At 42.2% G+C, this 65,655-nt stretch overlaps 1 protein-coding gene and 1 long non-coding RNA gene across 2 annotated transcripts; one reads left to right on the top strand and one right to left on the bottom strand.

Moving 5' to 3' along the window:
• Positions 1 to 7,964: 7,964 nt before the first annotated feature.
• On the top strand, positions 7,965 to 32,748 carry LOC128142920 (uncharacterized). Its single transcript, XR_008235553.1, has 2 exons — positions 7,965 to 8,381; positions 31,778 to 32,748. It is a non-coding gene; the product is annotated as an uncharacterized LOC128142920 (long non-coding RNA).
• A 2,556-nt stretch (positions 32,749 to 35,304) lies between these two features.
• Positions 35,305 to 56,806, bottom strand: GALNT8 (polypeptide N-acetylgalactosaminyltransferase 8). The gene is given in 13 exon segments (XM_052789858.1): positions 35,305 to 40,696; positions 42,459 to 42,626; positions 43,787 to 43,882; positions 44,720 to 44,775; positions 44,778 to 44,856; positions 46,381 to 46,512; positions 46,514 to 46,567; positions 47,078 to 47,192; positions 49,506 to 49,685; positions 51,610 to 51,743; positions 52,454 to 52,479; positions 52,872 to 53,038; positions 55,706 to 56,806. Coding segments are annotated over 13 exon segments (1,725 nt in total). The 5' UTR covers positions 56,047 to 56,806; the 3' UTR covers positions 35,305 to 40,519.
• Between the last annotated feature and the right edge of the window lie 8,849 nt (positions 56,807 to 65,655).

Raw genomic sequence — 65,655 nt, forward strand, 5'->3', positions numbered from 1 at the left:
TCTCTCATCTCGGGCTGCCTCTCCCTTCATCCCACACCGTGCACTTCCACAGCTGACACACGCACCTTTCCACTTTCCCAGTGTCCTTCCTGTGGGCATGGAGGGCACTGGAGAAATAGCTCTCAGGTCTGGCACCTGTTATCCCATCCATCCCGCACGGACAGGAGCAGCAAGGTCATGGTTAGCCAGTACAGCTCTTCCCACTGATGTGGAAACATCTGGTCTTCTCGGTGCGAAGAAATCCTCAGGGATTTTGGTAGTAAATCTCTGACAAGTCTCTAAGGCAATACATGTTAAAGGAATGTATTGAGCAAATTTCTTCAAGGATGGCAAAAAGCACATCATGACATCAGAAGAGCCTCCCTGCTGAATTTTCTCTCTCTGCTCAAAAAGTAGTAGAGCTTTGCAGCAAAATGAGTGTAATAATTTTTGACAGGCAAAGCAAAATATTTTCCACCAGCTTTGTTTCAGAAGCAGCCAAATCATTTTTTTTCCTTTGTTTGTTTTAGCAGAAGCTTTCCAAATAAAAACAAACAAGCAAATTACCCCGAGGTAGACAACCGACATGAAAAAATGTTATTTGAATGGTCTTAAGATCAACAAGAAACCCTCTAGCTGGAGCAGAAAGGGCTTAACCAGACTCTTCTAAGATAACAGTAGTATGATCATTGTGCTCAGCGACAGGATTTTGGGACTGTTTTCACTGAACCCAGTGAAACCGAGCTTAAAACCCAACAGAGGAACCTGATGTACAAAAACCAGTATGCAGACTAATTCCATTCACACAGTCCTCCCACCTTAATTGCTATAAAGAACAGAAATCACTTCCCCCCTTCTTGACCACTGGAACAATAAGGTGATCTTCACATATGAAGCAATAAGAAACAGATGTAATCATCAGCCTTGTAACATGAGCCGCCTCTTCCCCTGGATGAAAACTGCTGAAAATCAGTGGGGCTTTGCAAAGAAGCTGAATAAAAACCATGAGGGCCACTGATAAGCTGAGGATGAAATGTCTGGTAGGAATTACCCATGCCAAATCATCTCTGCTCACTCCTGGGCTTTCTGGAAACCACTGGAGAACCACAAGCTTTCAGTCTGAATCAGATTTCAGGGCAATGGGAATGGGCTCTGTAAGTAAACAGGCAGAAAAAGGAAGGCTAATAGATAAATGATGCCATTGCTCAGTGAGGCAGGAGAGTCAGGGACAAAGGACAAGAAAAAGACTGAGGTATTAATTGCCTTTTTTTTTTTTTGCATTAATTGTTACCAGCAACGTTGGACCTCAGGCCTCGGAGGACACTGAACCTAATAGCAGAGTCTGTGGGAGTGAAGCATTATCACTCATGGAGTTAGAGAGTACTTAAGCCAACTGGACATACACAAGTCTATGGGATCAGTGAGGATGCTTTTCATGGTGTTGATGGAGCCTGCCAATGTCCTTCAAAGGGCAGTTTCTATCATCTTCAGAGGTCATGGTGACCAAGGAGAGGTTCCTGTTGTCTGAAAGGCAAATACAAACCCCATTTTCAAGAAAGGAGATTCAGGTAGCTACGGCCCAGTCAGCCTCACTGCCATCCCTGCGAAGGTTCCAGAGAAAATCCTGCTTGAAACCATTGCCAGCTACATGAAGGATGAGAAGGTGATTGGGAGAAGCCAGCATGAATTTATCAAAGGCAAATCACGTCCGACCAACTTTATTCCCTTTTATGATGAAAAGACTGGTTCACTGGAGGAGGAGAAAGCAGTGGATGTTGCCTACCTTGTTTTATCAGCAATACAGTGTTCCCTTGTGCTTAAATGTACAGTATATAGGAAACAACAGCCGTTACCCTTTCCTTGGTGTATATACCACCACTGTGCTACAACTTAATGAATCCTGAAAAAATGTGTTAAACAGCAATGGACATAGAGAGCTATACTGCAGATCTGTCTGATACTGAGGAAAAATCCTCAATTTTAGGATTTTTCAAGATTCGGAGCTTGGCAGAATCACAGCTTTAAGCGTTAGATGCAGTTTAAAGCCTTGTGTATTAATCTGGGAAGCAGATCTGGGATAACTTTGTTATAAAACTTCCTAGAGAGTAAGGAGTTCCAAGGAAAGGGTATATTCTCCAAGCTCCAGCTGTCCTTGCAGAGCATATCTACAGCACTGATATCTAATTATCTAACTAGAATGTGGTCAACCTGAGAATTTCAGGAAAGGCTCCTCAAAAGGGGAGGAAGAGTTTCAGGATCAGCAAGAGCAAAGGAAAGAAGCATTCTCTCCTAGCCCTGGTGTCAAACTATAGATATGTAGTTTGGCACCTAACACCAAATTAAACCAAGTATTTGAGCTCTGTGTGCAGCTCAAAGCAATGAATCACACTTTTTTCCATGACATCTCTGCTATTAGAGCTGTCTTATCCACTTACATCCAACAGTTTCTTAATGGCTGCCAAACCAAGCCTCAGCTCTTGGGAGGAGGAATAACAGCAGCACCAATCTTTTTTTTTTTAAAAAAAACCCTGAATAGGCAAAAGCTGCCTGCAAAATAAAACAGGGACCTTCCTGAATCACCCTTCTGAGTTTAATGAGATATCCGTACAGTTAACCTTCTATATCCTTGCCAGGTCAAGGCTTGCTGTGAAGATGTCAACACCCAATGGATTATATTGTAACGAATAAATATTACACAGTCTTGTACTCATGAGAAGCCTTATATAGTAACTTAGGTACTGTTGTAGGGACAGGCATGGGAGCAACTTTCCTTGGCTGGTGGAATCCCGCTAACCTCTTTGGGATCGCTCAGAGGGAGCCCAGCATGTCAGTGTTCGTGGAGCTAGGCTCTAAATTTGCTGAGGGTTTTTCTGATGAGCAGTCTTGTAAAATGCTGTTCCAGCACAGGGGATGTGCCCATAAAGGTGTCAAACAAAATTCCTTAATTATAATGTTGATGCTTGCTTCTTTAGAAGACAGGGGAAAGAAAGGAGGGGGAACACCCTCTTACAGCCTCTGTTCTCTCTCCCAAGACTGAACAGATTTTAATTTTTTACTCTAATAACCAGAACTATAAAAGTCTTTTTCCTCTCAGAATATCGAACATCTTTTTAATAACATGTAATGAAGAGGCTGTGGTTAAATAATGCAGTTCTTTTGCCCCGGTTCTGATACCTTTTTTATATTGCTCATCTAAGTCACTAAAAGGAATTAATATTTTATTGCTTTCTATGAAAAATGCATAATGCCTCTCCCATAGCTTTTCAGCAAGGTTTCAAACTCTAGTCGTTGCAGTTCAGAACAGAATTTCTTTCTGACTTTGCTCTCACTGGAGTCAGTTAGCCAGTAAAATCCCTAAATTATTTGTTAAAAAATTAAGAGGAGCCTTGAATTTGTCATGGAAATTGGTTTTGAACTTGCACAGTCAAGCTACTGTCATGTTTCAGTTTTACAGCCCTGAAAAAAACAGAAATTTCGGTTTCTGCTTGTACACATCATCATATGCTGCCCCTTTCTAGAACTCTGAATTGAGTAGCCCCTGATTCTTAGGAAGGAGGCTTTCTTTACAAAAATATAATCTCCTAACCCTTTTCTGTTATATTCTGTCTGTGCAATAGGCCAACCAAACCCTGAGAACTAAGTATTTGTGAACAAGACATCAGACTAACACTGTCAATTAGGCAAATATAACCAAACTGACAGGTCTATGTAATCAAAACTATTGTTGACATCTTAACGCTGGATGAAAAATAAGCAACGTTGCTTGATTATATGAAGAGCTTAAGCATCCCTAAAGCATCCAGATTAATTGCCAGACATCTAAAAATAAATGAAATATTCCAGGCTTTTAAAAACAAACAGAACCCCTCTCATTTCCAGTAGGTTCTCAGGAGCAGATTCTCTAGGATTTTTCCCAAGGGAATCATTTCACATAACGATAGTGATCCTAACCCTGCAGTTTTTTACCCAGTTGAGAGGCACTTCTTAGCCTTTTTAGCATAAATAGCACCTAACATGAGGAATGGTTTGACTAAATGATTGGTAAATGTGGAATTCTGGACTTCAGATCTTTTATAGAGACGTTGCTATTAATATTTAAGAATAATAAAAAAAACCCCCATAGATTAGCTCAGGACAGAAATAGCATTAACTATATTTCATTTTGTAAGGCATTTTGAGCTGTCATCAGAGCCAGCTATTGGAATGGAGCCTTAAGGTTCCAATCTATTTTTGTGAGCCCAAAGTGACCAATAATTCTGTAATTGCTGAGGTAATTCTGCAAATGCTGAGGTATTTGCAACACCTGATGGCGAGGCTATGGGAACCATTGTAGCTCAGTACAATGCTCGGTGTATGCTCCCCAAACAATGCACAAGGAAAGTTAAACAAGAAAAGTATTTCCCAAGCCTTCTGCGGAGGGCTCTTGCACAGATTTGTTTTTCTGCAGCCAACCAGTGCTCTCTACCAAGCAGGACTACCCACATCCCATGTGAACACTGTAAGGACCAGTGGGCCTCCTTGGCAGATGTTTCTGCAAGGTAATGCAAGTACACGTTCTGAAACAGGACTGCTCCTCCTCCAATCTCCTTGACATCTTCTATGGGCAACACTGCCCTGAGATTCATTCCTCTGCCTGTATTATTAGAAGGACATCAGTGCTACTGAAAACCCAGTAAATGGATTTACTTCCAGCATTCCTTCAATTATACATAAGCCTATCCAGCTTATACTGATAGATTCAGAGATATCCATGGCCATGCTATATACTGTTCTGAGGAGATGTCTCATCTCCTGTGTATTTCTGAGTTATGTGGAAAATTGCAGATAGATCTAGCTGAGGCAGAACACTAGCAACAAAGCAGTATCAAGCTGCACAGACTGCTCCTGCCTCATGTCAGATGCATTCACCTGACCTCTTACACCCAACCAAATGATAACCCAAAGGAACACCATGCGCCTGTCTTCCACTTTTTCTTAGTTCTCTGCATCAGAAACACACTAGTGGAAATTCTGACTTACTAGATGCGTGCCATTAAGGGGTTCGGTGCTTTATCTATGCATTTATTTCTTCCCCCATTTTCCCTGGCTGCTTCTAAGGAGAAAGAGAATTTGACAGTAGTTCTTTATAGGAACCATAAGGCTGAGCAACAGAGTCCTGTGTCTTTCTGCTTCTCCCCTTTCCCAGTGCCTGGCTGCCAGACATGCTGCTGAGTGGGGCAGGTAAGGAGGTGGTTGCTGTGCATCCCCACTTGAGAATTGCTCCTGAGTTTCACTGTTCCTCTGAAGCTGGAACCTTGTGAGCAGACAAGCAAGGATACCTCCCTTCAGTCATCCCGGGGGGGAGAGAAGGGAAAATAAAAAGATTTTTCCCCATAAAATTTCAGTGTCTGACAACACGCATTTTCCATCGGAAAACTGTTTTCACGGAAGATTCCCAGTTAGCTCTGGTTAAAATGTAATTCCCAAATCCTCCTAAAGAAGGACTACCATCTTCATTGTTTGAAAGCAGGGATGTCTGATCCCCATTTTTGAATTCGCAGGAAGACAAGTGAAGGAGGCTCCAGTAAAGAATCATTCAAGTTTCTGAACAGCAAGTGTTATTGATTATCCCTGGGTAAACCCACAGAAATTTGTCTGCAGCCATCAGGATTACTGCAAGTCAACATTAGTGTAACTGAGGTCCAAGAGACCCACAGAGCGCTGGGGAAGACTGCTTAGTCCCCTGGCGATACCCGTGTGCAGAAGTTGATCCTAGATCAGAAGTGAAAATGAATGGACTAGAACCTTCTAGCAGACACAGATTTAAATTAAAAATATAAACTAGATAGTTATTTAAAGCCTGGCAGGGGGCTTTCTCCAGAGCCCAGCCACAGCAGCTGTTCTTTTCAAGGGTATTATAACAGGTAGAATTCGTGGTAAGGTTACTGAAAACCTAAACACTGCTGAGGGTCAGCATTTGTGTGCTCCAAAATCATAGTGGTGGGTGTACTGCACACAAAATGAGAGGCACAGACCAATACTGCAATTCAGATAAATGGGTGAGGGACCAAAAGGGAGGGATTGTCATGAAATGCATTTCTTTCTCTGCTGTTCCCAAGTGATCGCCATTAACTGCAAAAGCAGAACCATGCCAGGGAATTCCATAAGGACTTCCAAGCACTACACGTTGCCAAAACATCTCATTGATTTCTCAGGGAGCATACCGAAGTCTCCACAGGGGGAAAAAAAAAAAAAAAAAAAAAAAGAAAGAAAAAAATGCAGAAAGACTTACTTTTTTCCTTCTATGCTTATTACAGAGGCACTACACTTGGTCTCAAGTTCAAATTCTTACCCCGAACACAAAGAATGTTGCTTCCAGAGAAGACTGAATTTACGCATGAGCCTATTAGTACATTTCCACAAGAAACTGCTGCATTTGTGTATTCTTGGTACACGCTGAATAAAAGGAAGTCTGATTTTCAAAACAGGTTCTTACCGCTTGTCAGGATCACACTCTTCAAAGTGCCTGACTTTAGACATTCAAAATGAATGCACTTCTGAATCATTAGTCCTTTTTTAAAAAACCAAGATGCACAAATCATCCCAACCTGACTGGCATTAAAGAGAACATTCTGCTGAGTACAAAGATCTTCTGATCAAGTTGCAAAGGAGGCAAAACACTTTACCAGTAACGTGACAGGAGGCGAATACCTCAGGCTTCATGTAAAACAAAAGGTGTATTGAGCCTGAATGCTTCAGATGAAAGAATCCTTTCATTCCGGGGTAGTTTGGGTACAAATTAAGCGAGTAGACTCTTTCTCAGAACATAACCATCTTTTTTCCTCTCTGTTATATTCAGTCAGGTCAGATTCAGTATTGAAAGTTTGCTGGAACTGTCTGCAAGCCCCTATTTTTTAAGGGTCTTTTTAGAAATAATTATTCCATGTTTCAGTAATGTCTTCCACCCAAACTTCTTGACTGACCTTTAGAATTGCTGTCAGATTCACCTTTACTCTGTCCAGACACGTGAGTAGTTATTAAAGCCAAATAGCTGTAGGATTTGTACAAATCTTTAGGTGCATGTGAGCGTGTTTACATGCACATGTTTGGTTGCAGGGCTGTGCTTATTTACAGAATTATTCACTGGTTGTAGAAATATGTATCGTTGTAAATTTATACATGAAAATATTTTTTAATCAGTTAGGGAGTTTTTGCACAATGTATCTGAAAATACACGTTAAAAGGGGTTGCATTCAGTATTCTTTCTTCATGGATTACTTTCTTGCTTTAGTGGTTTCAGCCATTGGAGAGCAAACAACCACCACACAGCAAGAACAGCGAAGGGTGGAAGGCTTACCTTAAAGCAAGCAATTCAGAGACAGCCTGTAGAATATCATGACTTCACATCTGCTTTTCACTGCGAAGTTTCAAATATTTATTTCAAGAGAAATCAGGACTGGATGGCTCCAGAGTCTGAGTTAGATTTGTTCTATAATTTACTCACAGAAAAAAGCTCAGTGAGCATAACATCAAGGCTTTAGAAGATGAGCAGTTGTATTTTTGGCACAGGGATACTCAGCACTCTCTGTAAGTTAACCCCATTGGACTCTTCTCCAGACAAACTACCAAACCCCAGATGTTTCCCTAAAAAGCATAGGGCTTTGGAACAGGCCAGCCTTAGTGATGGGCTCATTTTTGTAGATGGGGAAAAGACCCAGCCAGCTGAGGGCCTGAGGACACAAAGCACATCAGTGGCAGAGCGAGCCCCGGAGCTGAGGTTATCTGTGCCTCAGCCCAATCCTCTAATAAATCCATATCCATGTGTGGCAAAGTGCCATCACTCTCTTGTCACATCGAGCACATCCTCTAGCTAAAGGGGTGGAGGCAGATCAAGATTTGTGTCTTCAAAGCAGATTTGTTTCAGAGAAGAGCTTATCCCAAAAAGCCTGTTGCCGATCCCCCCACCCCACCCCGCCCCAGATGCCCTATTTTCCTTCTGGAGATCCTCAACTTGCATGTGGCTTTCAGGCAGAGAGGATGGTAGAATACTATAAAACTACAGAAATCCTTCCCATCCATTAGTGCAATCAGAGGGAAAGGCAAGAAATGAGATATTAGAAGCAAGGTCCTACCTTCAGAGAAAGATGCAATGTTTTTCTCATATGACAGAGGACACCTGCCTGCACTTATACCAGCATCGGTCAGAAGTAATTCACCTGCAATGAACAGAGCGGCATAAGTGCTGAACCCACCGAAAACAGGATCAGGCCCACAGGCTCTTTAAAGGACAAAGGCAATAATATATTCTGAGACTCGGCTCCCATTTCACAACAGCCGGATGGAAAGAAAGCGAAGCCTCCAAGTCTGCCACGCTTCTCAGAGCTTCAGAGACACTAAAGAGAGTGTGAGAGTACCAAGTATAGGTTTGTAATTTAATTTATGTTTATTTTGGTCCAAGGTTGAGGTCAATGCACAATGAGGAGGTTATCAGATGACTCATATTAGCCCGAGCGCTGTGCTGGGATAAAGTTAGTACTGTGCCTACTGGGAAGATGTAAGATTGTCAGATGGCCAGGGTACAGCCTTATATAATTCATTTCTATTCCTGAAGTAATTTTCTTGACCAAGTCTGAGAAGGAAAGGAACATTCTTTTGGGGGGGGGGGGGGGGAATCTGGGCTTTCCACATAATGTGCTCAGCTGAATTGACAGAAAAGCTCATTCAATTGCTTTATTAATGTAAATTATTTGCACTGTTTAACACTTACCATGATGATAAGACACATACAGTGATATCCAGGTTTTTTTCTACCTGACAAAACAGAGAGGTACATTTCTAAGCAGCAGTTCCTTGCTGTTTTGCCTAATTAACAACACAAGCAGTAGGAGTAGGACAAAAACTTAAAGAACCCAATTTTTTAGCTTCATTTAAGTCCAAAGCAAAAACTCTGTGTTTTCTCCATGAAAACAGAATAGGACTCCTGGGTGTCATGGGGGAGACAGAAAAAATAAAAAGATGACCCAGACAGGATGTCAAGGAAATGTGAAACAGCTGCTGTGCTCATATATTTGAACATAGACCTATACGAAATCCAGTTAAAATGTTTTAGCCATGATTATCCACCCTTTTAGATGAAACATAAAAAAAATCCTAAAGCATAAACAGCTATTTCAGGGAATCTTTTAAAAATAGGTTAGCGTTCATCAGGAAGCAATACCTGCGGATGTATTTTTTTGTCTATTGGCCAGAAAGTGCGTTGCTCTGCTGCACTGTAGACAGGGTCATCCTACTACATGGACTGTATTTTTGCTTAACAGGTATTATGCCAGACTCACAGTAGCAAGAGATTGAAGTTCACAACACTAATTTCTCTGTGTTATCAGTCTGAAACTCCCCAGGTGGGGCTGCTCTTCAGAACTGGAAATAGGACGGGTCTGACATCTTTGTGAGGAGCTGCCCCCTCCAAAAGTCCCTGACTAGACCCATGGAGAGCTTTCGAGTATTTGGTGATCCTTCCCACTTCAACGCTGTGCCCAAGTCTACCACATAATTGGTCTTCGTGTGTAGTATGTCACTTTACAGGCTTGCACAGGTGAGTGTAAGTAACAGTATTAACATAGAGTAATGTTGCACCCAGCCAGTTCTCATGAGGTTGACTTTGCTCATGGGAAATGCAACAAAACGCACAGTGCATAGATCACTTCTCTCATTGCTTCCCACATTTATTTCTGACCAGAAGCTTCACAGCTGTGTCTGGAGAGACAAGTCAGGGAGACCTAAGTCATGGATCTCTTGAGAAATCTCAACCCCTTCAAGTCCATGGGACCAGAACGGGTGGATCTGAAGGTGCTGAGAAAGCTGGTGATGTCATAGTGGAGCCAGTCTCATCATGTCTGAAAGGCAGATTGGGTGACTGGAGAAAGGCAAATATTGCACTTTTACCTTCAAAAAGGATGAGAAGGACTATACAGTGCACTACAGGTCAGTCAGTCTCATTCCAGACCCTGGGAAGATCAAGGAGCAGAAATCCATTTCTGGGTTTATGAAGGAGAAAAAGGCAACTGGGAAGAGTCAGCATGAATTTACCAAAGATAAATCAAACCTGAACAATCTGATTAGATATACAGTGAGGGGAAGGCCATGGATGTTGTTTATCTTGTCTTTAGTTAAAGCTTTCAATGTGTTCTTCCGCAACATTCTTGAATCCAAGTTGGGAAATTACAGTCTACATGAGCGGACAATTAGCTAGGTGAAAAGCTGGCTGAATCGTTGGGATCAAAAGGGCTCTACCTGGAGGCTGGTTACAAGTGGAGTGTTGCAGGAACCTATTCTAGTCAATAGCCCTGTCCTGTAATTTTCAATGCCATCTTCATCAAATACACACAAGAAGAGAAAGAGTGCACCCTCATATAGTTTGCAAATTATACCAAACTGTGAATACGCTTGTTACCATCAAGGGCACAGCCACTATTCAAAGAGACCTAGGCAGGCTGGAGGAAAGACCTACAGGAATCTCAAGAAATTCAATTTAACAAATGAAAAATGTCTTGCACCTGAGCTGAACTACCTACCTGCTAAGGTTTGAATGGTTTTGAAAGTGAACTGAAGGTTCTAGTGAACAATGGACTAAGCAGGAATCAGCAGTGCACCATGACCATGGTGAAGGCTAAGAGCATACTACACTGTATTAACAGGAGCATAGCCAGTAGACAGAGGAAAATCAGTATTTCCTTTACTAAGTGCTCATGAGACCTCATCTGGAATACTGTTTCCAGGTTTGGATCTTTCAGTGCAAGAAAGATATTGACAAACTGGAATGAGTTCAAGGGAGGGGCACCAAGATTGTCCAGGGGCTAGAGAATTTGTCCTCTGAGGAGAGGCTGAAGGAATGGAGCTTGATTCTACTGAAGAAGATAAAGCTTTGGAGATACCTTAAAGTCACCTTCCAATTCCTGACAGGCTGTTACTGAGAATAAGGAGCCAGGGTCTTAGGTGCTCAGCTACAGAACAATAGATAATGGTCATAAATTGAAGCAAGAGAGGTTCTTACTAGATGTAAGCGTTGGAAAAAATGCATAGCAATATAACAAAGTACAGGAACAGGTTGCCCAGAGATGTTGTGCAGTCTATGTCCTTAAAGGTTTTCAAGACCCAACTTGACAGTTCTGCGCAACCTGGTCTGCCTTCAGAGTCGATCCTGCTTTGAGCAGCAGGTTGGACTACCGACATCCAGAAATCCCTCCCGAATGATTCTGTGATTCTAAGCTACGGCCCTGAATCATGCCATAAAATGGTAGCTCCTTAGAGGCTTGTGCAGCACTGAATTGTTTGGGGGTTTGTGCAAACATATGGAAACTAATAAAGAACAGTATATGGCTCCCCAGCTTCTGAGGCTTCCCAAAACCATCACCTGGAAACACAGAGAACACAATGGGAGACCAAGGCCACAAGTCTTTTTCTTGAAACAATGCATCCATAGTGGAATATTCACATTTTCAGGCAAACCAGTTCGGTTTTAGGGCTTTCAAAAGACAGCAAAAAATCTAAGCCACTCAGTTTCTAAACAATAATTAACTCCCCTAAACCCATTCTGCATGTCCTGATCTCCAATTTGAGGCCTGATTATCCTAAGGATCAGTGAAACAAAAGCCTTTTAATCTTTTCTAGAAGTATAGGTGCCAAATATAGATCTGGCTTAAACTATTAAAGTATAATATGCAAATTCATTTTAAAAGCAACAAACCAATTAATCTTTATTTCTGCAGTTGTAGGCACATTCTTTTCTTTAGTCATAGATTCCTGCAAAGCTACTTCATGCTACCTATTGTGAAATGATGAGTTAACACAGATAACGGTATAATTTTCAAGGGCTCCTGTGTCACAGAAACCCCATCTTCAGAGGTCTTCAAGATTCAGATAGGCAAAGCCACGACTGATGTGACCTTGTGCTGGCTGGCAGTTTGCCCTTGCAGGATGACAGACTAGAGATTTCCAGATGCACCCTCCAGCCAACACTTTATGATTTTTCAAAAGCCCCTCAACATAACTCTGGTAACTCACTGGTCATATAGAAGTCATATAGAATGGGCTTTTTAAAAGCCTGCAACCACTCCACTTACCATCCTAATCACAAAAGTCCTTTTCTCCAGCACATGCATTTTCCAGCAGTAAGATGGGGAATCAAATCTGCATGGACAAGAGTAAACTCTGGAGTCAAGGGACTGATATCTCCTCATGCAGTCTCTGTTGAAGAGTCAGATAAAAAAATTACTGTGCATGTCAGCTTCAAAAAACATCTTTTTTTTGCCAAGTTTCCTTGCCTCCAATAAAAAAAAAAAGAAATACAAGTAAAAAAAAAAAGTACTATTTGAAAAGTCTCCTGGGTACATCTGTATAAAACAGATTATGCTTCTTTTTCATTAATTTCAGATCAAAGCTCTTTATTTTTTAAGTAGGGAACCAAAGGGATCAGGTAGAGTAAATACCCTCTTCTGTCCAATTTCATGTGCAAACAACTGAGTTTTCGGGCTGGGAAGACATGATTTAGTAGTTTCACTGCAAAAGAAAAATCTGCATTTATATCCTGTTCTTCACATGGATGACTTTGCTCTTTCTCAATATTTTCTTAGTGTGATGATTATATCTAACTAGAGATGGCCTGCCTGACATTGTCACAGTCTTGGAGACCACTACCAGGGACAGGCTGAATAGAAAAGAGGGGAATAGGTTTCTACTGTTGCAGCAGGTCTCATGCGATGCATTGTACTGGTCACTGCTAATGGGGGCATAAAGTCCCATCTTCACAGGTAGGACATACCTACGCCTCCTCCCCCTCCATGTAGTCACATGAATAATGCTTCATTAATTACAAAAGCACTCCTGGTTCTACTTTTCTATATATAGTTCTATATCTTTTCTTCTATTTTCTGTTCTCTTTGCTCCATCAGTCCATCCTGTAGAAGGCAGCCTGCCTTGCACATATGACTTCACATGGTTGATCAAATCAAGTAATGTTAGAGAGGTTAGGAAATTCACAGTCATTTTGTACTGATAAGCTGTTATGGCCAGCTCAAAGGGGAATATATTGTGCTGTGTGACAGTGTCCTAACAACTATTTCCTCATGTCCAAGAATACCGAATCACAGCCTCTGCCAGAGCTCTGCTAGGACATTGTGATTCCATATCTGTTAATACTCTGAGCTGTTTCTGTAAGACACCATCCTCTTCCAAGTTCTTAGTAACTCCCTATGTACTCAGATACCCTAGAAAGATCTAGGTTGGAAAGGACCTCTAGAAGTCTCTATTCCAACCCACTGCTAACAGCAGGATTGATTTCAAAGCTAGAGCAGGTTGCTCAGGGCTGCGTCCAGTTGAATTTTGAGTATTTCCCAGCATGGAGATCCCACAGCATCTCTGGGCACCTGTTCCAGTGCTGCACCCCTCCTGTGGTAGGGGGACAGGTGGAAGGAGGGTCCTTCTCTCTGGTGCGAATTTCCTTTATTGCAGCTTGTGCCCGTTGCTTCTTTTCCTTTCACTGTGCACCTCTGCAGAACCTGGCTCTGTCTTCTCTATAACTCCCCTCCCTTTCCCTTTGGTAAAGGAGAACTGCAATTAGATCTTCCACCAACTTTCTCTACTTCAGGCTGAACAAGCCCAGCACCCTCGGCGTCTCCTGGTATATCCTGTGCTCTAGCCCCCAACCATTTTAGTTGCTCTCCATTGGCCTCACTCCAGTTACTTGATACCTCTCTTGCACGGGGAGGCCCAAAACTGGGCACAGCACTCCAGAGGTGACGGAGTGTTGAGTAGAGGGGTATGATCATCTCCTCCGAGGTGCTGGCTATGCTTTTGATAGCACATTCCAATGTTCTGCTGACTCACAGCCACAACTGCTGACTCACGTTCAACTTGTTACCCAGCAGGAATCCCTAGCTTTTCCCTGTGGAGCTGCTTGCTAGCAAGTTAGTGCCCGCCTGTACAGGCACATGGGGTCATTCCATCCTAGAGGATGGAATTCACATTTGTCTTTGTTGAACTTCATGAGGTTGTGGTTGACCCAATCCATCAGCTCATGAAAGTCTAAATTATGTTCATGGTTCAGAAAGGTCCTAGGCTTCATACAGGAAGAACTAGATGAAGTGTCATGCCCACCATCACTAAACATGTGTCCTGGTTTCAGCTGGGATAGAGTTAACTGTCTTCCTAGTAGCTGGTACAGTGCTATGTTTTGAGTTCAGTATGGAAGAATGTTGATAACACTGATGTCTTCAGTTGTTGCTCAGTAGTGTTTAGACTAATGTCAAGGATTTTTCAGCTTCTCATGCCCAGCCAGCGAGAAAGCTGGAGGGGCACAAGAAGTTGGCACAGGACACAGCCGGGGCACCTGACCCAAACTGGCCAACGGGGTATTCCATACCATGGGACGTCCCATCCAGTATAGGAACGGGGAAGTGGGGGCAGGGAATCGCCGCTCGGGGACTGGCTGGGTGTCGGTCGGCGGGTGGTGAGCAATTGCACTGCGCATCATTTGTACATTCCAATCCTTTCATTATTGCTGTTGTCATTTTATTAGTGTTATCATTATCATTATTAGTTTCTTCTTTTCTGTTCTATTAAACCGTTCTTATCTCAACCCACGGGTTTTGCTTCTTTTCCCGATTTTCTCCCCCATCCCACTGGGTGGGGGGGAGTGAGTGAGCGGCTGCGTGGTGTTTAGTTGCTGGCTGGGGTTAAACCACGACAACATGTTAGACTAGATGTACTATTCTATGACATCAGTGAAAGTAAAGTGAGTAGATACTTCAAGTCCATATTAAAACATTGCCCAAAGGTCCCAGGCAACATATGGGCTATATTATGCTCCACTGCTGTGCAAACACTAACAGAGAATTTTCCTGTCCAAACCAGTCATTCAGGTTTAAATCCCATGCAGCTGAGGTCTGTCATACTCCTATTTTGAAATTTGTCTGCTGATGAGGACTGCAAAACCAGTCAAGTTTTTCTCCCATAAGTTGTATCAAAAATAAAAGTTTGATCATGAAGACAGTCCACTATTTTTGTACCAGCTGCCAACCTTGAATGAACTTTCCTAACCAAGGCAGAAACCCTTAAGACCAAAGATTTATAAGAAGAATGCTAATATGAAATTTTACTCCACAAAAGCCTGGAGCTCTTCCCACCTAGAAGAAGGGAACCCTACGAATGCATGTTTGCAGACTTACAGCTTCAATCCGAGCACTATCATTATGGAGCTGGATTTATTACTGGGGGTGGGGGAGAAATCCATTTCAGACATGTTATTTCTTACACAAGTATCTATTCCTTAGCTTTTTACTACTTTGATAATAATCTGCTAATGCTACATTTTTTTATGTTGGCTTCCAAAGTTGTCAAAAACTACCATTTAACGCACAGATAAGATCAGAGCCTTGTACACAAAGTAACACACTCCACTGAGAGGCCCTCTGATTTATTTGGTAACTGAAATGTCGTACTCCTGGAAGTTATGCAGCAAGATTACAGTGAAGATGATCCAATAAGCCACAAATTTTTCAAGTTCATTCTAAATAGCATAGTGTTAGGAGAAGATAGGTCCAACTTTCAATCTGGAATACTTTATCTTAGTATAAACCGTATTTTACAATAATTGAGCCAGTCCACGTTGACATTTTTAGACCAGTTTCCCAAACTTAAGAGAAGCATATGTAAAGTTAACATTTGTCCAAGAATCTTGAGGCACCAACCACTTACAGCCAAGCTCTAACACCTTTTCATATCTGTGAGATGAGAATGACTCCCCAGGAGCACTGATGCTCCCATGCAGGATGCAAGGGGCTTCCGTAAGATGTTGAACAGCATCTGAACAAAATCAGCCTTAGAAACCCTCATTGGCTCACTTCCTGGTGGCTGTCATGCCAGCGTGTCTACAAACAGGTCATAAAACATGACCTCAGAGCAGGACCTGTGCTAAAAATGTCCAAGAACTGCATTTTAGTCAGGTGCCACCTGATTTCTCCCTGACCAAATGGCTACCCTTGGCTCTCTAGCAACCACCACTACCAGCACCGGCCAATTTCAACAAAACATAACAGAAAGGCATAAATCTCTAGTATAGCAAGTTTCCATGATTTACACAAAGGAGAGAAAACCTAGAAATTTCCATTCTGAAGGAAAAAACCCTCAATACTTATTAACATCAAAGAACCCTTACACAATTCATCTTTGAATGCACACATAGGAAATAAGATTTGGTCGATTCCAGTTCTCAGATTGCTCCTGATTTGTGTAGCGGGGTGTTTGTATATGTGTTTGTCATGGTTTAACCCCAGCTGGCAACTAAGCCCCACACAGCCACTCACTTATCCCCAACACCCCCATAGTGGGATGGGGGTAAGAATCAGAAAAGTGAGAAAACTCATGGGTTGAGATAAAGACAATTTAATAGGTAAAGCAAGAGCTGCGAACACAAGCAAAGCAAAACAAGGAATTCATTCCCCACTTCCCATGGGCAGGCAGATGTTCATCCATCTCCAGGACAGCAGGGCTCCGTCACACGTAACCGTTACTTGGGAAGACAAACGCCATCACTTCAAACGTCCCCCCCTTCCTTCTTGTTCCCCCAGCTTTATATGCTGAGCATGATGTCCTATGGTGTGGAATATCCCTTGGGTCAGTCGGGGTCAGCTGTCCCAGCTGTGTCCCCTCCCAACTCCTTGTGCCCCCCCAGGCTCCTCGCTGGTGGGGTGGGGTGAGAAGCAGAAAAGCCCTTGGCTCTGGGTAAGCCCTGCTCAGCAGTGACGAAAACATCCCTGGGTTATCAGTACTGTTTTCAGCACAAATCCAAAACATAGCCCCAAACCAGCTACTATGAAGAAAATTAACTCTCCCCCAGCCAAAACCAGCACAGTGGTCCTTAGGAAAACATAAGGTTTGTAGTGGTTAAAGTGGTTAGTGAGCATGAAAAGCAACACACTTGCTGCATTTTGATCTGTATTTAAGAAATTCAGCAAAGGGTTTTCCTGCTGGATGGCCACATTTTAAGCCTGCTGTGAGCTTGTGTAAGTGCTCTGTTAACATTTTCGAAGGGCAGGGAGACACGTTTGGGGCTAAATCCCTGCCTGCCTATTTCACTGCATGTTCCTGGTTTTAGTCAGTGGGTGAATATAGACAGAACTGGGCGGGGGGAGGAGATGTAACTCAACTATTTGGAAACCAGAACTCTTTTCTGATGAATTAGGTAGCTTTCCTGTGTAGTTTTCAAAAAGTACTTACAAGGAATGAGTGGGAGTTGCATTTCTCAACCTGAAAAGACCTAAGGAAGATCTTGTCCCACAGGGGAAAGACAAGGTGAAATCCCACAGACAGACAGACATTGATTTCAAAGCAGTAAGAATGATTCTTGAAGCACAGGGATATCCCTTGGATAATTTAATTTTTATGTGGTAGTAGGCTTATTCTCTCATCTAAAGGGTTGTTGGGGGGGACCAACCAACACCTCCCCCCCAAAAACCCCCATATTTTAAAATTGTCCAAGCGGGATTTGGAAAAGTTTAACAAAAAAAAAAAAAAAAAAAAAAGAAAAACCGCAAAACCAAAACCCACAAGAATTCCTGGAAAACTGAAAAAAAAAAAAAAAAAAAAATTGGCACTTCTGCATGGAAAAAGAAAACAACAAAAGCAACCCTGCCATCAATAAATTCTGAAGTTCATCTAGAATTTCTGGAGCAAGAGTATCTCTTAAGAACCTACAATAAGCCATAGCGCTGGAGCTAAGGAGATTTGTCAGCAAGTTCAGCCAGGTGCACTAAACCACAGGGATAAAAAAGCACTTCAACACTGAGCACTTCTAATACTCAGCTGATCCCTCAGAAATTTGAAGATAAGCAGCAGCCGAGGCAGAGCAGTCCCAGGGTGGTTTAAAGTGATTGAACAGGAGCATAAACAGCTAGGAAGAAAAGAAAATCTCTTAAATGAAAAGGATGGCTAGTGAGCTGTTGCTCTTCAACAGATCTGTTTTTTCTTGGAGGGTGCTGGGCAGCCCGGGTGAAGTACCCAAAAGCCAGGTTCCTGGGGCTGCGATTTCTGTGGGTGGTTTAGACTATTAAACATAAGCGGATAGCTGGCCTTACTACCTCTGCCCCACTGGAGGAAACCTGGAGCTGGCTGTCACAACACCGCCCTGCAGCCAGGGATGGGTGGGCTGAGTGAGTCTGGTCTGGGGGGTGAAGAGCACCTCCAGCGCAAGCACGAACCTAGGCAGGCACACAAGAATGAGAACTCCTAACTGGCTGAGGAAGAGAAATTCACGGGGAGGTAGGAGGTGTCTTTTACTTTTTTCAGTTTCAGTTCTTTAGGACACTTCAGTTTTAACTCCGTTGTGCTGCCTCTCGTAAAGAAGAATATTGCATATGGCAGAGGTGCTTTGTCATCCGGTAGCAGCCTCCACCTGGAGACTCTAAGACAAAAAATGGGTTCGCGGAGCCCAGTTGCCTCACTCAGGCAGCATCAGTGAAGGATTGCATTAGACCTTTCTTCCAGTTTAAAGCCTGCACCAGCTCCTGCCCTCACTTGTTCAACCAACAAGCTGTCTCACAACTGTATGCTGAAAACATGCAAAAGCTGTCTAAATTGTGGTCTAGAAATATCTTCAGGCTCTGTTTAGACTGCTAACAGCTCTGGGTGACTACCATCCACTGCAAACACAGATGTAGATGCTGTCATGGTACCCAACTCCTTGGTTTCCCAGCAATCACAGTAACCACACCATCACTCAATACATCACAGTGGTTTGATTCGAATTTAGCTTTTTCAAAGGAAGAAAGTAAGCAGGGTGGTACCTTTCCTTCGTGTAAGAGCACACCCTACAAGGCAGATCACAACACTCTCAAGGGAGAGGCCTGAGCAAGAGGCAGTGGCTAGACAACAAAATAACTTAGAATTTCTGTGGGAATTTAGATTAAGAGGGACTTCTGGAGTTCATTCTAGGCCAATTTCCTAGGCCATAACTTCAAACTTGGATCAGGTTGCTCAAAACTTACCCAGTTTCGTAATTTTCCAAGGATGGAGATTTCACTGCCTCTTGGAGCTTTGCCAACATCGAACCATTCTCATGGTGAAAATGTTTTTCCTTACATCACATCAGAGAAGATACAGGAGTCACCATTACAAACCTGAAATTGCAAGCTCAGAACTTTTTACTTCACACACAAGATGACTTAGACTAGAGCTATGCACAGCTGCATACCTGGACAGAAATCTAAAATTAGTAATATCTTCTCTAGTTTCAAATCTACATTAAGACCCTCTCCGTCTGCAAATGTCTAAAATACACAGATTTCTGCCTGAAGACAGCATACTAGGGTTTGCAGACAAAAAAAAAAATTAAAAAAAAAAAATCAAAACTTCCTGATCACAATCCATAAGACAGAGAGAAAGTGAATATCCACATGTAGTTTCCTTTGCTGACTACCTCTTAAGATCCCATTCAGACCAAATAAAATCCCATCAGCTGTTCTTGGCCCTTAAGATAAACATGTTGCATTACTTCTACAGTTTCCTGTAATTTTAAAGTCCTCACTGAGAAATATTATCAGAATTGATACATTTTTGTTTAAACTCTGTATAACGCTGGCAATACTCGCAGGAGAAAAGGCTTTGCACATTTATAAGCAAGGGAATGCAAGTATTTACACTGTAAAGCTAGATTGCAAGAAACTAGCAGTTTCCTTGTTGAGCCTTCCCAACCAGAAGGATAGGTGTTCCTCTAGCAAGACAAGAGAGGAAAATGCATATCTAATTTCAGCTGAGTGTGGTAAGACAGCAACAAAGTCGCCCAATTGGTCTGCCTGCTAGTATGTTAAGTAACACTGGGGTGTGCGGTTCTACTACACTTCTAGCCTAACCATACTCACCAGCCATTTCTGTGTGTTGCTACCATCAAACGGTATATCAATACCATTTGTCTCAGCCCCATAAACCTGCACAGTAGCTGCCTTACTCATTTTAAACTTGATTTTTAAATATCCTCATCCTCTCTGCTAAGACCATGACTTATTTGCACACTGAAAAAGTATTTGCACACTGAAAACATATCTGCACGCTGCATCCTAGTTGCAGACCTGCAGAGGCTCCCTCACACAGACACCTGGTGCAGTAATGTGGGGATCGTGACTGTGATGAGAAATTCTGGCTTTACTCATAGACTTGGGAAAGTTGCCGTTCTTCCTTAGTTTGGACCAGAACCGTGCTTTTGAAGCTAATCTCCTGATCATACTCACTTACTGTACTTACAGTGATGGCATGGGGCAGTCTTATGGAGGGTGAATCTAATTCCTTCCAGATGAGACTTAATCTTAATGAATTCACCTGCTGCCAAGGCTGCCTTCAGTCCTCACATCCCCAACAAGCCTTTCTTTATTTGTGAGTACGAGGTCCAGTAGAACACCTCTCCTCATTGTCTCCTCTACCACTTGGGTCAGGCAATCGTCATCGGTGCTCTCCAGGAACCTCCTGGATTGCTTATGTCCTGCTGTGTTATCCCTTCAGCAAATATTGCGGTGGTTGAAGTCTGCCAGGAGGACCAGGGCCTGGGAACATGAGGCTGCTCCTATCTCTATAGAAGGCCTCATCCACTTGTTCTTCCCGGTCAGGCGGTCTCTAGCAGATGCCCCCTTATCTACAACGCCACCCTTACCCGTCCTCTCTTTAATCCTCTACCGTAAGGTCTCAGTTGGCCCCTCATCCATCCCCAGGCAGAGCTCCAGCTGCTCTCTCATATAAATGGCAACTTCTGGTCTTCCCGGACTGTCCTTCCTGAAGAGCCCGTATCTCTCCTTTGCAACACTCCAGCCACGGGAGCCATCCCAACATGTCTCCGTGATCCCTGTGGGACTGTAGCCCTGCAACTGCACACACATCTCTAACTCATCACGTTTATTCCCCGAGCTGCGTGCATCGGTGCACAGGCACTTCAGAGGGGCACCCTGGCTGCTCATTTCCCTGAAAGAGTCTGTTTCCCTTCCCCCCGCCTCAATCGTGCCTTGTGGGGACTTCCTTGCTTACATGCAAATGTGGGAGGTGACCCCACTTAAGCCTTGATTTGTTGATTTTTTCTTCCCTTTTGTACACATCACCCAGTCTCTTTGCTCGTCAGCCCTGTCCGTCGCTCTCTCACAGGGCTGCCGTTAACCCTCCCACATAATTCCTAATTTAAGATCTTCTTACCAAGTCAGCCGTCCTGCTGGTAAAGATGCCTTTGTCCCACTTAGTGAAGTGGATCCCATCTCTCCCAAGTAGATGTCGACCCTCAAACAGGGTCCCATGGTCCAAACCAGCCTCAGAGAAGCCGCAGGCACTACCTGCAGCCTGGGACTTGCAGGGCTGCGTTCACCATCCAAACCTCCGCCTGGGTAGATGCCTCTGCCCTGGCAGGAACAGGATGATCCATCATCTGCTGGGAAAAGTGCCCTGGGGCACATCGCCACCATACCTGAAAGTGTTTAAGCTGATCTGAACTCAGATGATGACCTCTTCTTTGTATCTTCCTGAGAAAGCCACCGTTTGTTGGCTGTGCTCTAGACCCAGGTTTTCATTATGTTCCTGCAGAATAGTTTGATGCAATGAAATTTGTATTTTCTGCTGGAAAACTGTTCCGCTAACATACATCATCAGCCAAAGATATTGTGGACCATTGATAAAATGTGCAACCCAAGAACTGCCTTTTGAGGGTTTTTTATTTGTATTGTTTCATATGGCTGATAAAATCAACTTTAAAGCTGTCAAGAACACAAGAGAACCATTCAGGGAAGAAAAAGACAAATCTCCAGGTTACCCAGGAATTTAGGCAATGCAAAACTACCATAGATACAAAGCAGCAGGGCCTCTGTTTTCTGAACGTTCCCTTAAGTCTCGCAAATATTTAAGTGTTTTGCTTTGTGTTTACTCCACCTGCACTGGGCCGACCTGTTTGAACCATTGCCTTGCATTCACCTAAACTTACAGTGACCTCCAAACATTTATGTCCCTTTTGGCAACTGGTGGACTCCACCAGTTAGCTGACGAGAGTCCCCACTCCAACAATGCACTCTATGCTTACTTGCGGCACCTGTTGGTGCTAAGGAATGGAATTACCTTCTTTTTCCATGGGATCTTTCGCCACTGAGAGCTGGCTTGAGGCTGCTCGTTCAGCTGTGCAGCATCCATCTGAGAGCATGCAGCTTTTCCCCAACCGTCTCCCTCCAGCAGCAGTCGTAGATGACCCTGCAGCAAGGAGTGGGTGGCAGCAGTACAGCAGGTGGTTGTGTTAATAATGGAAGAAATAAGGGAGAGCTTTTTAAAGGATATGCTAGGTGAAGTCTCTAGGGACCAGATTTCTTCACTGCCGTTTGTCACACCCCCAAATTCCCCCAGCTGGAAAATGTTGCTGTTTTGTGCAGAATTTTTCATTTTGAAATTAAACGTTTCAGTGACACAGTCTGAATCCTGAGTCTTACCCAGCTCTGAAGAGCCTCACCCATTCACGTACAGCACAAATTTTCTGTACCATGAAGAAGTGATCCAAAACCTCCCAGGGCTCCTGCTGTGGAGAGCTGCCAGTAAGTAATCAGAGAGTTCTCTGCCTTTCCCCTTGAGATGGGCCACAAAGTTTGCCCTAGAGCCATGGACTGCAGGAACTGGAAGGCTCCAAGCCTTGGGACTGGCTGGAAGCGAGGCCAACTTCTGCTTATGTTTTTACAGAAGTTTTCTGAAAGCGATATGCCATCAGATGCTGTGTTTTCAAAGTCAATATTTTTCTATGAAAGCCTGATTCCTTGGAAAATACTGAGGCAGCTTTCTTCTTGCTATTTCTTCTGCAGAGAAAGGTCAACCTTCCACCCCTCAAGAAACTCTAGCTACACTGGCACAGGACTGACTGACAGGAATGCTGCAGGCTCAGGTGTTTACATGGGTAAAAACTAATTTTGCAAAAATCAATAATCCCTTCTAAGGTTTCTCGGCCCTATTGACAATCAATTGTAACGTCCTTGCCTGTGGACTCAATAGGCATTTCATTCAATCTAACAGAAACAAACTCGCCTTATACTCCAAAACTGGCGCAGGTAGATGCTAATTTGTACATTCCCTAGTGTCCCTGCCCCCATAACCTTATTTTCAAAGCTGATGACCACCCGATATTACCACTTCAAATGAAGCCAAACTTTTTCCTGTTCTTTTTCTTCTTTAAGAATTGATGTACTTTTTCAGCTTTTTTTACAGACAGTATCTTGCGTAAAGAATTGTTTCTTTAGGTGAAGAGGGCAAGGGGGACTGGTTGCTTTGTGGTTTGGTTTGTTTTTTTTCTCATTGCCAAAAATATCTGGAGTTGAAACTGGAAATTTCACTTCTAGAAGGACTGCTTATTTGGCTGTGATGATGAAGACCTGTATCATTAGTTCATTAAATAGGCTTCTTCAGAAAGATTAGGAAATCAATCAAAAAACTGCATGAACTGGAGGACTAGAATTACAGAAGTGAGATGCAATAAATTAAGTATAAGAATGTATATTTAGAGATCAATAAGAATTTCTCCTCTCTACACTATGTGTTCTTGGACTGGAAAAGAATGAAGATGAGGAACTCTACGTACTGCTTGATTACAGGATGATTACGAGACATCAGTAGGACAAGACTATGAAAGCAGTTAAGAAAATCCTAGAATGCATCAAGAAAGGCATTTCCAGCAAGTAGTAAAATACAAGTTACTTTGCACTAGGCATCGGTAAGTCTTCCTTTGCAGTACTGTGTATATGAATCTAATCCCAGTGTTTGAAGACGACTTATAACTGTAACAGATGCAGAGCAAACACAAGTAGGATGATCTGGGAAGAAGATCATCTGAAAAGAAACCAAAAAAAAAATACTTACTTTATTTAGCCTAATAAAATGAAGTTGAAAAGGGGACATGATTGCTTCTTTATTTTCCCAGGAGGGAAAACACAAAGGAGGAGGAACTTTTAACATAAAAGACAATGTTGGCAAAAGAACATATGGTCTGTTTATTTACACTCCCCAAGGAAAGATGTGGGCTGAAAATTTGGGAGAATTTTCTAACGATCCAAACTGTGAAGTCCTGGAACAGCCTTCCAGGAGTAGGGGGCAAAGGAGCTATTTTTGATACAGAGCTTGACCATTTCTTCAATTGCAGGATTTAAGAGACCACTTGCAATACTGAGATATGATGACTAAAGGAGTCATAGGAGGCCTTGTACTCCTGCTCAGACTCCTGGTCCTCAACACTGCATTGGAGATTTAAAAAGGGGGTGCATGGGGACAGGAGAGGAGAGGGGGTGAGAGACTAGTGAATGTTTTAACTTTCCAAAAATGATGCTCTGAACACCGCCAATTTTTCTTAGTGGCAAGTCCTTTTGTAAATAACTTTGCCTATTAAGGTAAAAGGAGTTAGAAAGCATAGATCAAGCTTTTTTATTATTGTCAATAATATGGGCCACATGCATACATTTTTACAAGACTGTAACTGAGAAAAATTCAGGCTGGTAAAGAGCAAATAAACCAGCCAACTAAACCACCTGAAAACAGAGAAATTTAAGACAATCTGCAACAACAAATCTCAAGCATAATCTGATATGCTTTTTCTGTACATTCCCAAGACTGCAAACACCACTCTGCAATCTAGCAGCAGGCAGAGAACAGTGAGAGTGGTAGACAGCCTTCAGTCAGGCCCTAGTACAGTTGCTGCCATCCTTCTCTTTCCACTTGGTCCCTCAGCCTTCTCCATTTCCTTCTTTTTTATCTCTTTCTTACACATTTTTTCTTTATGGGGTTGGCTTTTTGGAGTGTTTCTCATTTGGTCTTCTCTTGCTGCAGAGCAATTTGGAACAGGGAAAGATGTCAAAACTCATATGGAGGAAAAGAGAGTGATAGAGCAGATGATTGTAGGCCTACAGGCTGTGGGGACTGTGTGTGTGAGAAATTACCGTAAACAGTATTATTGGAAACTACTATAGAGCAGAGCTGGGAAACCCTTGCTCAGATTTTTCTGCATTACATTTATCAGTCAAAGTTCACTGAATCTTTCCTGTTACTACTAATCTTCTTGATGAAATCAACAGAGCTAAACAAAGGTAAGCCAGCCCTTTGCCAGAACTGCTACATTTTGACTAAAAACATAGTAGGAAGCAAGTGAAGTCTTTATTCAATCTACAAGGTAGATTAACATGGTTCTCCCTAATATGCCAATATTTAATTTGTGTGTGACGTTAGTTAGCATTCTACATAGTACAGCACTTTGCACATGAAAAGCAAGAAATTTTTGTGCACTATCACCAGTCTCAATTGACCAAGAATGTGTACACATTGTATACACACATAGTAGTAGCTGCAGACAGACACATCCCAGGTTAGCATAATACTGATATTATATTACCTCTACAAGGGTATTGAGTGTGGAATGTCAGAGAGGCAGCACAGGTTTAATAGGACATTGTTTCCAGAAGCAGGTTTCCTGTGAACTTGAACAATTATTTCTTTGACTAGAGAACATAAAGGCTACTCTTCGCATGAACTTAAATAACACAAAGGACTGAGAAGTAACAACAAGAAGCAATAGGGGTTCCCCAGGAGGAACTATGACCCTGCTCATTGTAGAGAGGCTGCCAAATCTTGTCCAGTCCTCAGACTACTACCTCCCCTGCTCTTCCACGTGAGCACCAATGATACTGCCGAGGGAGACCTGAAGGATATCAAGCGTGACCACGTGGCTCAGGGGGCAATGATCAAGGGCATGGGGGCCAGGGTGGTGTTCTCCTTGATCCTGCCAGTGAGATGGAAGGGCTTGAGGAGGAGTAGATCGATCCTGCAGGTCAGCAACAGTTTGTACAGCTGGTGTAGGCAACAAGGTTTTGGCTTCTGTGACCATGGGACCCTCGCTGAAGATCAACAATAGCTTGGAAGGGATAAGATCCATGTGACCAAGCGGGAAAAAGTACCTTTGCCAGCAGACTGTCCAACCTGATAAGAAGAGCTTTAAAGTAAGAATGATAAAGGAGGGAGAGGGTGACCAGCAATCAAGTGAAGAAGTGGTGGATGGGGTTAGCAAGCAAAGAGTCTGGGATGATGTGAACAGAAGGGACCTTGTAAGCAACAAAACAGGGCTGAAGTGGGGTCATCTCAAGGATATGCACATAAATAAGGAAGCGCCTCTGGAACAGCATTATGCAGAAACCTCCCGTACCTTTTCTGGGAAACCAGCATGCCAGGGTGCCTCTCTGATGTGCCAGTACACCAATGCATGCACCACAGGGCACAGTGGGAGGAATTAGAAGTCTGTGTACAGTTACTGGGCTACAGTCTCACTGGAATCACAGACACGTGGGATAGCTCACACAACTGAAATGCTGCAAAAGAAGGACCCAGGGTCTTTAGGAAGGTGAGGAGGAGGTACGCTTTATATAGGAGTATCATGGGGGGTGCATGGAGCTCTGTCTAGGAAAGGGTGATGAGCCAGCTGAGAGCTTATGGGTCAGGACTAGTAAGCAGACCAACATGGGTGACATTGTTGTGGGTGTCTGCTACAGACTGCCTGACCAAGCAGAAGAAGTATATGAGGCCTTCTTCAGACAAATGGAAGAAGCCCCACCTTCACATTCTCTGGTCCTCATGGGGGACTTGTATCATGCCGATAGCTTCTGGAGGGACAACACAGCACGGCATAAGCAATCCAGGAGGTCTCTGGTATGCATCAGTGACAATTTCCTAACATAGTTGATTGAGGGGAAAACAAGGAGAAGCACTCTGCTAGACTGTATGTATAAAAGAGGAAGGATTGATCAGGAATGTGAAGGTTGGGAGCAGTCTTGCCTGCTGTGACCATGAGAAGGTAGAGTTCAGGATTCTGACATGAGGAAGCAGGGCAAAAAGTAGGATTAACAACCCTGGACTTCGTGTGAGCAGACTTTGGCCTCTTCAGGTATCTGCTTGGAAGAATCCCATGGGATGCAGCCCTGGAAAGAAAAGAAGTCCAAGGAATCTGGTTGATATCTAAGGATCATCTACTCCATGCTCAGCAATGGTCCATCCTAACAAGCAGAAAATCAAGCAAAGGCAGCAAAATCCAGCTGGAAGCTAGTCACTAGTACTGTATCCTAGGGGTCAATACTGGGTCTAATACTGTTTAACATCTCCATTAATGACCTGGATGATGATACCTCACCAGATCTGCAGATAACACAGACCTGGGAGAGGATGATATATCAGAACTGCCATTCAGAGGGACATGGACAGACTGGAAAACTGGACAGAGAGCAACTTCACGAAGTTGAACAAAGCGAAATGCAAAGTCCTGCTCCTGCGGATGATAACTCCATGCACCAGCACACAGTGTGGGTGGACTGGCTGGAAAGCAGATTTGAAGAGAACATTCTGGGGTTCATGGTGGACAGCAAGTTGACCATGAGCCAGCAGCATGCCCTTGCTGCAGAGAAAGCCAACAGCATCTTGTGCTGCATTAGGAAGAACGTTGCCAGCAGTTTGACGTAGGTCATCCTTCCTCTCCACTCACCACTGGTGTAGTGATCCTGACCAGGAGAGCACTACACATGGAGGAGTTAGTGATCCATATATCAGTTAACGTGAGCAGGCGCAGGTCTGTGCTGCGCTGTGCTGCACGTGCAGCTTGGCCTTCAGTCTGTTTCATACTGCACAAACTCCTTAGCCTGAGGATGAGCTCAGCCAGCTCATGGTAACAGAGGAGCCTGCAGGCAGCTTCCACTTGGCACTGGTGACCGCACCACCTGTCTGGCCTTGCCTTTATCTAAATGTGTGGCAAGAAGTTCTCGTGCAAACATCCCTTTTGTTTAATGGTGGAAATGCTGAAGAGAGTTGTCTTCTTTTAAGAAAATCTTATAGTAACTTGAATCACCAAAATGGGCTCACCCTTTCTATGGACGGGGTTTGCATGGCATGCTGATTGGAAGCCCACTTGATGCTGCGTAACTTGGCAGTAGCTTCAGCTGTAGCTGAAGCTGCTTTGAGAAGGAGGATTGGACTGGACAATCTCCAAAGGTCGCTTTCAACCTCAACCATTCTGCAAACTCCCTGTTGGTGACATGGCAGCACAAAGCAGTGCAAGAAAGAAAAGGGTGGGATCCTATCGAGGCCACAGAGCTTCTGGTGAGGTACAGAGCTGGTCTCAGCCATGCTGTCCCGTGAAACATCTGCCTGTGAACTCAGGTTGTTCTGGGGATGCAACCTGGAAAAGGATGGAAAGGCCAAGCAGTCTCAATGTTTTCTTTCTGGATAAGCCGCTCTTTAGATGCCCCTTAGTGCATCACAAGACCAGGATGGTTTGAACAGTCAGGTAACAGATGCCTTTAGAAAGCTGCTGAGGACACTGTCACAGACCAATGCAGGAACAAACCATGGTCCATGGCATGATGACAGCAACATCAAAGCCCTTACAGATCAAGAATAATAAAAGAAACAAGGCGCTCTTCTGTATCAGCAGGCACCCTAGAGCAGCATGAAGGTTAATTTGGGACAGTCTGGGTAGACAAGTCAGAGACTGAGAGATAAAAGGAGCAGTTGCTGAAAAAAACCTGATAAAATAAATAGCTACAAGCAGGTATTTAAAGTTCTGAAAGGATTTAAGGATTAAGTGGCTGCACTTTTAATGAAAGCGGGTAAATCTCATTAAAACTAGTGGCACTGCTGTAGAACAGGGAATATCAAACACTGTACTTAACCTCCTGGCAGGGTGAAACATGCCCTGGACTCCAGTGATTAAGAGTTGCATTTTAACTGGCAATTACAGTGTTAAAGTTTTACCTTGGTTTCCTGGAATAATTTAATAGGACTTACTAAATAGCCCTTATTTCTTCAGCTGTCTGACCTGAATGATTTAACGGCATGAGGAATAATCATGTGAATCATGAGAGCAACTGCCCAAAGTTCCAACAAATATCCAGCAAGTTTTACAAACCAAAGGTGTGTAAAGTCACAGAAATACCTCTCACTTCTTCCTCTCCAGAGCTACCACCATACTTCATACACAGTGAAGAGGTGTCACTGCCTCTTTCCCACCCTGTGATAGGCACAATCAATCAGCAGCTTTTATGACCTGCAAAATAGCCAGGGTTGGCATACCGGCCGAAGATGAGGGTTGTGGCATTACACCACTGCCAGCTATAGCTTGAGACCCCTGCATTGGTCAAAGCCCTGTCTCAAGCTCTCTTCCCATCCACAATGCAACAAAGCAGCCCCTTTCCCTAACACAGGTCTCATCTTGCATGTTGGGGTCTCGGGAGTCAAGGCAGAAGAAATTCTGAAGACCCACCAAAGGCAGACCATGGAAAGGGGATTTTATTACAAAATTCCAGTGCCTACAGTAACTGAGAACTACTGACAGGGGACAAAAAGTCGAGCAACTGAGGGTTAAACCTTGAGTTTCAAAAACCACAAGTCAGGCCCAAAAGAGCGGCAAACCTTGAGACTAACTTAAGAAATTCAAGAGTCTTTCAAGGTCATATGTGTCTGGACTCATTTTCCTTCTGGTTTCTGAACCTTTAATTCACACTAGCATCATCCTTTCCAGCATTTATTGCAAGGTCTGGTATTAGCCACAGAGCTGGGAAGAACAGCAACTATTGCATGTTTCCTACTAAAATCAAGAGAGCTGGTCCAACATGCATTGACTTCCCTAATAGTCTGCTCCCCTGTCTGTGGGCAGACTGAACTGAAAAGTCTGTTTAGAAACATTTTTATTTTTGTTCAACTAAATCCACATTGCTGAAATATAAATGTAAGTTTGAAAAGAGCTGTCTAAAAGTGGAAGTGCTGGACGCAAATTTGCATAGGAAATTAAAGAAATATTTTGCAACAAAAGAAGGAAAATGTATCAAAGATATAGCAATTTTTTTGGAGTAATTTCTTCAGGAAACAAGACTTACAGATGCACAGTCCACGTGCAGGTTAGTGCAGGCATCTACATGCTCCATCATTCTTTCCAATTGCTTCTGGACCCATGGACAGCTCCAGCTTAGTCTGATACAAGTTTAAAGGTTACCATTATAATTAAGTTCATGCATCCTTCCTGAAAACAATCAGGAAGAAAAGGGTTTTGTCAGGATGCTCACTGAGCAAACAGACTCTATAATCTGTAAACATAAAAAAAAAGGACAGTTTCTGTTTCTTTCCTTAAGTTTATGCCTGGAGAGAAAAGAGGTCCAACGTGGTGGTTATTGTTGGGAAATGTGTTTACACTGTCCTGAGCCAGAGTCACAACTATAATTAACATTAGAAGTCAGTGTTAAAATGCATTAAAAAAAGCACATTAAAATGTTCTTTTACACACAAAACATAACCTGAAAGAAACAAGATTAAGCAACAATTCATCAAATTGTCAGTTTGCAGAATCAACTTTAAAGTTTAATACCAACTTTATTACTGTGTCATTTAATTGTCCTATTCCTTAACAAACTGTGTAGAGTACGTGTAGAGTATCCCCACCTTGGGATATATTCTTGTAATATATTCTGTTCAGTCTACATAACTTTGTACTTACACCACAATATCATTTATGCTCATGCTTACTCTATTGTTCTAGCAAGTCAAAAGAATTTTCCTTCACAAAATATGATCAGTAGATGATGTCAAAAAGTGTTAATAGTCTAATATCATCCCAGCTAGAGTGAAGGAGCACGTCAGAACTTTCATTACCTTGTTACCTGAGTAGCCAGAAAAACACACACTTTGTATGTCAGGGAATTTCATGCCATCCCATCAGCAATTTCTATTAGACTAAGAAGTTTTCAAACTAAATAAAACTCATCACAGCCATCCAAGCCCTGTTTTCCCATTTTTATATAGCTACATTTTTGTATATATTTTTTCCCATTCATATATCTAATTTCCCATTTTTATATAACAGCAACAGAAAATTAAAGCTCACATCATCTTCAGCAACTAGAAACCATTTTTTACAGTTCTCACAGAATGACTTCTTTTCCTTTTTAATGTATCTAAGAGTTTGGGGAATAATTATGTGGAAAAGAGAATGGGGTAAAGAACTAAATGATTAAGAGATAGATAAGCAGTCCACTTTGTTAAAATTAACCTTAAAGGTATTTCTGTAGACATTGGTTGCTGAAGCCAGTAGCTAAAATATTTAACAATTAGCTCAGTGATGCCATAGAAACTGATGTGACTAATAATTAAAAAACCTCCTTAGGAATAGATTTTTATTAAAAGTTCAAAAGTTTGTCTGTATAGCAGGATAAGATATGCAATCATACATAGTATTGAGCCAACTAGTAATTTATCATAGAAGATAATATTGTTCGTTGGATGAATCTTACCCAAGGCAGCAGGACTGGAATTCTAGCAAGAGTTCAGGAGGGATGAATGATAACAAATACCTAGAAAATAGAGGTGTCATAGAAATTAAAGTCTGCCATCTACTGTACCATACTCAAGCAAACTTCAATTATATTCCACAAGGTAAAAATTCTATTTTGTGCTTGAGCTAGTTAGAAAAACTTTGCCAAAGGTGCTGGTTTTGTGGTTTTTTTTTTTTTAAACAAAATCTTCTGATCTGAAACTATACTGAAATAAGATGACTTCTTGCAGTCAGCCATATTTGTCTTCTTTTTGGGGAGAAAAAAGAGAAGAGAATTCCAACAAAATGAAAATGCTGATTTGACATATTAGAACAAAGTGTTTCAGGTTTAGGTTGAACTTTTTTTAATAGTTTTATTTTGTTTTATGTTGAATTTGGAGTGAAATGTTTTAAATGAATGACACCATCTTTTTCAAATTTCTTTTTTTGCAGAAAATCTTTAAGTGCCAAGCTTGCAACAATTCTTTTTGTCATTTTTACCTTCTAATTCTCCTCTCAAGTTGGAAAAAACCCTGAAGTTTCTTAAAGAGAAGAATAACTATTTTCTGCCACCACCAGTTGTGTTTAAGGCAGCTACAATTAATTAGAAGCAGCATAGATATGTCACAGAGGACAGTCAATCTTCTCCAGTTTGTCCACTACATCTCTGACAGTATTTCTTGATTTCACTGTTGTTGAATGTTATTTTCTATTTTTTGTATTTTTTTCCTCCCTCAATATTCTTCCTAATGGTTTCTAAAAAAATGGTGTTATCCAGGATTTAATTAAAAGTGTACAAACAGAGAAGACTCTCAATGGAAAGCGGACCATCACCAAGTAATAAAGTCCAACAATTAAAGCATAAAAAGCCTGAGAAAGCTTAGATTGAAATCCATATGCATATTATCTCAGCATACTGACGTATAAATAAATAAAAAGTGGTCTGAGTTAAAAATACAGAAGAGTGTCAAAAATAAGCAAGGTTATTTCTATTAATATCAGCATGCAGAAACACTGGCTTCCTATGGATTTAAATTTAACAGTAGGTTGATTTTTTAGCACTTGTGAGGAGTAAACTAGACTGAATTTTTCCTTGTGGTGAGGTAACTTCTGCAAGTTCTCTCCCTTGTGTTGCTTCTGGTAGGTGAAACCTTCATTTGAGGCACATCTCTCCTGTGTTCTCTACCTGACTGTCTGCTTTCACAAAACTTGAAGGCTTTTAACTGTAAGACCTCTGTTCCTCTTGGTTAGACCTGCTGCAGGGTCAATGAACACTGAGGAGCAAAAGCACATACAGCCTGACTTTGTGAACTCACTCTCCACAGGAAACAAGGAAAATTGCATGGACTAACTGAAAAATTGTTTTTCTCCTGCAGATATATTTACTTTTTAAATAAACAATTATTTTATTTCTTTCAAAATAATTTGTGTTTTCCCAAAGAGAAATAAAAAAAAACCCCAACCCATGAGGAATGGGTACCATTCCCTGCATTCACATGCACACTTACTGATTTTTGTGAAACTTTTCACTGTTATTTTGGTTTGGAGGTAGGGAAGGAAGGTGAGGGAAGTGTTTCGATTACAGTTTTGGGAACAGGTGTACTCACTTGTGATGGGCTGTCCCAAATCAGCACCTTCAAAACAAAGGTACATATGCAGGAAACAGCATGAAATGACTGCCTACTACAGCGTGAAAATACTGCCTTATATACTCTCTTTCAGATGTGTTTCTGCTACAGTTGGCCTGTCTTTATGAGATTTATGTTTTAAATCTATTCTTTCCAAAAAACAATGTCTGTCATGTTATTTTAACAACAAACTCTGTTCTGCATAGGATCAGCCAGCCCCATTGCTGGGACGACGCAACAAAAGAGAAAGTACATGTCAAGAAGGTTCCTTCCACGGTATCTTTTTCCTCCCCATGCTTGGCATCCAGGGAACACATTTTACTCGTCTGAAAGTGATGTATAGCACTTTCTTCGTAACCTGGCTCTGGTCTATGCCAGAGCGCATTCCCCTGTGGGACCAGCAGAGCAATCCCATGGCCAGGGCAGACCATGACCTGCCTGCAGCATTAAATAATTGCTGTCCATTAGCCCAGTGGTACCAGCAGCACCAGGCCCAGGCATACCTAGCCTCTCAAAATAAACAGTTATCACACAATCAAGGGCCAGCATCAGTTAAACAGGCTTCTACTAATAGATTCTGCCTTTCCTATGGCAACCCTTTTGCAGTTCTGCTTTCAGCTCTGTTTCGCCTCATTCGCTTTTGCGCTTAGTGAAGTCTCATGACCCCAGACTGTAACCAGGTAGGGTCATTCCCCATACCTAATGGCACCCACTGCTCAGTCTCATTTAAAAGATGTTTTGACAGACTCCAGTTTGTCAGCTAGCTTCCTTCCCCCTTCCATTCTCTCCGGTTTTGCTCATTCCTCCAGTGACACTTAGTGAAAAGTTGCAGATCATCCTCTCCTGACACAGTCACCTTGAGCAGCAGCACAGTTAACAACATACACTCTTAAATATTGACATTTCTCAGTGAAACGCACAGTACTCATCCTCACAGTATCATAGCAGGGTCTGTACAAATGCAATCTGCCGTATTTGCACCAGCAAGATATTGTGAAGGATTCTTCCCTTACAGTGAGAAACATTGGTTTATGTTTCTGATATGTTTAAAACTCTGGACAATTTGACACTGTCCTTGAAATACTGCTCATTACAGTGTCATGCTTTGGGAAACAAACCATCTCTGGAGGCTTCAAGCAGTCAGCTGCTTTTACAGTTTCTATATAGGAAGGAAGCGGAAGAACAATATGAGAAAGAAAATTTTTATGCCCATTTGTTCATCTTGTATCAAAGAGAAGGATGGAAGGATTTCTCTATGAAGGATCAAACGACAAAGGAATAGAAGGTGGAGGTTGGTTTGTGCCCTGCACCTCAGAGCACTGTCAACTGGCCTGGTTGGACTATTAAGTAAAGGAGCAGTGGAACTGGTAGGACATTGTCTGCTGTGGCCTGGAGGGTGGGATGCTGGAGACAGTGGAAGGCAAAGGCGAGCTATGAATATGGACTGGCTGCTTTTCCTTCATGACACACACGTGCTGCTGGGTAGCCCAAGAAGCCATCTCAAACTCATGCTTCCCCCCTGCACAACACCTTCTCTCTTCAAGAAATGTTAAGCTTCACTCCTTTCTGTTCACCTTACGCACCCTTTTGGAAGCGTACTGAGCTCTTAGGACTTGCAGATGAACTGGACAAAAGCATGACAGTCACACTGCAGGGTCTCAGCATTACAGAGCTGGGATAATGAAGGGGAAGCCACTGAGTAGCGCATCTGCTTCTACTGTTCCTCACATTCAAGAATGCATGCTACAAGGTTGTGAGGTGTCAAACATGGCAAACTAAGTAGGTTCTTCTCTTCAAGTCCATCATAACAGATCAAAGCATCCAACTTTCAGAATAATTTCAGTTCAGTATCTTCCCAATCACCAGGGGGAAAGGAGGAAACTGTTGCTGTTGAGTTACCTCCCTGTTCCCTTGCATCTTTGCAGTCCTCCACCAGAGCAAATAAAATTCATATTGACTAATTTTATAATCCCACTGCAACCCATTGCAACACACTTGTCTGATGACAATAGCTGGAGTTTGTCACAGCAGGGCTGGGTCAAGCCAGGCCTCCCTCAGAAAGTCTGCCAGTTTGCAGTCTCTGAATCATGGCTGCTAACAACTGTATTGCTTATCAAAAAATGTTACTCTGATTTTTTATGTGGGTGGATGTCTATTCAAAGCAAATAGCTTGACTTGTTGACTCATTTTCTCTAGATAATCATGTATTTTCATATTTATCACACAATCACCAACTTCCTTACTGTACATGAACATAAACTTATTTGAATTTTAAGCATTGGGGAACTGCCAAATTACAAAACTAATAGTTTATTTTTTTATCCAACATTACCAAACAAATAATGGCAACATTCATATTGTCTTTACTTCCTTAAACATCTACCTGTAGCTGCCAGCACAAGGTAAATGAACTAGGATAAATCTTGCTTCCCTGTTCTAGAGAGCCCTGCTTGCTTTTGCCCTCCTTTCATAGGCTTTAAAGACCATCCAACCAGCACCAGTGAAAATAATTCTAAGGTTTCAGGAATCAATACTTCCATTCCAAACCATACTGTTGTTTTAGAAGAACAACATTAAATTAAGGCTATTACATGTTCACTTACACAAGCAGTACCCATCACACACACAGTTTTAAGGCACATTCAAGGTACATAAGGAAGATACTTTGAAGTGAGGTATACCCTAGAACAGCAAGTAACAGCATATTTGCCCCATGTGAAGTAGGAGGCAATTGGTCCCTCGAGATACAAGCTATCTCATGGTGTAGTGCAAGATCTCACAACCAGGCAGCTACCCTAGAACTCACACGCTGAAATTTCCTCTCTTTGCTTATCCCACAGCACTAAGTGTGTGTGCCATCATCACCTTGTTCTCAGGGCTTTTTCCTTGCAACCCCAAAGACATACTTTTAATTGGGGGGTGTTAACCACAGACATTTAATAAGCAGTGATTACTTGAGCTTTAATAGGTTCTGCAGGTTCTTCTAAAAGGAACTCACACCTTCAGGGAGAAAATCAACCCTCATGACACTTTTCTAAGTTATAACCAGAAGAATTTTTTTCCCTCCTAAAGAGCAACAAGCCCTGTCACAGTGTGACATAGGTAACAAACTGTGAATCTAATTAAGTGTGTAATTATACAGCAGATTGCAGCACCGTATGCTATTACTTAAATTAGCTGACTTGCATGCCAGAAACACAGCAGTCCCAGAAACATGGCACTCGATGCAGACTGAGCTGAACACATTAGAGACCATTTCCAGTGGGGATGAAGAATAAGCCAGGCTCAGTTCATCCAGGCTGATGGCACCTGCACACATCCAACAAAAAAGACAGCAGACGCACAGAAATTCAAAGTCTAAAGAAGATGCAGAAGCAAACTTGGGCAACTCTGCAGTGTGACAGCTATCACGTGGAGTTTTCTTGCATCATAGGCTTGTACATATTTGTCTCAGTCTTTTTGGATGTGGCTGTCAGTGTAGAGCTCTAACATTACATCTCTTTTTCTTGAAATATGGTGAATTGACAATACCTTTTCAAAGTTGCCTGTGTAAGACAAATATTTCCCCTTTACCAAAGTCCTCTTCCCCCAAAAGTAGTAGTTTTGGGATGTGTGCCTTTACACCATGCAGTTCCTAGATTTGAATACTGACACTCAGATAAATAACATTTACAGTGAGAACCTCTGTTAAACAATCCACACAAAACTGAGGTACATTTACAAATCTCCCTTGAACCACTGTAACAGAAATACACATGGCATTAAAAGCAAACAGCTATCATGATACTGAATTCGGAGCTCTGTGCGGCCACCACAGTAGGGCTCAAATAAGTGTGGTTTTGCTTCAAAGCTGCTGCCATTATCATTGTTGCTTTGGGCACTTAGCAACAGATAGAACATTTCTGGGGAATTTTGCAGGCAAACACACACACACTGTAGGGTACCTTTTTGCCTTGCCTGGGAGGGGAGTTTGGGAGGACTAGGGACTGCAAGTAAATTCACAGTGAAGAGCTGGAAAAACATGCTCTGAAGTAACAGCAAGTCTCCCAAAAATCAGAAAAAACCCCAGCTTGAAATCTGATCTGAGATTACAAACACGACTGATAACTACCACATCTCTGTAGACAGAATTTACCAATGTTGGGGAAGTACAAAACAATTGCTGAAATCACATTTGCTACAAGGAGTTGAGCTGAATGCTGAGGGGCCATTAGTGCAAGCTAAAAGCTTTATGCAAAGCCCCAGTGCCATACTTTCCAGGCACGAGGGACAGGACATGACCCTGATCTACCCTGTGTGATTGATGGACCCTCTATCTCATTGGCAGTCTTCAGGCTTGCATGGTTTACTGAGGGTTTCTGGGTGGCTGACTGTGAGCAGCTCTACCCTTTAGTCCTCTCAGTGCTGATAATTAATTGTCGAACTGGCACATGTCCTCACCTCACCTGGATCTCTCAGCAGAAGGGAAAAAGACTCCCAAGCCTGCAGAAGATTTAAAAAAACCATGTATTCACAGGTTCTGTAGCAGGAAAAAAAATTAAAACCACACTGTGCTGGAAGATGTGCGCTGGAAAACAGGTATATAGCAGCTTAAATAGGGTGAATAAAGCCCAGGAATATCACATCAAACCAGAGAATAAAGTGAACTACTTGTGTCTTGTGGGTAAATGGAAAATTGTGCTGTGACAGGAACAGGCATAGTGCCAAACAGATGAAACCACTAGTAAATGATCTAGCTTTCTGAAAATTTTAATTTTTCTGCCAAACTTTCCTCTGCTTAATAAGCTACTCTTGCTTTTGACACAAGACAGATAAAATTTAAATAATCATTTGGTTAAACGTTGCCCACTGATCCTGATGGGATTGCTCTCAATGCAAGCAGAGTGCTATACCCCACTGTTAACACATATGCTTAACACTTCAAAAAGGCTAGTTTCACAAAGAGAGAGGAAAAGGAGTAAAGTCTAAATTTACCTCCTGACTTTGGAAAAGTCAGGCAAACAAATGTGAATGAAAGCAGTGGCGGTTTTTATTATCTTATTATTGATTATCACAGTTCCACCACACATGATTTGGTCAGAACTAAACAAATCTCCCTGTGACAGATTAAATGATTCTTCCCTCTGATTTAGTTTCCCCTTAAAGAGACTGACAATTAATAGTCCCTTAAATAGCTCCTGTCTCTAGACTGACTCTTCTCCCCATTCTACTAGACACTAAAGAAAAAAACACCCTTTTTTCCTCTTCTAATTCTTCCTCCCAAGGTAGATTCCTGTTGCACAGGCAGTAAAGCCAAGCTTGCTTGAGCACAAAACCAAGGAGGAAAGCTTTACTGTTCTGCAGAGGCCACAAGAGCTTACCTGCACAGTAGTATGTACCTCGGTCCTTTTGTTTATATTTGCTCTGAATTAAGCTGTCCCATTCCTTTACAGCCACACACCCATTAAAACTCCTGCCTATTACCTTATTATTTACTATCTGTCCTCAGCGTATGGTACTGCAGTATTCTCACATTACTTTGCAGGAGCTGAGGTGATTTTCTGCATTTCTGGAAGTTCGGCTAATGACTGGTTTTCAGAAGAGATCCAACTTTATGCTGTGCCGCAATCATAGCTGCCTTCTTGTGATACACCATGGAAGCAGAGTCCTACCTCTGCTGCTGGCTTGCTGAGGAATCACACATCAGTTGCTTCATCATGCAGTGAATTTCCAGGTTCAAGAGTATTACTAGTGAGAGCAATGTATTACTACTGTAGCACCAAAAACATTGAGTTGTTATTTATGCCTCATCAAGCATCACCAGAAAGCGCTAGTCTGAAAACTGAGTTGTTCTCTTATGGCTACTCTCTTTCCTCATTACAAAATTAGCCAAAAAGTCACTTTTGAGGGGCTTCAGGAAATTAAAAAAACCTCATACTTGAAATAAATCAAAATATTTGAAACGTTTTGTTTCAGTGTTGACCCCTGTGTATAACTAGAGGTCATACGTTTAGAACCAGAAAATCTAGACGTTCTGGAACATTTTGATGTTTTCCAACCTCTAAGTTCAAAATAAAATTGTTCAAATGTCCGTTACATTCTATTGAAGTGGCATATGAAGATGGAAAAATGATTACATAAATACTTTTTATTCATTGTCACCAGTAGGCCAGATTTTCATTTCAGTTGTACTGGCAAAATTCCCAATGTCTTCATTGTGCTTGCCAAAATGCCAGTCCTTTGATTTTGGTAAGACACACTGCTGAAGATGCAGAAAACAACCAAAGCATGTATTCCTCTTTCTTCAGTGTTTTTGGCTTTGATCCAGGACATGGGAATAAAAGCTGATTTTAGAAATTTAAATCCAATCTGGTTAAAACATGGCATTTTTAAGAATTGGTTTTGAGAACAGAAAAATACAGACACTAAGGACGAAAGACCATCTTTTAAGAAGAGCTTGTCCAATTCCAATCCTAAATATCAGGGCTGGGTTGTTCACATCAAGTTTACAGAGAATAGAAACGAAAAAACAAATCATATTGGATTATATTCAAACAAATATTCAAATGTACCCTGAATACACTTTCTATTCAGATAAAATGCTTAGCACCCTTTTGATAACAAAATAACTTCTGGCTGAAACTCCATATAGTTTCAATGAATTTATCTTACAACAGTTCCCTTTAACAAATAAGCGTAGGTCCTAGGAGCAGTTACTCCAAGAAGTAGGACAGCCAGTTCCACCTAACCCTATTTCTACAAGAACTTGTATCCTGTCTACCTGGAAGTTGCCTCCCAGTAGCAGCTCATGCTGTATTTTACTTAGTTTCTTTGACAGACATACACTACTGCATTGGCCTTCTATTGGTTTCTGGAAACTATTGAGTTGAATCCCCTTGTTCCCAAGGGCTTGACTGGATTTTATCCATGCTGCCAGCTGGTTGGCACAAACCAACTTCACATAGGTAAACATAATACAGCCTTAGCGTGGCATACTGCTGAATCTAATAAACTTTACTGAGAAACTGAATCATGTCCAGGCAAATTATAGGGACAGAAGAACAAGGGTGTACTTCATTTCACCCACCAGCACAAGCACATCTTGACAAGAAGTTTTGCATTATCTACATGACACAAGACAAGAAAAATGGTCCAATTCAGCCTGAGATAAACTCCATGTACAAGAGGAAGTCAGACCCACTTCCATTTCTTCTGAATTTTCATATCTAACTGAAATGCCAAAGTTAGAAAGTTAGAGACCTTAAACCAGTCTTTCATTAACGAGCAGAGACAGGCACTTGCAAAGGACAACATAAGGAACTCAGATGGGTTGAAACACTCTTAGACATAACTGCTTCTCTCCGGTGATAATAAAAGAGAGCAAAGACAATCCCTCTCCTAATTGAGGAAACTCAGGGCGGTGATGCCCCAAGAATGCGAGGAGATGAACTTGCACCTTTGCGCGACTAGCTCATAGCTCCTGCAATAGCTACTACATTGTAAAATCCTATGTAAACAAACTCTTGAAATCATTGCTTTCAGTGCTGCATTATGAATGTAGCAATTTTCAAGGAAAAAGCTCCTCTAGTCAATGCTTTGAGTGCTGTGTCTTCTGTTCAAGGTCTTTTGTCTTTCCCCAGTCCTTAACTTTGTGTTGGATATTTCACTTTTGTCCCGTGCAGGTCTGCATTACAAGTCTGTATGAAACCAAATTGTTTGCTGTGATTTCGAGGCATCTTTTAGTTCTGTTGATTATGGCTGATGCCTACAAAAGGAAAGGAAATATGAAAGAAGCTGAGGGCTTATAAATTTAGTGCTCAGTCAGGAAGCAATTCTCTTTGCCTTTACAAATGTGTCTGAGAAACACTAATAGGTCACAGACCTGAAAGAAAAATGTTGCATTTTCCTCAGCCTAATGACACATGACAGCTTATGGAACTCGCCAAGGCATATTAAAATATATTTAGCCTTTTATTTTGTGTCTGCTTTTTGGAGTTTGGGGTGGGGTGGTGGGTTTGCAGATTTGGGGTTTTTACAGTTTAAAAATTCATTTTAGTAAATTTTAATACTATATCCTGTTTTGAAAGAAGAGAGCTAATAACAGGTAAGAATATTCATTTCTTATCTCTAAGTCAATATTTCAGTACCAACTATTGTGAATGGTGTGGGGTGTGATTAAGTCAACTCATCATGCCAGAAATGGGGATTTTCCTAAGGGGTTGGGCTGCAGAGCAAACAGGATCTTACCTGGCTCCTTCAGGCAGCCAGTTGTTTCACTATGATAATGCTTGATGCACACAAGAAACCGAAGGTTTACTTTTAAGGTGGGTCTAAACCTTCCAGAACCATACCTGCACCTATTTCTAAGTTTTGTGGTTACAGACCAGACTTAAGATAAAGGAAAGCCCATGTCATCAGAATTTCTGGAGACCATGTGGGTCTATATTATTTGGTGCACATCACTGAAACCTTTGTCTTTCATCAATTCAACTCCTCTATTCTCTATCACCCTCTCGCAGGATTTGTCTCCTGCTTAGTTTTGCACTAAACGATGCAGTAAACAGGTCCATATGTTACATGTAAAAATAATTAATTATTAATTACATAAAGCTAATAAAGTTTGAACTGCCTGAGAGGGGAGAAGGGGCATGGCTTCCTTTCCCACCTCTCCCTCCATCATTATCGCTGCTGCCTGTTTATCCTGCCCCAGCAGCATGGCAGTACCTGTCTTAGACTAGCTGACTAAGCTAGAATTGTCATGTTCTGTATTCAGAGGCACTGAATACAGAATATGAAGGTATCACTTGGGATCTTAAGCATGTCAGCATCGGCTGGCATAAATCCTGCTGAGGTGGAGATAAGTGAACATGGTGTGAAGGCTCTAATCACCAGCCGTAACCTGAGCTCTGAAAGGATGAGCCTAGCCTGATCTCCAACAAGGATTTCCAGGCTCAGATGCTGTTAAAGAAGATGGTACCAGAGAGGGAGCAGGATGAGGCATCAGCCTGCTTTTTCCCTAAGACCAACAGGTCCCATGGGAAGGCTGGGAAGACAAACAGTGGACAGTGGAGAGAGTTCACAATGTATAGTCAGACCATCAAAAGCGACAGAGGCACCTGGGCTTGCACATTCCCTGCCCCTTAGCTGAACTGTGGTAACTGAGCAAGTGTTTTCAGTCAGCCCAGCTAAAAATTAAAAGACTTAAAGTAAAAGGCCTTAAACCAGCTGATTCCACCTAGACAGACAGACAGAAACTTGGACAAATAAGTGGCTATGGTTCAGATAACAAGTAAGAACTGGTTAAATTCTGGTAACTCAGCTTCAGTTGTGTGACGATCCCCTTGTTTTTAACATCACTCACCCCTGACAACTCAGTCACCTTTCACCATAGCTCTCGCAGTGGCACCTGCAAGTCTTGAAATTGAGGCAACATTATTCAGAAGCAAACTGCTTTGCAAGGGAAGTGTCTAAGGGTTCATTACAATGGGAAAGCTTATTGAAATGTGGGGATATAGAAATCCACTTACCTGCTTAAAATCCCAGTGCAAGTTCAGGCCTTCATTCACAGCTGTCTCACATTGCTCTAAAACTGGCAGGTCCCCACTCCCAGGGTCTGTTAGGTATCTATCAACTGTATTCCATCGGGCACATAAACCTCCTACATACATTTCTCCAGCGCTGTGATAAAAGACGTGCTGAAAGGGAAGGTGACACTACTGTCAGTGAATTAAGATACCAGGAAAATCTCATCAGCAGGTGATAGCAGACAGTTCCAAACCTTATACTGAGAGGTATCAGCTGTACAGCACCAGCATTCACTGATCTCTAGTAATTAAAGCAGGATGAATTTGACCCTCTATACAATGTTTTTCTGCTTTCCAATGAAAAAAATAGCAAGATACTTACAACTGAATGGTAACCCTTAGCTTCCCTCCTACTGAGAGGACAGGCAGTGAGGTGTGAGGAAGAGCTCCACCTCTTTCCCATTCATCCCACTGAACTTCTGTTAATCAACAAGATCAATCAGTATCAACATGAGGTCTCACAATTTTTTCACAAGGCTAAACCAAAAGCCTTCTTTTAATGCACTTAGATCTCCACAGCAACCGGCTCTGCTGCCAGTTGCATTGGGGAGCAGAATTTAATGAAATAAAGGTTAATATTCCCCTTCAGTATGTTGTGGTTTAACCCCAGCTGGCAATTAAACCAATCAGCTGCTCACTCATTCCCCCCTCCCCCTCAGTGGGATGGGGGAGAGAATTGGGGGAAAAAAACCCAACACCCCCCTGCCCAAAACCTCATAGACTGAGATAAAGACAGTTTAATAGGAAAGAAAAGGAAGGGAAATAATAAAAATAATAATAAAGGAATATACAAAACAAGCGATGCACAATACAATTGCTCACCACCTGCTGACCGATCCCCAGCAAATCCCTGAGCCATGGTGCCCCCCAGCCAACTCCCCCCCAGTTTATATACTGGGCATGAGGTAATATGGTGTGGAATACCACTTTGGCTCTTTTGGCTCAGCTTTCCTGGCTGTGTCCCCTCCCAGTTCTTGTGCACCCTCCGCTTTCACTGGCAGGACAGTATGAGAAGCTGAAAAGTTCTTGACTTAGTATAAACGCTGCTTACCAACAACTGAAACATCAGCATGTTATCAACATTATTCTCATCCTAAATCCAAAACACAGCACTATACCAAGAAGAAAATTAATTTTATTCCAGCTGAAACCAGGACACAATAGCGCAGAGATAATAGTTTTGAAGTGCCTATTTCATGGCCCTGTGGAGGCTTGAAAGGAACAGTTAGCAACAGCTCATATGAGAAGATCTGACCAGTTGCTTGCCTTACCTGTGGTGAGCGTGCATGATTGGGATAAATAATTGGCATGTTTCCAGGGACAGGGCCTTGATCAATACAGATGTCTTCTTTCAATGTGTTTTTCATCTGCAGAATAAAACAGGAAATTTACCATGAGGAACGGCAATCTTGTTTTCAACTCCTCAGCACTAATTTTAGAAACTGTCCTGAGAGCAAGGCTACTATATTCAGAGCTCTGCATTGAATCCTAAAGTGGAAGATACAGTGTGGGTTTAGAAAATAAATCTCAGATTACCTTTGTAGAAATAATTCATCACAGCCAAAATCAAAAGCAAGTCTAAGGTCCTCCAAAGACTCACTGACATCGTGCCATGTAGCATCATGTCAGAAGTCACCAGGCAGCTCCAAACAGGTGAGTACCGCTGCCCAGCTCCAGCAAGGTATGCAAGCTTGGGTCTAGAAAATGCCTACCAATATAAAGAAGCCACTGCAGCCTGGGTGATTCATTCTCTTTTGCAAATAAGGGCCTGGCTTTCAATGCATTACATACTATCTTGAGTCATGTCTGCATGCTTTTCAAATTATTCTGCTAATCTCTGCAGAAAAAAAATCCATACTATTCCACCGAAAAATTCAGGCCCTTACAAGAAGATATTGATCCATTCTTGTTGGTCAGTAGATGAGTTTTGCATGCAGTAAAAAAATGCATGTTAAGCACTTTCCCAAACTACTCCTGTGCTCCCATCAGTACATACACAATAAACACAGTTTAGAAATTCTAGACTGACAACTGATATGAAAAAGACTTCAGAAAACTTTAGAGTCTAGAAAGAGCTGTAAAAGTCTTTTTAAAGTTTCTAGGAAAATATATTGTAATCAGAAAAACAGTGTTCACAACAATTCTTCATAACAGTAGAGCTAATGAGTTGTTCCATATTTCAGACAAATAGACTCGATACTTACTGTTCCATAGCTAACAATGTTGGGAAGAAATATTAAATTAGGGTAAATATTTTTATGTACCAGCCAAAGCCTTTACAGTTCAGTTTTTTCCTTAGCTCTTTTCTGGAAGAAACATTTCCAAAGTCTATTCCAGGATTCTGCAAGAACACCATATTTAATTTCAGAACATTAAGGCAGCCTGAGAAACTAGGGAAAATACAGACTTATTTCTCCATATTGTCTATTCATAACATAAAAAATATATTTAAAAGTCATTTTAAAAAAACCCTGTACATTTTTTAAACTTCAGAATTTCAGAATATGTTTTGCCTAGAAGCACCCATAAATTACTGAAAAACTGACATGTTATGACTTCATAAATATAAAGAATATCAAAGTTAGATATGGCTAGGAAGTAGTTTTCCTATTTCATACTGAAAAAAAAATATCTAGCTCAAAGTGAAAAATAAGACAGAGCTTGTTAACAACCTTAGCTTGATCAATAAAATCTGACTGTGACGCTCATCTCATATGGGAGCAATCAAGATCCAAACTATTGTTTCCAAGACTATGTAAGTTCTTATACAAAGTGGAACAGTACCAGCAGGAAAGTTTGACAGAGATCAGTTCAACAGGAGCTTACACCCTGTCTTTAAGCAGTTCTCTAAAATGCAGTCTGTGGCCTGAATAAGTTAGTTAGGAATTTCAAGTAGACTTAAACCAATTTTTGATGACCAGTATTTTCAGATGAAAAATTCCAAATATTTACAGTAAAAGTTAATTAATGGTGAAGGGAAGTGGATTGCTCTGAATTTTTAATTTATGCTATATCACTATATATTTTAATTTTTTTCTTTAATATCTGTCCAAGAAAACACAAGGAGGTGGGAGGCTATTCTTCCTTTATTAAAGATTCATAAATCCACTGAAGTGCAGACTGGGAAAATTCATACAGTTTTTTTTTTTTTTATCAGCTGAAGTTATCAATACTCAGAAGACCTGGTCTTGACCCTTCCAGTATCTTCAACAGTTTGTGCAGGAGAAAAGTTAAAACCCTATTCAGAAGTACTGAAGTTAATTAAAAGGAGAAAAAAACTTGTAATTTAAGAGACTTAGATTATTATTATTAACGGAAAGTTCTTCATTTCCTGGTATTACCATTTTTCAACCTTCAAAGGATGCTATAAATCTTTCCCCTTTTTCTTCCAGGAAAACAAAAGCAGAACTTTGGGCTGAAGAGAAGAGAGCTCACTTAATAAAAGTCACTGTGTATGTGAAGAGCAATTGAATGCTCTATTTAAAGTTCAATTTTGCTTATTTAAAAGATATTCAGGGATACCCAGATCACTAAAGACATGCTTTTTCATGCAAAATGATGAATATTCCAGGTAAAATATTCCCCACTTTCCCTAAAAAGGTTAAAATACATGTTAAACAATTTAATTTTATACTCTTTAAGCTAGGCATCAGCTCTTGGTCTGAGCCTAAGAGGAACATTTCTACGATCATGGGTCTTGGATGCCATCCATATCAATAATTATTAACATATCAATATTAATAATTTTTTTTTTTCACAGCGACTCTTACAACCACACTATGCCTCTTTTTGTGTGACCACATAGTCTTATTTGACCACTTTTAGACTTTGGATTCCAATTTCAAACACAGAGAGACACTGCCACCTCAATTGGAAGATTCCATGCAAAGTAGACGATGTACTTGTAGTCATCCATCCACACTTCGGATACCCGCAAGGGGTTGCGTTTCACCGCAATGCTCGAGTCCAGCAAGTAAGGCTTGTGAGCTTTTTCTAAAATAAGAGGTTCTTGAACAGGGCAGAGCTTCCACTTTACCTTCACACTGCCAGGCCTAGGTCAAGAAGAGAGAATTTAAGGTAAAGTTGCCTATTTATTCAAATTCTTGCACTTTTTGTTAAGCACTCCCATTCCTGCTCCCCCCACTCCTTTACTGGATGAACTGGCATGCCCTCAATATTCAAAGCTGTATTTCCTGGCTTGAGTGACTGAAAGGAATTTTTCAATACCTTTCATTTCTACTGGGTGTAGCCCTGTCGTGGTTGAAGAACACATTACTTTCTAGGGTATGCAGACCTCTTTCTCTCTCAATTCAGTGTTTCCTCAATGAAATATGTTTTTGTGTCAGGAGTCAAAATCCTTAAGAAGTAACAACGAAAGCCTGCTGATGAGCCTTAAACACTTTTGGAAATCTATTACTTCCCTTTGGTACCCAAAATAAAACAGAATTGTTCTGAAACATTAACCCTGCTTTGGACAATAACCAGCAGCAGGAGCGCTTTCAAAAAAAATCACATACTAATTTTTGCTGTCTTTCAGAAAAAGACGAAAAAAATAGGCTTACCCTTAGACCAAGTTCCACATTTTCTCCTCCATATATGTGCATTCCACTGTCCAGTACACCAATCTCACCCAGAAATTTCCTATCTGCAGCAAGAATCCCCATTATAGACAGGTTCCTGGAGAAGCAAACAAGTAAAATTAGAAAGAAGCAACAAAGATGGAAATAAAGTCAATTAGCCATCAATCACAACTTGAACTTCCAGAAGGATTCCAGTTGTATCCAAGAGACAGTAACAGATTTGATTCAGAACAACATGTGGATCAACATTAAAGAATCCAGAAGACAGCAAAAAAACTTGATCAACAGTCTAAAATCCACGATCTAGTATTTTTTAAAGAATTAGATCTATTTTGAGAGGAGATGTAACAACAATTTTCACATATTTAAAAAAAGAAGAAAGAAATCAGATTATACTGTAGCAAGGAAGAATTAGGTTGGACATAATGAAATTTTACCTAACATTAAGGAAACTTAAACACTAAAGCCCGTTGCCAAGGGGGATTGTGGAATCACTGTCTATTGAGGTTTTGAAAGAGAGATGAGACAATTGTCTGGCAGGACCAATTCCACCATAGATGAATCCATCCTAGAGGTGGAGGAAAGGGGACTGAAAGGGGATTTGGTACGCTTTTGATATCCCCACTGTCTATGACCAAACCCACTTCTATTTTCTCTGGTCTAAGTACTGCAGACACCCCTCCATGAAATACTTTTTAACCTACATTTGGCTTGCTTTCATTCCATTCTCTTGCCCGAACAATTAATGCTCACTATATAATGTTTTTAACACATACAGCTGCCAATTTCAGCCATAGTTCTTTATCTAGGTATCTGTGCAGCCTTATCTCCAATGCTTGGCTACCAGGTGTAGTAGTATACAAATGAAGAAATCTGCCATCTTATCTGACAAACACAGTACATTATTTTCAAATATTTTCATGGTGCCTTTCCTCCTCAGGATCTACACAGTAAATTTTAAAGCCCTTTATATAAATAAGTATGGTGGGTTAACCTTGGCTGGCTGCCACCAGGTGCCCACAAAGCCACTCTCTCATTCCGCCTTCTCAGCAAGAGAGGGGAAGATAAGAAGATGAAAAACCTCATTGGTTGAGATAAGGATAGGGGCGTCGTTCACCAGTTACCATCAACAGCAAAATAGACTCAACTTGGGGAATACTAATTTAATTCATTGTCAATTAAAAATAAAGAAGGATAGTGAGAGAGACAAAACCAAAACTAAACCACCTTCCCTCCATCCCCCCTTCTTTCCAAGTTCAACTTTACTCCTGACTCTTCTACCTCCTCCCCCTGCCCTGAGCAAGACATGGGGATGGAAAATGGGGGCTCTAGTCAGTTCACAACACTTCACCTCTGTACTCTTTCCTCCTCACGCTTTTCCCCTGCTCCAGCATAGGGTCCTCCCATGGGATCCTCCCATGGGATGCAGTCCTTCATGAGCTGCTCCAACATGGGTCCTTCCCATGGACTACAGTTCTTCAAGAACTGCTCCAGAATGGGTCCTTTTCCACAGGGTACGGTTACTCAGGAGACCCACGGCTCCATCGTGGGTCCCACACAGGCTGCACTTCTTGCCAGAAATCCTACTCCTGCCTGAGCATTTCTCCACAGGCTGCAGCTCCTGCCAGGAGCCTGCTCCACAGGTTGCATCTTCCTTCAAGGCATATCCACCTGCGCTGGTGTGGGGTCCTCCGTGGGTTGCAGTGTGGGTATCTGCTCTGGCATGGTATCATAGTACCAGCAACCATCTTGTGTTGAATACATATACTAATTTGAGCAGTTAAGGAAGGTATTGGGAACAGAAGCAAACATATTGGATCCTAAGCCTAGCAGTAAGGGGTCACTTCAGGTATAACAGCTGCATGTGTTATGTTCATGTCTTTTTCTTGCTTTTGTGTGATATGCAAGTGATAAGGGTTGAAAAAGGCTGCCCAAGATCATTGTAATCACATGTCACTCCAACATCTCCAAAGAAAGAACTGCACAACTTGAATCCGTGTGAGTACTCACAGCTCAGACACGCAATTGTCCAGCAAAGTTGTGAGATTTGCTCCATACTGTTGGGCAAGCATGGAGAAGGGCCACAGTTCAGTGGCTCTTGTACAGTCAATAAATATTGCTAACACACTCCTAACTAAGGAACATAAGACAGAAAAATCAATAACTCAAGAATTGCCTGAAAATTTGACAGCAGGATCAGCACAGGGCAGATTCTGTAATACAGCCCTGCAACCGGTGTACTGACATTTTCAGGGCTGCTAAAGAACCCACACTTCCAAACCAACTATCTAGATATAATGTGCTTCATAGCACATCTATCCCACCACGTATAAAACATCTTCTCCCCGCTGCTAGCTCTGCGCTGGACATCATATATCTCATCTCACTCTCAAATGCTATTCATACTTACCAGACTGGAGCTGTTTCATCTTTCAGAGCATACCACTCAGCTGGTAAACGTTCATAAAGGCACCAGAGTGCCCAGTCAAATCCATCTGCAGCCACTGAATACTGAAGAAGCTCAAAGTCATCAAAATTCATATTGTCAAATACCAGATCTTCTTTTAGTCGAGACAGAATAGGTGCAGCTCTACCAAAATTAACAGTCTATTCAGCTTGAAAAAGTGGAAATCTAGTGAACAGTACTAAACTTCACCACCTGTTTCTAAAACTGGGTTAACTAAGTCATTGACTTCAGCCTCTACAAAAAGTTATATTGCCAGTCTTGGAGTGCTAGTAACCCAAATTGCTCATGCCATGGCTCAATTGTCCCTTCCATTAGGCTGCTTCTGTATTTTGACTGTCATTAATCAAACTAACTGTAAGTTCCACGCTTAACTTGCTGGGTTTATTGCTACCTGGGTCTTCTTCCTACAGGCTCCAGAGTCTTCACTATCTGCAAGAAGGGAAAAGGAAAGGAAGGAGAGACCCATTCACCATCTTTTCCCTGTGCGTTTATGGCACTGCTGCTGTATGAGGGAAAGGGTGTGACTGATCAATGAACCCTTATGACAGAAGGCTCAGAGAAGATAGGCAAGGATGATGTGCTCATAAAGCTCAGAGAAGAATGTAGGGAGTGACCACAGCTATTGTAAAGGAAGCTGAACTTATCCCAACACCAGGGGGACCAGAGAGAGACCTTTGTTGCAGATAAATGGCATTATCAGTTGAGTGGGTCAACTGGTCATGTACATAGCCTTCTGAAAATAATCAATAGAAAGTATTATCTTCCTGAACCAGCCAGACCAACATGGGGGAAGTGTATATGTGGCTCAGCTCAACATGGAGTATAAAAACTGAACACCCAGAAAAATGAACTTTGAAGAGAGCAATGCGCTTGAGTTGGCTTCAACCCATGCGTTCCTTCCCAGCAACTAGGGATGTCCAGCATCTTGACAGTGAGCATATAGAGAGCGGTAATGTGAGTCCCATTTGCATTGTGATTCAACTGTATATTGCAATTTCTATATTGTGCTTGTGTTGTGATTTCAGTATATTGCTGTATCACTTTTCTAAATCAAAATCCCATGTATCTTCAAATAAGTAAAATTAATATTAAAACACTAAACCCTCCTCATGTGGAATATCTAAAAGAACTTGGTCAGACAGTATTGGAGTCTGACAGAAGGAGTCTTTTTGCTGGACCCCAACTGTTGCTAGGCCTAAAAGAACTGACTTTATCTCTCCCTACATACTCTTGACAGCCCAACCTATCCAAACGAGTCCTGAAAGCCATGACTGAAGGACTTCAGCATTACCTTTAAGACTGTAACAGCTAGGGAGTGTCAGCTGGTGTGTTATTGAGAGAGAAAGAGAGATCTGGACCACACAGAGCCATTTTGGCCTGACAAGGGCTGAGAGAAGAGCCTTTCTCCCAGAAAGTGAGACAACATGGACAATAGTCAGCCAGTGAATTCAACAACCCAGAGGCGAGAGATGTAAAAAGATTTCACATAAAACAGTACCATAGACATCACTAGCTAACAGAATGTAAATATCTATCATCACCCACTTGTTTTGTCTCTCTTTGCAAAGAGAGTCCTATAGAAGTACGATGCACTATTAAACTAGTGGGCAACAGCAAATAAACCTCAGCCAAAGCTGGAATAAGAATCAAACCAATTTAAAGTCATTGGGTATTATGGCTGTCTAATAATTTGGCCTTATAAAGGGCCAAAACTGCTGGCAGTGGAACTAAATAACCTGCCTCATTCTTATGTTATTTCACTGCATGAAGTCTTTTTTCCTAGAAATGTAGTAAATATACAGAGAAGGTAGGCATTACTCTCTTCCTCTTCACTAAACAGCTTACTCTGTTACCTGTCTGCTTTGTTATTTATTTCAAACAATTGTATCCCTTTTCTTCTCAGAAATAACTTGGTGGCTGTTAATTAACATGTGGCAGGCCAGAAAAAGAGAACCATATATGGGATGACTGTGCCAGCTACACAGTTATAGTCCTTGTCCATCTCCCTCTCCCCACTTCAGAAAACCCCCAGTCTTCATAGTCTTACCATGCCATGTTCACTTCAATATGGGCATCCAAAATTGCAACAACATCTGCAGTTGATGCCTCCCAGCCAGAAATCTGGGCTTGTGTTAAGTCTTGTCTTTTCTGATGTCTGATGACCTTCAGCAGTCCAGGATGCTTTCATTGTAATTTGTGATATGTGTTTCCAAAGGTCCTTTCAGATCATCTAAAACCAGCCCCCACGTTTTAATGTAAAAAAAAAAAAAAGTTAATCAATATTAAGAAATGGAAAAGATTATGTAGGTAATGGCTTTCTAGCTTCTCCCAGTTCCAGACCAAAACCTGATTTGTTCTTTGCAATAGATCAGGTAGAATTATTCAGGTACTCATGAATTCAAGAGGCTTATTTTTAAAACCAGCTTCCATTCCGGGACTTCAGTTAAGTACCTAAATTTCATTTACATATAGTGCTATTGTCTGGCTTCTAAATTGTACACAAACATCAGTATGTAGAAACTTTAGACGTGTGCCATAAGAGCAACCAATTAGCTGTCTTAGTGCAGTAATTTCTGTGTGTATCTCCTACCATATGGAAAGGAAAAGAGAAAATAAACAAGCCCTGAAAACATGAAATGCTCCTATAAGAGCTGTAGGCATGCCAACACCAAAGAAAAAAATAGTGTCAGAAAAGGAATAGAAAGTTGGGACCTCTTAGCATCGTTTTGGAAGTTCACTTAAACTCTTGTTCCACCCAAACTGACATGTTATTCTAGCAGCTACGATGCCTTAGAAAAATGAGAAATCAAACACATCTCATCAGGCAAGGAAAAAAAAAAAAAAAAAAAGGAAAGAACACCCTGAAGATTAGGGGCATGACTGTTTCTTACAGATGATTTTACAATGCTTTGTTCAGCTCAATTTTAAGAGCAACAATGCACCCACTGCTTCCCCTAGCAGTATTTTCGACAACCCAAGACAGCACTCTTCAAGGAGTTATTTCAGATACCTACAGAGATAGTTTCCCTAGCATACTCTTACTTTGGTACTGTGCCTGATGAGCCAGTGATGATAAATACTCTCCCACTTCAACGTTTAACCTTTTCAAATACTTGCAGAGCATCATCCTGTTCCTTATTAGCTGCCTGTTTTCAGGCTATTAAGGTGTTTGGGGTTTTTTCCTGTACTCAATTTACTTTTTAATTTAAAGAGCGGTCTACTCTGTGTGCACCCAAAAGGCCACCAACATTCATTTAACACAATAGCGGCATAAATTAGCAAGGCTCCTGCCTTCCCTGGGTCACTTACCATTTGAACTGCAATCATCTAACAGGATGATTTCTTTCAATAAATGAGAAGGTGTTCAGTTAATTATACTAGTAATTGCACATAAGATGATTGACAATGCTTCATTCATAAATAGAAGTACAATACTGAATGTTGGAAGGTCTTTCGGATATGTTTTCATTTTACAGCTGTAATAAAGACCAACAACTTAGCACAGTTTCTAAAGAAAGTCAGAGAGCAAGGCAGCTGCAAGAAGGCAGAATTAAGATGACAGGCTTAAAACATATAGTGAAAAATCAGCATAAGAGTGGGAAAAAAAGGAATTGCCAAATCCAAGTGTCATTATTCATTTGAGTTGTGTTAGGTATGTATATAAATCATTGGGGTAAAGTTAAAATTTCTGTTAAAACAAAAAGAGCAATTACTGTTTCTTAATCCAAAATGGTTATAAAATATTGAAGCTAAAGAATACAGTTAACTCAGCCACTGATGATTAGCTTACGAGGCAGTGGACATGTGAGTGAAATTTGGCTTTTTGCATTTACAGGAGGAGATGACAATGGCCAAACTTGACAGCAGACAAAAGCAAATTAGATAATAATCCCTTTGTATGTGCAATAAAGAACAAGGTAGGCCTAGCCATACTTATAAACTGACATGTGAGAAGGATTCCCTTGAACAAGGGATCTCCTTAGAAATTCTTGAAAGGGCTTCAAAAATCCTTCTTGCAGAGTAAACCAGGCCTTGTGCAACTCCATGCTACCCCAGAATAAATTGTTCCCAGTACTGAAACAAACTTGTTTTGTGCTATTTGAACACCTCTGGACCTCCTGCTTACTGTCAAAAGATTTTTTTAATTTTTTTTTTTTTTTTTAAGTATATATTTGGGATATTTGTCAGCTCTGCTAATTAACATCCTGGCCACCCAAGCAGACGGTGAGGACTAGCTCTTCTTCACAGTGCTAATCACTAACTCTCTCTAGAGCAGACAACAGAGCATAGTTGGATTCTCAGGCTGATCACTCCCTCGCCTTGGAAGCACGCTCATGAAAGCGATACTCAGACTGCATGAGTTGTATAGCTACACAATGCAGCTCTCTGAGACAAGCTCATGCTCCAGGTAGACCTCTACAGTAGCAACTGTGCACATATGGAATGCATTTTTGTTGGAATTTCTCCATTAGCTTTATTACCCATTAGCACAAGAGCCTGAGTGAGTATCTGCAAAAGGCGGTCTTGGCAAATACATCTTTCTGATGTATTCTATTTCTTTATAATGCCAAGCTGAAGAGCGCCAGGCACCACCGCACCCGTTCTTTGGCACCACGCAGACTCATCCCACGGTTCCTCCAAAACGACCACCCAGCAGAGTGTCCGGGACCGTTCAGCTCCGGGCTGCCTCAGGAGGATCTGTGGCCAGCTCACCGCTGCACAAGACCTGTCTCCCTTGACCTTCTCCTCCTTCGCAACACTGCCCCATGGCCACCCACAGTCAAGGGCAACTTATTACTGTCTGTCCTGGATGGAACCGGCTCCATCCAAGCAGTACAATGAAGATCCAGTTGCATAACCTGCTTTTTACGTCTTCCAGAGGGCTGCCAGTAAGACAACTCCCCTTTTCCCAAGTGCGACATTGTTAAATCACGCCCAGTTTGCAACCCTCTCTGCCTGCCATATCCTTTTCTGAAACGCTCCGTCAGATTTAGTACAAGCAACCATAGGTGCAAAGGTGTAGGCTTGCAGTGTATGCGTGACATTCTTCCACATTTACACCAGTCAGTTCCTGTAAAGCTTACTGTTATCTTTTGCAATAAATTGTATACCTTATCATACTGTACAGAAAAAAATGTGCTTTTTTTTTTAACAGATACTTGTTCCCAATAAGGTTTTTAATGGTTACTTATGCCAGCTCCCATAGTATCACTGGTCTGCTTAAAAAATATTATCTATTGGCTTCAAGAACCAATGAATCCCTGGAAAAATCCCTAAGCTTCCTCTTACGAAGTGGGCTGCTTACCTACATCTTAATGCTTTAGATGTTTAGCCCACTATATTTTCCATGTAATTAATCTTCAGACTCTTTGATAACTTGAGAGGGAAACAGAGAGAGAAAATAAGGCTATAAGGAAACTCACAGTCACCGGTCCAGTATGGCTGTACTTGCAGTACTAAAGGTAAGAGTGCCAGGGATTCAGCTCAAGTGCTGAATCTTCCCTCACCCTTCATGGGACTCACTGGCCAATAACTATTTCCAGCCACCTCTCCTGTTTAATTTCTAATAATCTTTTAATACGCAGTACAGGTATTCCCCACTTAAGCTCTACAACATAGCTAAGAAAAACAAGCATTGTGTTAAAAAGGACAGAATTTTATAACGTAGGGGTTTGCTTCTTGGGGGGGTGGTGTGGTGTTAAAAAACACCACTTTGGATATCTCAGCTTGTAAGAGGCGTACATAAGACAACGTAAGAGACAAGAGAAAGCATGCTTCAGATGTCCTGCCTTTGGGGCTTAAATAGAATTTAAACAGACCAGAAGGTCTCATATCTTCTGAATACTATGGTCTGTTTTTCCCCTTTTTACTGACAGTTAGAAGTCCTATATCAATTATAATGTTAACATTATATTCTTTTTCCTAGAGTGTCTTCTCTACACTGTGACTTCTTTTCACAGTCTTTGGAGTACTACAAGTCTGAGCAAGATTTGGAAGAAAATGATAGAAAAACAAACCCTAAACAAACAGAGGACAAATTGAGATCTGTCAGTGGATTATTTTAACTTAGTCCAAAGCAATGTGGATCCCTTTCCCTTTAATTTCATGGCTCCTTGTAATTGTAGAGAGGGCTTATACTGCACCTGGGAGATCTGGTGTCTCTGATAGGTCGATCCAGAGGTAGATGATCCCCGAGATAAACATTATACCCATAACTTAAGAACAGATTCTGTGCAACAGTTTGCTCCTCTTCCCTTAAATCTGCACCCCAGCGTTTGAACAAAACTGAGTCTGGGTACAGCAAAAGGTGTACAATCTTTTCCTCCTTTGCATTATCAGCTTTGCGTACTTCAGTCTTGGAGTTTTCTTGAAGCTTCAGATCATGTTCTATTTGTTTTATATTTTCACGGAATGCTTCCACTGATTTTGCTGATTGAAAATATGAGGAATGATTATAACAGCAGTTGAGAACACTCTCCATCATCGTAACTGAGCCAAATTCTCCTTATAACACTGCAGGTCAAGAGATCTGTGAAATTACAGCTGAATTGATATTCATATGAGAGTAGCATCAGATCCTCCCTCCCACATGAGAACAGTTTTTAAACATCACGTTTCATAACATCCTGCATCAGATTCTGCTCTCAATTGCACAAGCACAGAGCAAGGGACACTGCACCAGCATCAGTGGAGAAATCTGGGAGTAGAGGCAACACACCAATTGTTAAATTGGGCCCAAATCATTTCTATAATGTTACGCTTGAGTTACATTAATGTATTAATGATCTGTAATGGGATTCACATGTAAGTCAGGTTGTTGATACCATATTTATCTTGAAAGTAAATACACTAAACGTGCCCTTTGCCACCTCCTTTAATAAGCTTACTGGAATCTTCTGACATCTGCTCAGAAAGATTTGAACAGGGCAAACCCCCAATCTCTCAAGGTTTTGTTAGGTTCACAATATTGTGCCATAAAGAAAAGTCCCAGCTAGCCTGTGTGAGGTTGTTTAGGACATATTGTTCTTGAAGGTAAATACAATAAACAAGTCCTTTGCAGTGTCTTTTGAAAAGCTTATTGTCAGTTTTGACTTCTGCTCTATCAGAAATCTTTGAACAGGGTGAATCCTAATCTCTCAAGGTCTTGTTACGTTTACAATACTGGACTGTGCCATATAAAAAAGGCACAGAAAACCTGTGCGGTTAAAGCTTTCTACAATTAAATTAGTGTCTTGGTGAATGAGGGGAGAAGAGTGGATGTTGTTTAAACTGAAGTAAGGCTTCTGACACTGTGTCTCACAACATCCTCATGCACAAGATGAGGACATACGCACTAGATAAGTGGATATCATGGGTGATTGAACCACCACAATCAGAAGGTTGTGATCAGTGGCACAAAATCCAGATGGAGGCCAGTCACTACTGGTGCACCCCAGGGGTCAATACTGGTTCCAATACTGTTTTAATACGGTCAGGAGGGACAACCCCATGGACCAGCACCAGCTGAAAAGCAGAAAAGATCCTGGGAGTCCTGGTGGACACCAAGTTGAACACGAGCCAACAGTGTGTCCTTGTGGCAAAGGCGGCCAAGAGTACGCCGGGCTGCATTACACAAAGTATTGCCAGCAGGTCAAGGGACGTGATCCTTCCCTTCTACTCAGCACTGGGGAGGCCACACCTGGAGTGCTGAGTCCAGTTCTGGGCTCCACAGTACGAGAGAGACATGGACATACTGGAGCAAATCCTACAAAGAGCCACTAAGGTGATTATGGGACTGTTACACAAGGAGAAGCTGAGAGAGCCCGAGAAGGCTTGGGGATGAGGGGGACTTATTGATGCATATAAATATCTTATGAGACGGACTAACAAAGACGGAGAAAGAGTTTCGTCCTGGTGTCCACTGAAAGGACAAGTGGCAGTGGGCACAAACTGAAATACAGAGAATTCCATCTAAACATAAGATTTTTTTTTTTAATTATTATTATTTTTAAACTGCTGGAGTGACAAAAAACTGGAACAGGTAAACCAGGTAGGTTGTTAAGTCTCCTTCCCTGGAGATATTCAAACCCCAACTGGACAATGCCCTGGACAACCTGCTCTAGCTGATTATGCTTCATGCAGGGGAATTAGTAGAACAGACCATCTCCAGAGGTGCTTCCGACCTCAACTATTAGGTGATTCTGTGAGTAAGTATTGAAGTGAAGACCTCAGCTTTCTTTCAAATGGCTCTAAAATAACCTACAAAAATATGCCCCACTGTTGATGTCCATGCGAACAGGTGCCAGTGAAGACACTGTCAGCAATAACAGTGACATTATGGGATATTGGTGCCTGGGACAGGGGATATTAAACCTGACCAACTGTACAGCAAAAATTTCTCACCAAGTTCAAGGGTGCCCCAAGTGGTATTTCAAACAGCTAGTTTCAGGCTTGGATGATCGACACATCCTAAATTTCTTCTTCTGTTCTACATAGGATGCATCTAGCTCTATATGAGGAGATGTGGACACCATTGACAGTCAAACCAATGCCAGCCAGCAGGGTTCTGGCTGCTTTAGCCCTCCTACCGCTGCCATGAGGTAATAAGATTCAAACAACCTGAAAAAAGCGGGAAATCAGGGGGTCCAAAAGAAACAGAGGTGGATTCTTCAGCCCTTATTCAGATGGCTCTATTGTGCCTACTTCCCAACAGTCCAACCTACAACAGATACCTGAAAACAAGGTCAAAATTCACTAACCCCACTGTGAAAAAGAAAAGGCCCTTTCTAAATTAATATTGCTCATATACAAGCATATCTGCTGGGAGGCTGTCGGCCTTTCACTGTCATGGGTTGAGGGAGAAACAGTCCTGCCAGCAGATTTCAGCTAATGCTACTTGGGAACACAGTCTAACTGAGCAAGTAATGCAGAGTTCATCGACGTCTTTTCCCCACAGCAACTCCGTTGTGTCTGTGCTCAAGGTACACAAAGGAAAAGGGCAGAGGGAGTCACAGTTCCGCTTGTTGCTCACCCACATGGCAGAGGTTGAGGAAACGGGGCATTTCCAGATTCTCTCAAAAATAGTTTTTTATGGCACACAAAATAATGACAGCAAAAATAGCTGCCTGAGATTAGTATGCTGGTACAAATCACCTTAAGATTGCTTAACACTTCTAAAAGAGTTCAGGGTCAGGAGCTGTCTAATATGCAAAAAAACCACCATGATGACTGTGAAAGACTTCGTTGTTTTGTGTGTAAGGAGAGAAGCTATCAAACGCTTTTCAAGATTACAAGAAAAAAACAAAACAAAAAAAACCCCAACCAAACAAAAGTGTCCAGGGAAACCCAAACAAACATTATCGCTCTTATCTATTATTCTATCCTTCAGGAAATCTAGATACCTAATCCTCAAAAAGTTAAGCAGTATGGCATTTTACTTAAAGAGGTTGAGTGTTCCAGTCCAAATAGCCCAGTCTCTGAAGGATGTTATCTTCTTGGTTCAGAAATCGACGATTAACTTCCAAGGAAGCAAGTCTTCCCTTTCTTTGCTTTTGCAGTAAGTGTGCAAGACAACACACAAAACCTGCGTTCGTGATTAACATTGCAACTTTACATGGTCTCTTCCAGGGTGCCATTGTAAGCTTAAAGAAACTCGGTGTTCTGCTGCTGGTTGGAGTTTGCCTGTGGTTCTGGGTCTGCACCGAGTCTTCTTTCCAAATGCACGGTTTCAAATTGCCTGTACTTGACCGAGAGCTAAGACTGCTCAGATGAAGTAATTAACAGAGTCTAATGAGTCATAGAACTGATGATGATAAGGTACAGCTTACAGGTGTTTTCACTTGCATGCTTACAGGTATCTGTACAAGCTACCAGTGTCAGAGGAAGGATGCAGCTCTCACTGCCTTATGCAACGAGTCCTGTGAAGCGAGTGAGCGCCTGGGGTGATGCTGTGGAAGTGCAGGGCCGTTGGGTCGGTGTCAGAAAGCCTGTCGTGCAACAAAGCACATGAACACACAGAGACGGTTGGAATAAACTGCAAGCTAATTCTGTGTTTCCTGGTCGTTAGCAGCTGGGGAATTGTGAATCTAATTAAGCAAAAATGTGAAAGTACATTAAAATGGATTTTCCATCAGTTTTTGAGCTGGCTGGAAGCAATTGTGACTGGTATAGGGCACTTCACAGCCCTCTACCACACAGGCCATTCCTGCAGCTCACCACTACCAAAACCCTGCCAGTTACGCCTAGTACACGTATGTAAATTCGAAGTAGCACTCACAACAGTAACTAGCATCCGGAGCTTTCCTTTCTGTAAAAATACCAAGTTTCTTCACGCTTCCCAGCACTGCTGTCCCAGCGTGGGTCCTTTGCTGGCCGCAGTCCCTCGGGGCTGTCCCTGCCCCAGCGTGCATCCCCCATGGGCCACAGTCCCTTCAGAAGCGTCTCCTTCCAAAAGCGTACCTGCAGCCCCATGCCTCCTCCTCAGCAGTCCCCTCTGGGTTTCTCCTGCCTTAAGGGCTGACGCTCTTTCTTAGGTATATCAGTTTATGGCCTCTTCCACCACAGGGCAGCCCTGCAGCCCCCCTGCCACAGAAAGCCTAACAGTTATGCCAGGTACACATTGCTGTAAACATTAGTTCAAATTCGCATCACTAGTATATGAGCCCTTTTTTCCCCCCTCCATAAAAAAAAAACCAAAAAACAAAAAACAACACTTTGGCCTGATTCATACGAAAAGAGAACCAAGACTACAAAACCCAAATCAGTCATGTATGCCAAGATCCTCCCACTATGTTAATTGCTGATGGAAACGAAAAGGGGGAGGGGAGATTAAAAAAAAAAAAAAAAAAAAAAAGACTGAGATCCTTCCTCAAGCAATAAAGGGCAGGATAGATGGAACTATGGATCTCCTTGCTATTCACTTGCATTTCTCTGTCCTCGCAAGACCTGGGTATTGTAAATGCTCCTAGGCAGTGCGACTATTCATCTGGCAAGCCCACCTGCACAGAACCACAGACAGGCTGAGGTTGGCAGGCACCTCTGGAGGTCGTCTTGTCCAACCCCCCCATGTCCAAGCAGGGCCACCTACGGCTGGTTGCCCAGGCCCATGTCCAGGTGGCTTTTGAATATCTCCAAGGATGGAGACTTCACAACCTCCCTGGGCAACCTGTGCCGGTGCTCAGTCACCCTCACAGTAGGTGTTCCCTGAAGTCCAGATGCTGTCCAAGTAGCAGTGGGTTACTACCTAGGGGTACAGAACATATAATATTATGTGATACTAGGAGAGCATTTAGGGATTGTGCAAGACTTATTATGGGATGCTTAGGAAAGGAACTAAAGGAAGGAAAAAGAAGGGAACAAGGTGGTTTGGGGAAGAACAAACATGGAAGAGTGAGTGGCTGGCCAGTATGCTTGTCTGGCCATGCCCTGCTCCTGACCTGTCCTGTCTTTTTATTAAACTCCATTTCTAAGCATATTCCTGGGTGAGGGACTCTCTTTCCCATGTGCATTTGCGTGCTTGAAGGTCTAAATGCCAGCAACTGGAGATCACAGGTCTGAGGGACCACTTGCCTGTGGTGCCAGCAACTGGAGTGACCAGAGTCAAATCAAGTCTTGGCAACAGAACTGGTGACCTGGAGTTTATCACAAACTGATAGTTAAATCTCTCTTTCCTATCCAAAACCAATCGAAGGCTATAAAGCATAGCAGCGTACATATGAGAAACAGGTAAGGATCATGCCAACAAAGCTGGAAACAGGCAAACACCTTTTGTTTTCTTTTTCACTCAGTTCTGTCGCTATGCCAAGTTACTGCTTTGTTGAACACTCTTCTGGAACACAACCCTGTACACTTTGCCCAGGATGGCCTCAGCCTTCGGAACCTCACCAAATGCAGTGACAGCCTCAGCTTTATTTTAAGTGACAGCAATATCTGTTTGAGGTAGAGTTCCTAAGAAAATTCTATCTATGGAATGTGTATGTGTTCCTGTTTATCCACCCTTCCTCTACTAAGTCCCAATGCTGTTGGCTAAAGACAGTAGGCAACTTCACAGAGAAGAGACCCTGCCATTTACCCACTTGGAGAAAGACTACAGAATAAGTTTAAGCCTTACACTCCAGCTAATTCAATGGCAGAGAGACATCACAAACACCGTAACAGGGACAAAACAAAGTGTTGATGCCACGTTAGGCACCTGAGAAATCAAACACAAGACACAAATCCAGAATAAACTAGATTTCTTTAGGTGAGAATCTTTCAGCTGCTCACTGAAGCTCCTGTTTACAAAACACTCCAGGCCAGGGAAGCTTGGACAACCCTCCTGATGCTGTAACACCCATGGCAAATTTTTTACATAGCAAAGAGTCAGAAGACTGACTTACCATGCGCATCGCTTGCTGAAGGCATGCAGGAACTCCAGGAAGAGCTTGCAAACACAAGGTGACAGTAGCTTCACAGAGCTCCCAACACTGTATTGCTAGAGAGCCAAGCTGACCCCTCTCCACACACCTGACTCCCTTACCACCAGGTAGGGCTTCTCCAAGTAGCTCGTAGTCACCTTTGCTCTCCACCTTCCTGGCAGCCACACCTGAAAGGCTCCTCAGCTGCAGGCACTTGGACAAATCGAGGCAATTACTGGGTTTCTGCTCTGTCTGACAGGTCTGCATTCTCTATTTGACAGGACAGACTGCTTTGATCAGGGACCAGAAGCTGAGTGGCATTTCCTCCAAGCAGAGTCAGTTTGCAATAGCTAGGCTCAGGGATAATCTTGAGACAAGCAAACTCCATAATTTTAAAGCAAGGAACGTGCACCCTCTATTGCCAAAATTGACAAGTTGCTGTTGTCAAAGTTTGCTGTTGGCCAAGACAAGTCCGTGGTAGAGAAAAATCATGGTGTACAACCACACCAGTAAATAAAACTTCATCAAGGCACAGGGTCATTCATTTCCCAATCATTGCCAATGCTGTAACTGTTCACGTGCTCCTGCCTGCACCATCTAGGACTTTCTCATAGAATACCTGCCACAATTTGCAGAGTAAGACTTACCAGAGACGTCTCCCCACAGGAATAACTCGAGGTCAGTGAGTGCGTTCTGGTCAGCATGCAGGAGAGAAGCTAGGTGTGTGTGGTGGGTTGACCCTGGCTGGACTCCAGTGCCCACCAAAGCCACTCTATCACTCCCCTCCTCAGCTAGACAGGGGAGAGAAAATACAATGAAAGGCTCATGGGTCGAGTTAAGGCGAGGGAGAGATCACGCACCAATTACCATCATGGGCAAAACAGACTCGACTTAGGGAAATTAGTTTAATTCATTACCAATCAAAATCAAGAGTAGGACAATGAGAAATAAAACCAAATCTTACAACACCTTCCCCTCACCCCTCCCTTCTTCCCAGGTTTAACTTTACTACCCATTTTCTCCACCTCCTCCCCCCAGCAGTGCAGGGGATGGGGAATGGGGTTCGGGGTCAGTTCATCACACGTTGTCTCTGCCGCTCCTTCCTCCTCAAGGGGAGGACTCCGCACTCTTCCCCTGCTCCAGCGTGGGTCCCTTCCCCAGGCTGCAGTCCTTCAGGCACAGACTGCTCCAGCGTGGGTCCCCCACAGGGTCACAAGTCCTGCCAGCAAACCTGCTCCAGCATGGGCTCCTCTCTCCACGGGGCTGCAGGTCCTGCCAGGAGCCTGCTCCAGCGCGGGCTTCCCACAGGGTCACAGCCTCCTTCGGGAACCCACTTGCTCCGGCGTGGGGTCCTCCCTGGGCTGCAGGTGGAGATCTGCTCCACCGTGGACCCCCATGGGCTGCAGGGGGACAGCCTGCCTCACCATGGTCTTCCCCACAGGCTGCAGGGGAATCTCTGCTCCGGCGCCTGGAGCACCTCCTCCCCCTCCTTCTTCACTGACCTGGGGGTCTGCAGAGTTATTTCTCTTACATGTTCTCACTCCTCTCTCCTGGCTGCAGAATGGGTAGGGGTTTTTTTTTCCCCCTTCTTAAATATGTTATCCCAGAGGTGCTACCACCATCGCTGACGGGCTCAGCCTTGGAGCCGGCTGGTATTGGCTCTGTCAGACATGGGGGAAGCTTCTAGCAGCTTTTCACAGGAGCCACCCCTGTAGCACCCTCCTGCGACCAAAACCTCACCATGCAAACCCAACACAGTGTGCCACCAACAGCTTTGTCCTCTCACTTACTTCCAAGGCCCAAGAACAATCCCTCAGCTGGTCTTTCACAAAAACATAGAGGTAACTCTGTACGCAAAACACTGCACCTCCTTCTCAATGATGCTGACCAAGCCAGAAAATTAGATACCCTGTATTTCGTTAACGATACAAAAGTATCATGAAAAAAATAAGCAATGGAATAGTTTGTTTTGGTTAGGTTTTTGACAGCTCCAAGAATATGCAACTTAGACATGCCAATAGGTTGTTTGTTTCATACAAGCTAAAAAGCTGACCTTCCGATGGAAAGGAATAATGGTAATTTGCCTGATTTTTTTTTCCTGATGCATAAAAGAAAGTGTGCTTACCTGTGCTAAGGTACTGCTGCTTCTTTTAGACTTTCGGAACCTTTTTCGAGTGGTTTCTTTTTTGGGGGGGGGGCAGAGCGGGGAGCAGGGAAGCAGAAATGAAAAGATTAATCCCAGCATCATATTAGGCTGGTTGTTTTGGAACAACAACAAAAAAAAATTTAATTTTACTTTTTCCATGAAGACTTACAAAGAGAAGAGAAACACGTTTTCATGAAACATACAGATTATGCTTTTGTTGAAATTTTATGGAAATCCAGGAAAGGGAAAAATAAAGGACCTCTGGACAGAAATAGGGCTAGAAAAAGTGACAGAATGAGATTCATCTTGGGAAAAAAAACCTAAGCTAGCAAGAACATAGCAGATTGTATTGTGAAATTCAGTAAACTATGACAGTAAATGAACAACTGCCATCAGATTAACTACAGTGTGAAAAGCTACAAAGAAAAGTTAGGGCAGTTCAGGGTTCACGTGCCACCACACACAGCAAGGTAAGCCTCTTGGCTGTAAACTCTGCTCAGACCACAGCTGAAATGTTATGCTGATATTACTGCACAGCCCATTTTAGAGCCATTAAAAAAAAGAGAGAGAGAGAATCAGAGGGAGCAAAGAGCACCTTGTACTGTACATGTCACGGTTAAACCACAAGTACTGTACTATGCATTGTAAATGCATAGGAATACCTTAATAGTACAAGTGTAGTACGATAGTATTTAAATACAGTGTATTTTAAAATATTTATTTTTAAAACACTCAATGTTTGGTTAAAAGTACCAACAAAATACCTCTTTGGTAATAGGAACATTTTCTGCATGGTTTGGGTATACTGGGGTGAACAGGAGAGAGGAGATAAGCACACCTACAACAGCTGTACCATTCCACTCACTTTCAGGATCAAAGAATGATCCTTCACTGGTCCTGTGTCACAGCACAGATACCACTGTGATACACTGAAGAAAGGACAGAGGGGAAACAGTTTCTACGACGCAGAAATTCTGGGGTTGCTGGTAAGCACACTCAGCATCCTTCACAGCTAACAAGGAAACACTGAGCAGAAGTCCCATACTAGCTGAACTCGGTGGCATTTTTGCCAAACTCGAGAATTCTTACCCTTCATGGTAGAAACTAAGCACTGCCCAGAGCAGGCTCCTAGGGACACTGGTCACCTTCCAGTACAAGGAAGGCCAACGCATTGGAACTGGAGTAGAAAGAGATGGTCCAAGGAAAAATCCTGCACTAGCCAAGAAGGGATGTTGTGAATCACTCTTTAAATTCCTATGGGTTCTGAAATGGTTTGAACCCACAGGTTTCAGGAACGGTTACTCTAGAGGAAAGATCATGAACTGACATAAACAGTCATTGCCATGAACAGAGGTACGCCCTTCATCACTATCCCAAGACATGCTTCCAACTTTTACTCTGTGAAGCAGTCCTGTGTGCACCACACACTACAACCTTCAGAGCTGTTCAGCATATTTCTTTCCAAGAAGCTCTCTCTCACTTGATGTCTGATGATTTTCCTCTCAAAAATGCACTGGGCTGTATTTTTTCCTGACTGACATATTTTTATTCTTTCCTGCCCACATTTATAACA

Source organism: Harpia harpyja, chromosome 6 (genome assembly GCF_026419915.1).
Source record: "Harpia harpyja isolate bHarHar1 chromosome 6, bHarHar1 primary haplotype, whole genome shotgun sequence".
NCBI classification, from domain to species: domain Eukaryota; kingdom Metazoa; phylum Chordata; class Aves; order Accipitriformes; family Accipitridae; genus Harpia; species Harpia harpyja.